This window comes from Cynocephalus volans, chromosome 5, assembly GCF_027409185.1.
Source record: "Cynocephalus volans isolate mCynVol1 chromosome 5, mCynVol1.pri, whole genome shotgun sequence".
In the NCBI taxonomy this organism is placed as follows: Eukaryota; Metazoa; Chordata; class Mammalia; order Dermoptera; family Cynocephalidae; genus Cynocephalus; species Cynocephalus volans.
In genome coordinates this window covers 92007809-92079897 of record NC_084464.1, presented here as the reverse complement: position 1 = coordinate 92079897, position 72089 = coordinate 92007809, and the positions used below count along the sequence as shown (strand labels likewise).

Below are 72089 nucleotides of genomic sequence, written 5' to 3'. Positions count from 1 at the left end.
TGCCCACCTCCTCATCCTCATCTCACGCCTTGCTTCTGCCGTATTCTAAATAAGCCACAATCTCAAATCCAGGTCTTCTCAGCCAGGCTTTACTGCTTGGATCGTTCTTCCCGCCATTCTTTGCCTGGAAAATCCAATTGGTCATTCCTAATTGAATTCAGGAATCCCCTCTTCCTGACAACTTTCCCTGACTCCCTTCAAATGGCTTCCTCTTCCATGTTCCCAAAACACCAGTGTTTGTCTTATCACGCTATGCCCTCATTGTTTGTTTACATACCTATTTTTTAAAAACTTAATTTATAAATTCCGTCAAAGCAGGAAACTTGGTCTTATTGTTTATATTCCCACTACCCCACAAAATAATAGGCATGGTGCAAGTTCATACAAGAAGTGTGTGAATGAATGAAATTTTTAATGCGCTTTTTTTCAATTAAATAAAAGAGTTAATCCTAAAAAAAAAACCAAACATGATTTATTTTTCTCCATCACCAGAAAGTTTAGAATTAAGGTTTGTCTTAATTGCATTACCTAGTCTTAGACCAAGGTTTCTAACCATACATCCCATTTTTACCCCCACTATTTTCTTCACTTGGCTTCTATTCTTTAACTCTGGTATAACTCACGTTTAGCCCGCTGTTCTACGTATTACTCTGTGGTAGTTAGAAGCAGCACAGTATGGGGTTTGTGATTAAACAGATCTTGGGTTCAAATTCTGGCCTTGATATTTATTAGCTGTATGATGTTGGATAAGTTATTAAACACCTTGAAGCCTCAGTTATCTCATTTGCAAAGTTGGGATGATAATAGTACCTACTTTACTGGGGGGAGGTTCATGATTAAATAAGGTAATACATAGTGCTTACCTCAATGCTATAATAAAAGTTTGTAATAAAACATCAATTATTGTTATTGTTACCAACATTACTGGCACATTAGCAGAAGGAGAGAAGCTAGAATAGGGAGACATAGTTAGCATTGACCGCACTAGCCTGAAGATAGCAAAAATGCCTGCCACATTGGCAATTGCTCACTAGTAGTTATTATTATTAATCCTTAAGGGTTCAGATAGCTCAGTGGTATCCTTATATCATCATAGTGTTTTTTTAGTTTGCTTTTTCTCATCTCATGTTGTCACCTATTCTGCTTTATTATTAAAAGGTTCCCAGGCTTTCCATATACTTATTTTTCAATATTATGATGACAATGATCATTGTCATTATTATCTATCCCACTATTGTCACCACTTTGGCACACTGTCGGACACAGGGTCCTGTACTTCCCTTTCTCCAGTACTATTCCCTTTCTCACCCCCAGACTGACAGATTCTTTAGCCCTCTCTGCTTAAGTCCTGTGGGGAGAATCGGGAGCTAGAGGACATGAAAGCAGGTGTTCCAGGCAGGAAAGTGCAGTGGGTTGATTGCCTAACAGATGAAGGGTGATCTCACGTGGAAGATGGGAAGACAGTGGTGAAACGCTGACCGGAAGTGGCACAAGAAAAGCCGGAAGGGTCAGTAACACTCAACTCAGGACTGTGAGTATTTGGAAGACATAACAGAGCATGGAGTAAAAGCAATATGAAGATTGAATCAAGGAAAGAGATTGGAAGTCGATTGTTCCTTTCTACTAAGCTTCCAAGTAGGATTGATCAGCACAAAAAGACATTTCAGCACTTTTCAGGAGTCGGAATTTCTTTAACCAAGACCATATATTTTTATTCCACAGATCAAGGATTTAATATGTAAAACTATGTGAACATTGGTGTGAATAAGATGGTCAAGGTGTACTTTGATATCTGTCTCTGTGTGGATAAAAAGAGAGCCTAAAAAGTTGAAAGACACTGAAGGCCTACAGAGAAATCAATATAGTTAGGAGAGATACCAGAGAGGGAAAAAGGCGAATAAAATTGGCAGAAACTAAATGTTAAACTTTTATTTACTTAATGAACTGAATTGTCCTGGAGCCATGGCATAGATTATTAAGTCAGCTTTTCCTAGAAGAATTATAAAAACACATGGATCAGAATAACATTGTTTTGGAGCAGCATGTGCAGAGCTTATGCAGTTGGAGCAGAGGAAGCTCCAGGAGATGAGGGTGGAAGAGCAGGAGGTAAAGGAGGGTAGAAATATAGTAGAGGTGCAGAGAGAAATTGAGTCAAAATTCCTGTGGCCTCAAAGAGACAGAATGGGAGAGAGTAACATAATTTTTAAAAATTTTCAGCCCCCAATTGCAATCTCTCACTTGAATGGGTTTCCTAACTGTAATCCAATAATTCCAGTATTTCCTCATAAAGAGTAATATTTTCATGTAAAAGGGAAAAGGTCAGAGTTTAAACTCTTTCACTTTGTATATTTCTATTAACTTGACTGTTATCATCTATATCTATTAAGTTTAAATCTGTAGATCAGGTTTCATTTTACCTAACCTCAAACATAATGACTCAACATCTTTCTACAGTATCTTCTAGCACAACACCAATTACTGATGTGAGATTCATTAAAGAAAAAATAATGAATAATAACCAGAAAAATGAGTGAGATTTGTTTTTGCCGTAACACGACACTACTGCAGTACATTTTAACATATTAATCACAAGGCAGGACCTGATTATTTAGTATTTGCCAGAAGCAACCCAAAGCATTTGTGATCCTATTTTTCAAATCTCTCTTTTTTCATTCTATTTAAGCTTTTGTTGAGATTTTAAAGAAGTCAGAATTACATACATAAATGTTTTTTAAAATGATGCATAATTTTGGTTGGGACATTTTTTCCACATATCCTTAACCATATATTTTATTTTGCTGGGGGAAAATATACTGAGTTTTCATTTTCTTGTTTGTATTACACAGAGGTTAGAGGGGATGATTACTAAAGTTGCTTAGAGCTTTAAAAGTGCGTGACTTTCATGTGAGATTTAAAAACATTCTTAGATAAATGTAATTCTTCTCCCAAAGCATATGATTTTTAATCAACAGATTATGACTTCCTTGTATGTAGCCATTTACAATGTTCACAATCCTAGAGGGAAAAATTATATGTATCACAGAATAATATTCAAATGGATAATTAATGTATGATACTCTTTGAAAAGAATTCCTAAAAATGATGCATAGGTCATGAATGAAAATCATTGAACACTATAAGGTGATATTTAAATAAAAATTCATAAGCCAATAATAACATTTTTGTTTTTATTTTAATTTTTTTAAATTTAATTTAAACATATTGCTTATGCATACTTGTGAGCTACAGAGTTATATTTAAATACATGTATACAATGTGTAGTGATCAAATCAGGGTAGTTAGCAGATTCATCATTGGAAAAATTTATCTTTTCTTTGTGATGAGAACATTTAAGCTCCTCTCTTTAAGCCATTTGTCAGCATACAATAAATTTTTATTACTTATAGATACCTAGCACTACTGTACACCAATAAAACTTATTTTTCCTACCTAGCTGTAATTTTAATAATAATATTTTTAATTACTCTGTATCAGACATTTGAACATAATTTAGTCTTAATGTGTGCCTTGCATTGTTCCCAGTACCATGAATACCACAGGAAATATAAGGTATGTTCTCTTTCCTCATAGTACTCACTATATCAAAAGGAATAAGGGGGCCGAGCCCGTGGCGCACTTGGTAGAGTGCTGCGCTGGGAGCGCGGCGACGCTCCCGCCGCGGGTTCGGATCCCATATAGGACTGACCGGTGCACTCACTGGCTGAGTGCCGGTCACGGAAAAAAAAAAAAAAAAAAGGAATAAGGCTATCACATAAGAAATGATTAGAGAAAAATGTAAGACTGCATTCTTGTGCTATTAGGTCTAGTGATCTACATAAGATTTGATAGTTTCCAGAGAAAGATTTTTAAAATATAAGACATAAAAATAATAATTATCTTGTAAGAAAATTAGCAAACCCTTGGAACTCTTCCAGTAGACCTCAAGTCCTAAGTTCTAGAAGCATACCTACTGAGTCATTGTCTGAGTCAACTGTGCATCCTGTCTCCATCTCCTCTTCAATTTTTGAATGACAAACATAAAATAAAAGAACAATAACATTAAAAAATAAGAAATTTACTTAGACATTGCTACTGTGGATCTAACGTTGATTAGCAAAGAGGTTCTACCTGTTAGGATTAGCTCCATGTAACAGAGACTCAAAACAACAGTGGTTTTAATAAAAAAAAAATTTGTTTCATTCTTCAACTAAGAGTCCAAAGGGTTAAGGGCTTATAAATCTGCTTGCTAAGATCTTCAAAGACCCAGGCTGACTCCAGTTTTGTAATCTATCATCTCTATGGGGACTCTATTCCCATGGTTCAAGCAGTCACAAATCTAGCCCAGTTTCAAGGGGTTTGAGAGAGAGATCTCTCACCTCATGGTGGGTAGATGGACAAAGAATTTATAGACATCTTTAATCTACCACAGCTGTAAAGAGGTTAAATACTGGAATGAACTGAGTCTTGTAGATACAGTTCATGACAACCAAAAAGACTTTTTAAAGTCATACTTACAGCAAGAAGACTAAGTATGACATTGTTTCATTGATTCGAATTAATAGCATGGAATAGCATGAATGACAGAAAGAAAATAAAACATGATAACTCCTGTTTTGCTTTCATCTTCTTTGTCAAAATTAAATGACAATGAGTTAGGAAAGGTAAAATATGAGGGAATTGCAGTTCAAGATAAGCAAACAAACACAAAGAGAGGAAGAATTTAATTGCTCTAAATAATACTTTCCCCTATCTTGAATGACTCAATTTGAGGGTTTATGTACAAACAATGAACATTTATTGAGCATATAATATGTGCCTGGAACATTCATGGACAGTGGAGATTTATTAAAAAGAGAGAGAGCTGTCCCTGACCCTCTGGTATCTTACAGGTTAATATACTGAGATAACATGACAATTTGCTGAGCTGATCATTATTTGTGATCCCTTTGACATCAGAAGGATCACAAATAATAGGAACCAACTTGAGATGGAGTGCTTGGAGATTAAGTTGGTCTCAACAGAAAGAAATTATAGGGGCCATTGAAGAGGATGAAATTTAATAGAAATAAATAAACTTGAAAAGCATAAGCTCAGGATATAATTACTAAATAACTACGTGTATGTAAAAGGGTAAAGGGTTTTAGCCTATTTCAAATGCAGTGTGATTCATGATATGACAAGATAGCAAAAAAGAAAAAAAGGTAATAAAACACTTAGTTATATTTATATGTAACTAGAATCTGGAATGTAAAAGAAGATAGTCCTACTCTGCTTGGATACAATCAGAAGAGACCTGCAGCATTGTCTTCAGTGTCAAGGCTTCATTTTAAGTTCATTGCCAGTGACCTGAAGGGATCCCCAGAGGAGTATCTACAAAAAGACAACGAAGAGTCTAGGAAAAGGGACACATAAGGAGAGAAGAATCTTTTAGCTTGGGGACAAGAAAGCTTTTGATCAGTCATGATAATTGTCTTCAAACCCTTAAAGGGTTTTCATGTGACTCTGACTTATAATAGGAGGTACTTTTTAATATTTAGAGCCATTTGATAAATAAGTTAATTAATTTATTTAAAGGTTTCATAGATTTTTATGTCTCATGATTTAGGTGTTTTGCAGGTTTTTAAGCAAAGAATGAATTTGATTAGGAGAGAAATGAAAGATTAAAAAAATGGAAAATGGAAAGATGAAAACATACTGTATCAGTCTGTTTTGTGTTGCTATAAGAGAGTACCTGAGACTGGATAATTTATAAAGGAAAATGACATTTATTTGGCTTACAGTTTCTGAGGCTGGGAAGTCCAAAGTCCATCTGGTGGTGGCAACCGTGACTCAGGGGTCTCACATTGCAAGATGGTGGAAGCAGAGAGAGCAGAGAGAGCAAGAGAGACAGACTCTCTCTTCTTTTAAAGCCCTCAGAACCATGCCCCTGACCACAAGTTTTAATCCATTCATTACTGCATGGTCCTAATCTAATCACCTCTTCAAGGCTCCACCTTTCAATTACCATGATAGGATTTCCCACCATCTTAAGAGTTACAGTGGGGGCTAAGTTTCTAATACATAAGACTTGGGGGGACACAATTCAAGCTTCAGGGAGTTTTGGGAGGACATAATTCAATCCACTACACATACAGTATCTGAAGTTTTAAAAAATACATTTGGGGGTCTGCCTGTGGCTCACTTGGGAGAGCGTGGTGCTGACAACACCAAGTCAAGGGTTGAGATCCCCTTACTGGTCATCTTTAAAAAAAAAAAAACACTTGATAGGATAAACACTGCAGATTAGATACTGCTAAAAACTAGATCAGTGAATCTGAAGATATAACAATAGAAAATCTTCAATATAAAGCATCCAGATTTAAAGAAATGGAGAAAAAAAAAAAAAAAAAAAGAACAGTTGTATCAGTGACCTGTAGGACGATATCAAATACACATGCAATGAAGCTGCAAGAGGGAAAGAGGGGAGCATGGAGGTAGAAAAATATGCTTGAAGCAATAATAGCTGAAAAATTTCCAGTGTCTTAAAAACAGTAAACACAAAGATTGAAAAGCCAATAAATCTGAAGCAGAAGAAATATAAAGAAAGCCACATTAAGATGCATCATCATCAAATTGCAAAGAATCAGTGCTAAATAGAAAGACTTAAACTGAGAAAAAAGACACTTTGTTCAGAGAAACAAAGTTTAAAAAGACAACAGATATCTTTGTCATGAGCTACTTAAAGTAGGAGATTATGGAGCTTCATCTTTGAAGTACTGAAAAACAATTTGTCGACTGGGAGTTTTATATCTACTGAAAATATCTTTCAAAAATGAAGGCAAGATAAACCTTATATCAGATAAAATCTGAGAAATTTCATTGGAACTAAACATGTATTACAAAAAATTATAAAAGAAGTTCTTCAGGCAAAAAGAAGACAAGGTGTATGTATGTATACAAGGTGGAAATTTGAATCTACATGGAGGAATGGTAAATAAGTGGGTTAATACAAGACTTTTTTCATGTATACATCTCGATTGCTTAAAATAAAAAAAAAGATAATGTATTATAGGGTTTATAACATACATAGAAGTAAAATATGTGCCAATGAAAGCAAAAAGGATGGGAGTAAAAGCAAAACCATATTGTTGTAAGGTTCTTACACTATATGTCAAGTGATAGAATATTATTTAAACGAGATCATGATAAATTAAATATGTATATTGTAAACTCAAAGGCAACAACTACAAAAATTAAACAAAACAAAAAAGCACGTGTGAGAGGCAATAAAGGAGATAAAATGAAATTACAAAAAGTTCTCTTAATCCCAGTAAAGGCTGGAAATTTAAAAACTTATGAGGAAAATAAAAAACAAATAGCAAGATGGTAGATTCAAACTAAATCATAAAATAATTACATTAAATGCAAATATTTAGACCATAAATGCAAATAGTCTAAATATTTCATTTAAAAAGCAGAGATGATAACACTGAATAAAAAGTATAGCCCAAGCAGAAGCCATCTATAAGAAATCAACCTGAGGCCCATGATCCCCAGAGACTACCAGCCCTGCAGTGCCAGCACGTGACCCAGCAGGTAGGCCTCTTCGCTGCTGCCTGACTCCATCCCCAGCCCCACTGAGTGCACACCGATCAGAGAGGTGCCAAGATCTGTGGGGACCATGCACCCTGTGGTGCCAGCATGTGATCGAGCAGGTAGGCCTTGCTGCCACCGCCCAACTGCATCCCAGCCCTGCCGAGTGCACGCAGATCAGAGAGGCACCCAGCTGGAGAAGCCCAAGATCTGCAGAGACCACGAGCCCTGTGGTGCCAGCACGCTACCCAGCAGGTAGGCCTCACCGCTGCCACCCAACTCCATCCCCAGCCCTGCCAAGTGTGCACTGATCAGAGAGGCGCCCAGCCAGAGAGGCCCATGATCCTCGGAGACTACCCACCCTGCAGTGCCAGCACGCAACCCAGCAGGTAGGCCTTGCCACCACCGCCCGACTCCATCCCCAGCCCAGCCAAGTGCATGCTGACCAGAGAGGTGCCTCCCCTGAGAGGCCCAAAATCTGAGGTGACCATGCACCTGAGGCACTAGTGGGCAACCAAGCAGACACTGAGGCCTCCATACGAAATTGGCAGCCCCAGCAGCATCCTAGCCAGACAATAGTGTCAAACCAGTGGACTCTGAAATCTCCTGCCACAATGACTAAACATCAAAGGAAAGATACCAGAAATATGAAAAATCAAGAAAGTATACCACCAAAGGGTAATGACTCTCAAGATCTAGATTGTATAGAACAAGAAGCTCTTGAAATGTCTGACAAGGAATTTTGAGTGATAATTCAAAGGAAACTAAATGAGATACAAGAAAACTCAGCTAGACATCATGATGAAATAAGGAAAAGTATACAGGACCTGAAAGAAGGAATGTACAAGGAAATCAATGCCCTGAAAAAGAATGTAGCAGAGCTTACTGAGCTGAAGAATTCATTCGACCAAATAAAAAACACAGCAGAGAGTTTAACCAGCAGGTTTGCAGAAGCAGTAGAGAGAACTTCTGACCTCGAAAATGGGCTGTTTGAAATAGCACAGGAAGACAAAAAAGAATTAAAAACATTGAAGAAAATCTAAGAGAGATATCAGACAACCTTAAGCGCTCAAATATCCAAGTCATGGGTATTTCAGAAGGGGAGGAAAAAGGAGATTGCATTGAAAATATATTCAACAAAATAGTGGCAGAAAAGTTCCCACGTATAGGAAAAGACACAGATCTTCAGACTCAGGAAGCTCAAAGATCCCCAAACGTATTCAACACAAAAAGGTCTTCTCCAAGACATGTTATAGTCAAATTGGCAAAACTCAGAGACAAAGAGAGAATCTTAAAAGCTGCAAGAGAGAAGCGTCAAATCACCTATAAGGGAGCCTCAATCAGACTAACATCAGACTTTTCATCACAAACCCTAAAAGCCAGAAAGGAATGGGATGATATATTCAAAATACTAAAAGACAAAGATTGCCAGCCAAGAATACTCTACCCTGCAAAGCTATCCTTCCAAAATGAAGGGCAAATAGTATATTTCTCAGACAAACGAAAACTGCGGGATTTCACTACCACACAACAACCCATACAGGAAATTCTTAAGGGAATACTGGGTTGGGTACCTGAAAAATAACTGCCACTGCCATAAAAATTCAAGAAAAATCAAAACCCACTAGTAAAATAAGAATGGCAACAATGAAGACAAAAAAAAAAGTTTACCTCCAACCCAAGGAAGCAACAAATACAGAAAAACAAACAGTAAATCAGAAAGAAAGGAACAAAAAAACACTTAAGACATCCAAACAAAAATCAATAAAATGCTACGAGTAAATCAACACTTTTCAATAACAACTCTTAATGTAAAGGATTAAATTCATCAGTCAAAAAACACAGACTGGCTGACTGGATTTAAAAGGAGGACCCAACTATATGCTGCCTTCAAGAGACCCACCTCACCTATAAAGACTCACATAGAATAAGAGTGAAAGGATGGAAAAAGATTTACCATGCAAACAGAAAAAAAAAAAAAGAGCTGGAGTAGCTATTCTAATATCTGATAAAATAGACTTTAAACTGGAAACCATAAAAAGAGATAATGAGGGCCACTATATAATGATAAAAGGGTTGATCCTTCAAGAAGGCATAACAATCATAAATATATATGAACCCAATGTCAGAGCAGCCAGATTTATAAAACAAACTCTGTTAGAACTAAAGAAGGAAATAGACACTAATACCATAATAGCAGGGGACCTGAATACCCCATTGTCTATATTGGACAGATCATCTAGGCAAAGAATCAGAAGAGAAACACAAGATCTAAACAATACTCTAGACCAATTGGACTTGGCAGATATCAAACAACCTCAGAATATTCATTCTTCTCATCAGCACATGGATCATTCTCCAGGATAGATCACATGTTAGGTCACAAATCAAGTCTCAACAAATTCAAAAAAATTGGAATTATCCCATGTATTTTTTCAGACCACAATGGATTAAAATTAGAAATCAAGGGCCGAGCCCATGGTGCACTTGGGAGAGTGCAGTGCTGGGAGCGTGGTGACGCTCCCACCACAGGTTCGGATCCTATATAGGAATGGCCAGTGCACTCACTGGCTGAGTGCCGGTCATGAAAAAGACAAAAAAAAAAAAAAAAAAGAAAAAAAGAAATCAATAACAAATGAAATTCGGGAAACTCTACAAACACATGGAAATTAAACATCATTCTACTTAATGACATATGGATCCAAGATGAAATCAAACAAGAAATCAAAAAATTTATTGAAACTAATGAAAATAATGATACATCATACCAAAACCTGTGGGATACTGCAAAAGCAGTACTAAGGGGGAAATTTATCACATTACATGCTTACTTCAGAAGAATGGAAAGATGGCAAGTGAATAACCTAATACTTCACCTTAAAGAACTCGAAAAACAAGAACAATCTAAATCCAAAGTTAGCAGACGGAAAGAAATCATTAAGATCAGACCAGAACTGAATGAAATTGAAACCCAAAAAATAATTCAAAAGATCAATGAATCAAAAAGTTGGTTTTTTGAAAAGATAAATAAAATTGACAAACCATTAGCATGACTAACTAAAAAAAGAAGAGAGAAGATCCAAGTAACAAAAATTAGACATGAAAAAGGTGATATTACAACTGATACATCTGAAATACAAGAAATCATTCAAGACTACTATAAACAACTATATGCCAACAAATTTGAAAGTCTGGAGGAAATGGATAAATTTCTGGATACACACAAGCTACCAAAACTGAGCCAAGAAGATGCAGAAAATCTGAACAGACCAATAACAATAAAAGAGATTGAAGCTGTTATCAGAAGGCTCCCAACAAAGAAAAGCCCAGGACCAGATGGATTCACAGCAGAATTTTACCAAACATTCAAAGAGGAATTGACATCAATTCTCTACAGACTATTCCAAAAGATTGAAACAGAGGCAGTTCTCCCAAACTCATTCTATGAAGCAAACATCACCCTGATACCAAAACCAGGTAAAGGTACAACTAAAAAAGAAAACTACAGGCCACTATCCTTGATGAATATAGATGCAGAAATCCTCAATAAAATACTAGCTAACAGAATACAGCAATGCATATGCAAAATTATACACCATGATCAAGTGGGATTCACCCCAGGGATGGAAGGTTGGATCGACATATGCAAATCAAGAAATGTGATACACCATATCAACAAAATCAAACACAAGGACCATATGATCATCTCTATAGATGCTGAAAAAGCATTTGATAAAATTCAACACTCATTCATGATAAAGACTCTCTGTAAGTTAGGTATAGATGGAAAGTATCTCAACATAATTAAAGCCATATATGATAAACCTACTGCCAATATCATCTTGAATGGAGAAAAGCTGAAAGCTTTTCCTTTAAGAACAGGAACTAGACAAGGATGCCCACTCTCACCTGTCCCATTCAACATAGCATTGGAAGTACTAGCCAGAGCAATCAGAGAAGAAAAGGAAACAAAGGGCATCCAGATTGGAAAAGATGAAGTCAAACTGTCCCTGTTTGCAGATGACATGATCCTGTATATCGAACAGCCTAAAGCCTCTACAAAAAACTCTTGGAATTGATAACTGATTTCAGCACAGTAGCAGGATACAAAATCAACACACAAGAATCAGTAGCATTTCTATTCTCCAATAGTGAACATGCAGAAAGAGAAATCAAAAAAGCTTGCCCATTTATAATAGCCACCAAAAAAATAAAATACTGAGGAACTGAGTTAACCAAGGATGTGAAAAATCTCTATAATGAGAACTACAAACCACTGCTGAGAGAAATTAAGAGGACACAAGAAAATGGAAAGATATCCCATGCTCTTGGATTGGAAGAATGAACATTGTGAAAATGTCCATACTACCCAAAGTGGTATACAAATTCAATGCAATCCCCATCAAAATTCCAATGATGTTTTTCTCAGAAATGGAAAGAACTATCCAGACATTTATATGGAATAACAAAAGACCACACATAGCCAAAGCAATGCTGAGCAAAAAAATTAAAGCTGGAGGCATAATACTACCAGACTTGAAACTATACTACAAAGCTATAATAACCAAAACAGCATGGTACTAGCATAAAAGCAAACACACTGATCAATAGAATAGAGTAGAGAATCCAGAATTCAACCCACACACCTACAGCCATCTGATCTTTGACAAAGGCACCAAGCCTATTCACTGGGGAAAGGACTGCCTCTTCAGCAAATGATGCTGGGATAACTGGATATCAATATGCAGGAGAATGAAACTAGACCCATACCTCTCACCATATACCAAAGTCAACTCAAAATGGATTAAAGAATTCAATATACACCCTGAAACAATAAAACTCCTCGAAGAAAACATAGGAGAAACACTTCAGGAAGAAGGACTGGGCACAGACTTCATGAATATGACCCCAAAAGCACAGGCAACCAAAAGAAAAATAAACAAATGGGATTATATCAAACTAAAAAGCTTCTGCACAGCAAAAGAAACAATTAACAGAGTTAAAGGACAACCAACAGAGTGGGAGAAAATATTTGCAAAATATACATCTGACAAAGGATTTATATCCAGAATATATAAGGTACTGAAACAACTTTACAACAACAACAAAAAAACAAGTAGCCCAATTAAAAAATGGACAAAAGAGCTAAATAGGCATTTCTCAAAGGAAGATATACAAATTGCCAACAGACATATGAAAAAATGCTCAACATCACTCAGCATCTGGGAAATGCAAATCAAAACCACACTGAGATACCATCTCACCCCAGTTAGGATGGCTAATATCCAAAAGACTGTGAACAATAAATGCTGGCAAGGTTGCGGAGAAAAAGGAACTCTTATACACTGTTGGTGGGACTGCAAAATGGTGCAGCCTCTATGGAAAATGGTATGGAGGTTCCTCAGATAATTGCAGATAGATATACCATATGACCCAGCTATCCCACTGTTGGGAATATACTCAGAGGAATGGAAATCATCAAGTCAAAGGTATACCTGTTCACCAGTGTTCATTGCAGCACTCTTTACAATAGCTAAGAGTTGGAACCAGCCCAAATGTCCATCATCAAATGAGTGGATACGGAAACTGTGGTATATCTACACAATGGAATACTACTCAGCTATAAAAAAGAATGAAATACTGCCATTCACAGCAACATGGACGGACCTAGAGAGAATTATATTAAGTGAAACAAGTCAGGCACAGAAAGAGAAATATCACATGTTCTCATTTGTTTGTGGGAGCTAAAAATAAATAAATAAATACACAAATAACCTGGAGGGGGAGGGAAGAAGATACAACAATTACAATTCCTTGAAGTTGATATGACAAGTGAACAGAAAGGACATCGTTGGGAGGAAGGCAGGAGAGGCAGGGGTAGGGAGATTTCGATAATGGGCCACAATAATCAACCACATTGTATATTGACAAAATAAAATAAAACTAAAAAAATAAAAGAAAAAAGAAATCAACCTAACTTAAAAAGATATAGGTAGAATTAATGTAAGAGAATAAAAAAACACATACCGTGAAACACTAATCAAAGGAAAGTAGGAGTTACCATATTGATATCACACAAATTAGATTTCAAAAAAAAGGAACATAATAAAGTTAAAATAACATTTTATAAGCATAAAGATATCAATTCATCAAGAGAACAGAACAATGTTCACTGCATATGCACCAATAACCAAGTGTCAAAGTCCATGAAACAGAAACTTAAAAAAGAGAAAGAAAAGGTAGAAAAAGCTATAAATAAAATTGACATTTCAACACTCCTCTCTGAGTAATTGATAGAACAGGTAGACAGACAAAAATTATTAAAAATATAGAAGATTTTAACAACATATAAACCAACCTGACCTAGTGATTGATATTTTAGCATTAAAACAACCTCGCGTTACTGGGATAAACCCACTTTCTCATAATGTAGCATCCTTTTTATACAAGGGTATTTCAAAAAGTTCATGGAAAAATAGAATTGAAAGACAGTATGAATCTTTCCATGAACTTTTTGAAGTATTCTCGTATATTGCTGGAATTGATTTGCTAATATTTTCTTAAAGATTTCTACTCTACCTGACAACAAAAGGATCCACATTCTTTTCAAGTGTATGGTGGAACATTCACCAAGATACAACATATTCTGGGGAATAAAATAAGTCTCAATAAATTTAAAAGTATTGAAATCACAGTAAGTCAGTAGATATGTTTTCTGATCACAATGGAAATTAACTAAAAATCAATAGCAGAAAATACCTTAAAACAACCCCAAATACTTGGAAATTAAGTAGCACTCTTCTAAATAACCCTTAAGTCAAAGAAGAAATCACAAGGGAACTTAAATCCTTTTTAACTGAATGAAAATAAAAACACAATATATCAAAATGCGTGGGATGTAGCTAAAGCAGTGCTTAGAAAGACATTTATAGCTTTAGATGCTTTTATTAGAAAAGAAGAAACTGAATGATATAAACTTCCACCTAAACTAGAATAAGAAGAGCAAATTCAACCCAGCATAAACAAAAGGAAGAAAATAATGATAAGAGGAAAAAAAAATCACTGAAATAGAAAACCAAAAAGTGATATAGAAAATCAATGAAACCAGAAGATGGATCTTTGAAAAGATCAATGAAATTGCTAAACTTCTAGTCAGAATTATTAGCAAAGAGAGAGAGACAGAAAGACAGAGAGAGAGACAGAGAGAGAGAGAAGACATGAATTACTAGTGCCAGGAATAAAAGAGGGACCATCACTAAAAATTATACAGACATTAAAAGAATAGTAAGGACATTTTATGAATAATTATATGCCCATAAATTTAATATCTTACATGAAATGAACAAGTTATTTGAAAGACACAAACTACCGAAGCTCATATAAGAAATAGGTAACTTGAACAACTCTGTATCTATTAAATAACTTGAATTTGTCATTAAAAACCTTCCTGCAAAGAAAACAGACTCAGATGGCTTCACTGGCCAGTTCTATGGCCAGTAGATCAGTGGTTGCTGTGTACCAAGGGGTCTACAGAGGACTGACTGCAAAGGAGCACAAGGGAATTTGAGAGATTGTAAAATATCCTCTATCATGATTTTAGTGGTGGGTATATGACAGCATCTATTTGTCAAAACTCATCAAATAGTATATTTAAAATTGCTGACTTATTATATGTAAATTATATATCAATAAACTAACTCAAAAAACTCAAAACAATATCAAAAACAAAAGAATGAGTGATTACTTATCAGGGATGCTATTGAAAGAATTCATGCACAGGGAAGATCAAGATAGATCAGTTATTCTCCATCCTAACTATACTGCAGAGTCATCTAGGCAGCTCTTTACAAACACCAAAGCCCAAGGCCCTACCTCTAGAGGTTCTGGCAGTTCCTCTGATTCTACTGGACTAAACCAGAAGAATTCAAAGGTGACTTCAAATACTAAATACTGAAATCTCACTGCCTTTGGTTTTTCTTTTTTAAAGTTTAAATGTTGTTAATTTGGAAGCGTTATTGTTCCCAACCTCACCCAGCCACCTGGTTGCTTTGCCAAGTGTATTTTCAAAACCATTAGGAAATATGCTGAATAGTTTAGCAATTATAACTTGAAAATATAGGTTATAGAGAAACAGAAATACTTTAGACTACAGCTGAGATACAGTATCCTAAGAACATATGTGAGCTTCCCAGATGGCCTAATCCCAAGGGAACATATGTAGATGTATACTTATTATGAACCGCCAGAAAGCCCTGAAAATTAATCAGTTTCCACAGAGGGAGAGAGAGAGAGAATGTGTGTGTGTGTGCGTCTGTGTGTTGGTGTGTGCATAACGAGTTTTTATTATCCAATATACTCCTTTAAAACCTTGTTTTCTATGCCTTAATGGTTGTCTGGAGACCAAAATTATTGTACAGACTGTCTTACTAGACTCACCATGTGACTTTGAGGAATTAAGTCTTTCTCCTGGTGTAAGTGGGAGATTGAGATGAATGTTTTCTCTAAAGTTACATGTCAAAAAGACTGAATTTCGAAGTCAACAAATATGTAAACAGTTAAGATAAAAGATACTTCTTCAGTGGGTCGGTCTTTCTTGATTTATCTTTTTTACGTAAATATTGTCTCTTATCTCATATTTCTCCAGTCCTTCCCCAAATTCTTTTTATTTTCTTCATTAATCACAGAGTTTTAATGATATATAACCTGTAGAAAATCCACTCCCTGATGTCTAAAATTTTTGAACCAGACTTTTGGTATAACAGCCAGATGAGTCTTGTTTTTCTAATTGATTCACTGCTTGTGTCTTATCTACTCAAAAAGATTTTATGTTTCTTGTATTCCCCTATCATTTAACAATGCAGTGTACTGAATTAATAATATATTTTTTGAATTCTAAAAAACATTTTTTTCACATTTTAATATTTCTAAAATAAGGATATACTTTATGATTCGTGTATTCATTTAATGTAATATTCTTAACATTTCCTGAGCAAACTAAATTGATGATCATCTTAGAATTGAAGGAAAATGATATTTTGTGGCTGGTTATTCGTATTCTCGGTAGAATATATAAACTCCATCCTTATATCCAGTCAACAACTTTATATGCGTGTATTTCACTAACAAGACATTGGTAGGAATCCTCTATAGAGCTAGTAGGAATGACTGTGTACATTCCCATTGTATTAGGCAAGTTTTCTTCTCCCTTTCTACCTGTCCTACTCCCTCTTCCCAATGTCACAAAATGACGTAACCAGACCGTATTTGATTTTTCCAGGTGGTTGCACAGTCCCAGCTCAATTACCAACACCAGATGATTATAAAAAGGGGTACAAACTGAGAAGTTACTTCTTTAGCAAATTAAAATATTTAAATCTACCCTAAATAATAAGTAAAAACAGATATAGAGCTCATATTTTCCAAATTCCTGATATCCTTCTGTCTACCACAGTATGCCATTGAATGTGTCTTTCCAGTGACACTAATGTGGGCTAATAGTATTGCTTCAGAACTAGAAGGATCTTAATCAAAACTGTATATGTAGTAGACGAATCTCATGTTTCTAAGCTAGGTTATTGGCAAAAATGACTTGTCATGCCCAGTGCAACAACTTGAGGACAGCAGATTTTCAGTCCATCAAAATGTCTTTCTGCATGTATTTAATTATAGTTTTATATGCTATAACTGTGAAAAACTTTATAAAAGAAAGAAGACAATTAAACAAATGGCTGGGGGGAGATGTTATTTAATATTAGAAAAGAAATCAGGCTTGTTTAATCATCTATCATGTTGCCAGAATCACACTGTGCAAATACATACTTAAGGATTAGATATTTATTTCTTTCCCTTCCTCTCAGGTCTTTCTTAGACTTTAGCTTTATTTAATAACCAAGAACTGTACTGAAATCAATATGCTAAGCCAGAGTACTTCTTATCATTGAAACCTACTGTAACGTTCCCCAGATAGACTCAGGGAAAAACAAATTAACAGAGGAAGACCCTGAGATTTGCCCTGGAAGCCTCCACTGAAATGCATCATGATTCAAAGAATCAGCATACATTCTGTTTTTTCTTTTTTTCTCCAGTATTTACATTTTGCTTTTCAGACCAAGCCACAGTGACATTTTTGAGTGTTACTATGTGGATGCCTCATTGCTACTACTAGCATTCGTATTGGGCAGGAAATGTCAAGATGCAATTCATAAAAAACACCAGAGTAGAGCAAAGAGTTGGCAATATCCAAGTGTGAAGGAGATCTCCAATCTGCCTTTTCTGTAGTTAGGACTTGTTACTCCTCTTGTCCAGTCTTTCACCTTAAGTTCCTGGCTGGCTTTGGCTGAGTTTGGTAGGTGAAGAGGGCAAGGATTGTCTTCCAATTAAGTAAATGTTATGTTTTCAAGGTGTGTTTGTTTTCTTTTTTCTAAAGTAAACATGAAAGTCAATTGAAGAAAATAAACACTTATATAAAATTTTAGTTTAGATTTTTTTCTAATTTCAGATGTCATAGGAAACAGTAAAAGACCAAAATAAGCCATACATTCCTGTTGAGATAGTAAATGCTTTCTAGGGGTTTTCTACCTGGGATGATTTTGGAAATAACTCACTTAAATATTAATGGATATTGATGAAATAAAAGGAAGAAGCAAGAGCAGAAATTTCCAGGTGCCCTCTAGGATAGATGAAGGCGACTTGCTTGTCCTTTGATGAGAAACTCAGCAGCTGTCTGGGAAAGGGGTGCCTCCAGAGGCACAGAGAGGATGCAGGTGGCGTGCGAGACTCTGCCACACTGGAAGAGGCAGGATAGACATCAGAAATGGCATCCTTCAGGGAATCCTCCCCATCCTCGTCATCAGAAGCTGAGGTTGAAACAGTCATCTTCTGTGGCAAGGGCTTGGATGGGAGCTCCCCTCCAGGATTAGAAATGGGCAGACTGCGAGTGCACCCTTTGGAGACAGGACCTTGAAACGGAAAATTGAGGGTAAGAAAAGTGGCAGTTCCTAGCATTGACGGTGGCAGGGCAATAAATGTTCCACGTAGAGAAAGTGACGTTCTTGTCTGGGGAGTCTCCTATTTTAAGGCAGCTTCTTTTGGCCTCGTCTTGGCCAGAAAAGTTATCAAGAAAAATACAAAAAGTTTTGCCCACTTTTCTGAGAAATACATATTTGGCATTTCAAAAAGTTATTGTAGTTTAAAGAGCGGGTGCCTAATCTTATATCATTACTAGGAGTGAGGCTTGTCTCTCCTTTCTCTGCCTCCATTTTCCCATGTACATGGGACACTGCAGATCTGAAAGAGAAAAGGAGTCCGCTGTATCTAAACCTCTCCCCTCCCTCTTCCCCCTCTCACCCAGGTTCTCCTGGCAGAGGATTTGGAGGTGACTGGTGGGAATGAGGTAGCCAAAGTGGGGTGATGTGAGGGCTGTGGCCAGTTTACCTGGGGCCTCATAAGGACAGTGGGAAATTCTTGGACCCTGAGGTCCACATGCTGTTGGTTTTCTTCAGACTCAGAGTGGAGCTTCTGCTAGAAAATAGGGATGCAGGCACAGACTGAGTGTGACTAGCCTGGACTGCAAGTCAGTACTGGTCATTAGAGAACTTGGCAAGGAAAACCCTGTATGTCCAGCTCCACTCATTCTTGCTTCCCTTCCCTTCAATTGTCCCATCTCTCCAGAGCAGAACCTACTGAGCTTTTCCTCTCCCCATGCCACCCTTCTTCCTGCCACTTCCACCTGACTCAGCACCTGTCACTGAATTTAAGGCAAGAAGAATTTTGCAGCCTAACACTCTCTCCCAAAGGCTAAGGCTTCATCCAGTGGAGCCTCTCTTCATCAAATCACTTGGCTCCTGTACAGTTTTCCAAATTAGGTCTCTTCTTCCGACTGTGGCCTCAAGTCATAGGATTGCATAAAATGCTGTTCTACTCAACTTGCTTGAACCGCCAATACCTTCATTTAAATAATTCAATATTTAGCTTTTACCCACAAATTGATCAAGAGAATGATTTTGCAAGGAAAATGATTTGAGCTTTATCCTTGCTGTATCAGTGGGCTAAATTAAGTTAGGTCTTGGGGAGGCTGTCCATTTGGTCCTAACTCCTATATCATTCACATAAATATCTTCTCCAAGTGTTATTCTAATGTAACACTTTGGTGTTGTGTTTGATTATGCCTTACTCATTTCTAAATATAGTTTGAGTTTGCTTACAAAAATGATAACTAAAAAGAATTAACAAAATGGAAATAAAAATAGAGAACAGCAGGTTATGAGGAGCAAAGCAGATATTAAAATCCCTACCATTACTGAGAAGGAATATAAAATCTAGCTTTAAGTTTCCTGGCAGCAAAAGCAAAGAAGGCTATATAGCATTTGAAAGAAAGGAGCATACCAGTTGCTCAGAAGAGATAAAGTTTATCCTCCTGTCTAATGAAGAGGCATTTTGTTCATAGTCCTTGTCTAGGAGGCAGGGAGTGGTTCAGTGGATAATGTTCTTAGCCAAAGCTTTCCAGAAAATGAAGAGGTGCTCATAAAGCTATTTGTATAGCAACTTTTGGTAAAAGTTCTACCCAATTCACAGAGAAAAGAGCACTCACTTTGACAGGGAGTGGAGCAGAGAAGCCTTTGAGGAGGAGAATTCAACATTAGCACTGAGTGTAATTTGACCAGGGAGAAACAAGAGAAGAGGGATCTTCCTGAAGCAAAAGCATAAGGTTCTGAAAGTCCATTATATGTCCAAGGAAGCATCAAAAATCTGACAATGTTGGAGCAGAACATAGGGAGCATAAGATGATAGGGTAGGGCAGGACCAAGATGCACATCCTGGGTTGCCTGCCTATGGTGGATTCTCCCCAAGTTTGTGTGAACCATGAACAGTGGTATCTGTGGCTCTTCCAACTCAATGGATTATTCCTTTACTACTCTTAAGCCTTTGCTCAAATCTAAAGTCAGGTCTGCAGTGCTCTTGCACAGAAAAGAAGATGTGAGTGTTTTTCTGTGCAAAGGCTCAGTCTCGCTGGTGGGATGGAGGTGCTCTTTAGTTTGTATTCCAGGGTCTTTCAGACAAACTTCAGGTTTTGTTTGGTCTCTATACCAAAAGATTGGTGAAAAATGGGGAAGAGGGCATTTGTTCCTGAGATTAGGTTCCTTGGGGCCACAGGTAGTCAAATTTAGTCACTTAGCAGAACAGAGACGGCCAAAAGGTAATGAAGGTGAAAAATTGTCCCCATGTGATGTGCCTCTTGAAATTATTTAGGCCAGAGCTAGGAAGTCGAGGAGCACTTCGTTTCAAAGTCCGACTAGTATGTTCCATGTGGAGCCTAGTTTTGAAACCACCTTCATTAATGACCCGTTGAGAACTACTTAACAGGATGGAAACAGCTGTGTCAGAACACCTTGTGATGGAAAAGGTCTACATTTAACAGCATTTTCTAGAGTTGGTTTTGGATATGACCAGAATTATTAAGCATTTGAAAGTCACATCTAAGAAAAGAATGGAAAATATGGCAGCAGACTGAGGCACCAAACCCCCAAAGTAGAGCTTCCTCTCCCCCGATACCTAATTTCACAGAATGATTCAAGACTGTGAGCTCAGCCACAAAGAAGGCAAATACAGCATTCCCATGAAAGTGCTCTTGAGCTATCCTGAGGTTTAATTCTACATTCCTTTTGTCAATTTTCATTTCCAATAGAAAAATCTGAGGCTAGGACTAAAAATGCTGCAACATCATATAATCATCAACTAAAAAGGCTTGGCATTATGATCTGTGAGTGATGGCTCTAACTACTCCTCCGGGGTGAAATTCTCACAAATCACTTATCGATGAATCAATTGCCCTGAATGCCAGGTACCATTACAAGATGTTACCAAGAAATATGCTAATTCCTCTCCAGAACACTATTGCTTTATGCCCATTGCTAATTGTGGGAGGGTAAGCTGTGCAAGTTTCTAAGATAAAAATAATCTAAAAGCTAGACATATAATACTCCTTGCCCTGTAAATTCTATTCTAACAGTCACTGCACTCATGATAATAGAGTTTGAAGCCGTATTCTAATCTGTCAAAGAGAATTCCAAACCACACACATAAATATGAACTAAATACTCTGAGCTATTTCCTGAATATGCCAGGCACCTTTTGAAGCAGAATTAACACTTTTTGATTCCTGATGTTTGAATACAACATTGCAGCCTTAATTTAATGACTAGAACTTGAATAACCCAGAGAAATGAGTGTATCCTCCAAATTTATCTAAGGGTAAAGATAAGTTTTGCAATAGGAAAACTCAGTTTAGCTGATAACATCTGTTAATATAGATAGTAACTCAAACCATTGTTATTTGCATCAGCTAAAATTAGAAGCAAATGTCTTTGTCTAGTCTTTAATATACTTTGACAGAATAAGTGGCTCTCTGCATCGTATTACCTTATTGTTCAAAATTCTTCATTCTCCATCATTGCTGAGATCTAGAACATGCTATCCAAGAAGTTCTTCTTACAAATAAAGGCATTCTTTGGAGAGCGAACATGGTAAAATGTTAACACCCTAGCACTAATTGGTTGACAGTAGAAGAATTACCATTTTCACCTTTGGGTTCCCTTTGGGGTCCTAATGTTACTGCCCTTACTACCTTCTGAGTAGCTGTTTCTTTGTGTCTGCGTCTGCAGAGGCTAGGAGCTTCTTAAAGACTTGAAATCTCCTTATTCATCTCCTTGTCTTCTTGTTCTTACTTCTCCTTGACCCCCTAGTGTCTGGCAAAGTGACAAGCAAATAGGACTCAATAGATGGGTATTGAACAAAAGAATTAATAGTTAAATGTAACAAGATAGCTAGTTGATTCAAAATTTACGGGTGAAACTATGAGGGTTTTTTGGTTTTCTTTTGTTTTTTGACCAGTAAGGGGATCGCAACCCTTGGCACAGTGTGGTCCGCACCACGTTCAGCCAGTGAGCGCACTGGCCATCCCTATATAGGATCTGAACCCGCAGCCTCGGTGCTACTAGCACCACACTCTCCTGAGTGAGCCATGGGGCTGGCCCCAGCTATGATGGTTTTTTTTTTTTTTTTTCTTCTTCTTGTTATTACGGAAAAAAATCAACTTTATTTTCAATTAAATTATTTTGTTTAAAGCAAAATTATCCCTCAATAAAATGTTAGCTGTAATGAAAGGTAATGGATTGGAATGACCACACCAAGAGCTGTAAAGATTCTATTCTAGCCATATGTGGTCCATCCTATCAGTCTTCAACCATTCTACAATTCCCAAATCTCTCTACCGTATATCACTACTTCCACTGAACATTTTCAGAAAGAGGTCAAGAACTATATTCACCAGGTTTCTTTGTACTTTACTATAAAAGCCCTGTCTTTGGAAATATTACTTTCCTTAGGCAGAATAATCACAGCTATTACTAAAACTCACAGAGGTAGAGCCAACAAGGCCTTTGATCTATGATTACTTTGCTCATCATTGTCACAATGAAAAGAAATACAAAAACTTTACCGGAAAATTTCAGGGCATATACCATGGTCTAAGATAAGCTTGGCATTTGTTTCTACTCTTGGTTACATGAACTGCTTTGACATATTTCTAAGTGAACTTACTACTGAGATGGAACACCAGTAATGCAATGCATGCTCCGTTGAGGCAGAACAAGAACCATATTGCTGTATTTTTTTAACTAGGATACTTTTCATCTGGAAGTACCAGAAAACTCAACATGTTTAAACAATAAGAAAATATGTTGTCATTGTCTATAAATACTGAAAGTCCAGAGGAAGGACAGCTTGAGGATTAGCATAATAGCTTTGTGGATTCAGTTTCTTTGCCCTTTGGTGCCTTGTCTCTGAATACACCATATGTTAGTCTCATCCTTAAGATGAAATCAAGGTGGCTGCAGCACTTCCAGGCCCCAGGTTCATATAGGACAATATCAGGAACAAAAAAGCTGTTCTTTCCTGTGTTCTCTATTAAGATGGAGAAAATATTTCCCAGAAGTTTTGCAAACTTCATTTCACACCTTGCTGTCACATGCCCACTCCTGAACTAATGTCATAGTTAAATATGCCCTGCCCTGAAACTGAGATCATCCACCCATTCACATGACTTCTACACAAAGTGAGGGCATGAAATGGGAGTTAGGGAGAAAGCTATCACTCCCAATCACACTGTCACTCTGCCAGCACCACGTAGCAAACTATTAAAAACAACATTATTGCAAACTAATGATGAAATGTCTTTCTTTCGAAACCTACCCAAATAACTGAAAGGATTAAACACAGAGGGAGCAACAACCCTGAATCCTATGCTGTAAAATATCTGCCAAACATAATAAAATTTGGGTTGGAGTAAAGGAGGACATTGAGAGATAACATGCACTGTGTCAGGCAAAACATAGATGAGCTAAAATAAGTGTCACTGTCCGAAAAGGCCCATCCAAGGATGTCATTTAGAAAAACAAGACTTGGCTGTATGTCAGGTAGTCTGAGTGGCTACAGAAAAGACAGGTAACATGATTTGACAGAGGTTGATAGACATAAGAGTCAAACTGAGGATGGAATGGAATTTCTGAAGAATAAGACAGAAAATATGAAACAGAGAAAAGTAGTCAACAACACAGTAGAAGAAAACTCTTCTGGAATAATTGATGAAATGGAATCTACAGGCTGAAAGAAAAATCATGACCCAGAAAAAATGATATTAAAAAAATCAACACTAAGCCATATCCTGATAGAATTGCAGATCTTCAAGAACCAACCAAAAAAAGCATCTTAAGTTCACCCACATGTAGAAAAATAAGTTTCCCAAGAGGCAGAAAAGATCAAATTGACCTCAAAGATTTCTCTTCAGTAACAATGTCATAAATAGTGGATCAGTATCCATACACTTCTAAAGGAAATAAAGCATATTAAAGATATCAAAGAATTGGGGGAGGTTTTAAGGAAGTGGAGCTTTTCTTAGGACCAAATGCTATCAGAAAGCAGCAGTAATTTTGTGATTTGGTACCTGTATTAGTTTGTTTCTATTTCTTATAACAAAATACTTGAAACTGGGTGATTTATGAAGAAAACAAAATTTATTGTTTATAGTTTTGGAGGCTAAGCAGTCTAAAAACCAGGAAACACATCTGATTAAAATGGTGAGAGAGAGAGAGAGAGAGTTCCTCACCACACCCACTATTCCAAAAATGGATTAATCCATTCACAAGGGTGCAGTCCTCACGATCCAATCACCTCTCCAAGGCCCCACCTTTCAATTTCCATAATAGGATTTCCTACCCTCAACAGTCACGGTGAGGATTTACGTTTCAATGATGTTGGGGGAGGGGGGCATCCAATCTACAGCATTCTGCCTCTGAACCCCAATCTCACGTCCTTTTCACACACAAATACATTCATTTTGTCCCCAAAGTCTTAACTTGTTTTAACTCAGGAGTCCAAAGTTCAAAGTTCCATTTGTGAAATCAAAACAAATTATTTACTTCTAAGATATAATGGTGAGACAATCATAGGGTACATATTCCTGTTTAAAAAGGGAGTAATAGGCCAAAAGAAAGGTATAACAGATCTCAAACAAGTCTAAAACCCAGCAGGGCAGGCATTAAATCTCAAAGCTGGCAAATCACTTACCTTGATTCCGTGTTTGACCGCCTCTGCATGCTGGTGGGGGGGTTGGGTCCTCTGCTCTACTCCTATTGCTTTCCCGGTCTCAGGTAATGTTTTATCTCTCTCAGACTGGTGTTGCATACTGGTAACTCCACAATTCTGGGGTCTCCAGGGCAGTCCTGCTCTCATGGCTCCAACTAGGCATGGCCTTGGTGGGGTTTTACTGCTACAACTCTGACCCCACATTTCTGCTCAGCATTACTCTAATGAAGGCTCTATGCAGTGAATCTGCCCCTGCAACAGATCTCTTCCTGGACCCCCAGACTTTTCCATACATCCTTTGAAATTGAGGTGGAGGATCCCAAACCTCCACAACTTTGGCATTCTGTGAGCCTGCAAACTTAATACCAAGTGGACGCTACCAAGGTTTCCAGCTTGTATTTTACAAAGCTGCTGGTCCAGCCACACCTGGGGCCAATTAAGCCACAGCTGAAGCAGCCAAAGAAGCTGGGGTGCTGGTGCTAGAAGCAGCTTCTCAAGGTGGCCCTGAGCAGTGAGCCCATGGAGGAGGCCTCAGTCCTGTTCCCCAAGACCATTCTGTCTCCCTAGGCCTTAGCTGTAATGGTAGGGTTGGTCCCAGAGGCTTCTGCAATGCCTTCAGGGCCTTTTCTCCCTTCTCTTGATAATTGCTTTCTTTTGTACTAATCTTCTTAGCACCGTTGCATTTTTTTCTCCTGTAAATGCTCTCTGCTTCTCTACCACATGGCCAGGCTGGAAATTTTCCAAATCTTAACACTATGCTTCCATTTTAAATTCTGGCTTTATGTCAGGCCTTTGCAGCTATGACTCAGCATAGGCAGTTACAAGTAGCCATGCAGCTTCCTTAATACTTTGCTTCTTAAAAATTTCTTTTGCCAAATACCTGGGTCAGCACCTTGAAGTTCCACATTCCATAAAACTTTTGGGCATGATCAGAATACAGCCGCATTCCTTGCCAGTTCATAGCAAGGGTGATCTTTGCCCCAGTTTACAATAAGTTCCTTCTCATTTATATCTGAGACCTCCTTAGAACAGTTGTTATAGTCCATATTTCCATAAGCATTCTGGTGACCACCATTTAACCAGTCTCTATAGTGTCCCAAACTTTCCCTGGTCTTCTTGCCTTCTAAACTCCCACCAGCAGCTAGGGCTTTTCTAGCCTGACCCTTCAAATGCTTCTAGCCTTTGCCCATTACCCAGTTTCAAAGAAGCTGCCACATTTTAAAGTATCTGTTATAAGCAGCACCCCACGTATGTGGTACTTATTTTCTGTATTAATCCATTTCTGTTTCTCTTTATTGGGTCTCATGGCTGGCTTAGCTTCAACGCAGCCATGTTAAGCCTTCCCCACCCCCCATCCCTGCCATTTTCCTTTCTTCTCTGGGAACTGAGATTCCTCTCCTGGGAAGGGGTAAACATTACTGTTATCATCAAGGGAATGTCTTATGGGTTGTGTCTAACAGGCTTTGGGCTGGAATGCTTTGTACTGAGATAGTGGCTAATCTATGCCTATGACTTAACCTGCCAGATGTTATGGGACCACAAGGACTGTGTAAACTTGCATACCACTAATTTCAAGATTGCCCATTACTCTGAACCTTGCTAAAGGTCTTATAATCCCCCTGCTTTCCTTAGTTCAGGGAAACTGATTTGACTCAATCTCCCCTCCACGTTAGTGGAATAAGCTTCTGACTGAAAAAGTGCCTGGCACAGATCTCTCTATCCCTTTTCTCCATCTTGCTGAAACTAACACTCATAACAGCTTGAAACTGGGTGATTTATAAAGAAAATTAAATCTGTTGCTTACAGATTCAGAGGCTGAGAAGTCCAAAGTCCAGGGAATACATTTAGTGAAGGTCTTGGTGGTGGTGACAGTGACCCAGAGGTCTCACATGGCAGAAAATGGCAGAACAGAGAGAGATAGCTCCTCACACACTCTCCTTTGAAAACCCTCAGAACCACACCCACTATTCTAAAAATGGATCAATCCATTCACTAGGGTGCAGTCCTCACAATCCAATCACCTCTGCAAAGCCCTACCTTTCAATTACCATAATAGAATTTCCCCCCCCTCAACAGTTACAGTGGGGATTTAAGCTTCAATGAGGTTGGGGGAGGGGGACATCCAATCTACAACAGTATCGTCATAGTTCCTATCTATAAGGTAAGAAGAATGAAGCACAACTGAAGTTGTGATTTGTAAAGAATCAGCAACCACTCACATTAGAATAGGAGGATGTTTGATCATTTTTGTGGTTTGGACAATGTTCATGTTTTTTGTCTGAGCATGGTTTTCTATGAAATTATTTATGCTCAACAGGGGAACACCATGGTCTGGCTGTGAGTGCCAGGTTGGCTCCTAGCCATCGGGGGCTGCCATACTCTTACTCCACAGTCTGTAGTAGAAAGTTACATTGAGACTGTGAATACCTAGGTATTGTATCTTGGGAATTTTGGTATTTCTTAGGAACTTGAAACCTTCAAATAAAATTAATACTTAAAAGTTGCTTTAATGGGCAAATGTGGTTCCAAGATTTCATTATGTTATGTTTCTGCTGCTCTAATTTTGTGAGTGTGGGTTTTGTGCTGCAGTCGTTGTAAAAATTATTATGTCATAAAAATAACAGCTGCCCATTTATTATGTCTAATATGTACCGGACAGCACATGAAGTGTTCTATATTGGAATTCTCTTTTACCTCTCACCAAACCAAATGAGGTAGCTATTATAGATAATGAAATAGAAGCTCCAAGAGTGTACTAACTTCCTCAAAGTCACACAAAAAATAAGTGGCAGAGACATGATACATTTCTATGTCTCTCTAACCTCAAATCCCATATCATTTCTATTGATAAATGTTAATAAGGTTTCAGAGGCCTATTATTTTCTCTTATCAAAACAGAATAGGAAATGCTAAAAAGCAACAGCAGCAGTAGCAACGATAGAATAGAAAGTACAGTTTGGTTAAAAAAAAAACAAAAAAACAAACTTTTGAGATTGCCTCCTTCCCTAATACAACAGAAGGGTTTTTTCTTTTTTTTCCATCTCAAATTCAGTGGATTATCTGATATTTGCATAAAGTTCTTTCTGTCATCATCTTGTTCTTTTAGCTGATCCCAGCTAATTGGTTTAGAATGAGTTCTTTTATTCCTAGGTTTCTAGCCTCTAATTAGTGGTAGGTAAAATTTAGTTAACAACTTTCTCCAAAGCACAGTGAGGAACCCATCTGTGATGATATAAATCACAGACTATAGTAGAGAACATTCCAGACCTAGATAGCATCAGAAGGCCCTTTTCTTCTGGTCCCTTTTGGTATATGGGCTGGTGAGAGGGGGGTGGGGGGCAAGGCAAAACACAGTGGCATTTCTGGCTGACAATTTTTTCAGATTTCCCTTTCTTGAGCTGTCCTTGAACTAGAATGTTGCATGGAAGATGCCACCTGGCCAATAAAATTTCCCAAGAATCAGCTCATCAAGGCAGCTTTATCTTTTATAAAGTTTACTCCAGTTCCCCCCAAAACGGCATGACTCCAGAAAGGCAGTTCAGTCCTTAAAGTTATAACACTTTCCAATACTACCTTCCCTGGTGTACAAATCTCTGATTGCCCTTTACCATGTTGGAGAAATAGCAGAGGAGAGATAAGGGGTTATATTGGATTAGGGGTTGGGGTGAGGAGGTAACCTGGCTTCAGAAGTCTCAGCATTCCAAGTATCTAATTTGACCTAAGAGAGATTCACCAGTTCTAGGGGAAGAGCTCCAGGCTGCAGAGAAAGAGGGTGATAAGTCTGGATCCAGCAGTGCTTGAATGAGCCCCTTGGTATAGACAGAGCAGAATAAGGAAAAAGATGGGAGATGAGCTGTCTCAAGCCATTGCATGAACCAATTATCAGGAACAAAGAATTATTAATATTTACTTAATTGATCATTGGAGCTGATATTGATGTGTAAAATTTTTACAGAGGTGCAAAGTTTTTAGCATTTTTTGTCAAAGTTTTAACCCAGCTGCCACTTACCCTCTGTGTTTCAATGGCAGTGCTTCTTTCCAAGGCCTGAACAACGGTGGACCAAGCTCCCATCTGCTTGCATACAGGAGGCCAGCCCTTTACAACACTTGCCTCATTGACTATTTCTAGAACCCATGAAGAATGTCTGCAAGTTCCACAAACCTGCCCTGGCTGTACCCATCCCCTCCTGAGCCCTCAGCACCCCTGTGCCTCCTCACACTGCTGCCTCTTCCTTTCACTACTTCTCCCAGTGTGAGCGCATGTCTGTCCTTCAGTTCCCCAAAGCCAGTTAAGCCAGACAATCATGCTTAACCGCATCTTACTGTTGGTTTAGGAACTGCAAAAGAGGATTAAGGTACAGAAAACTTTAAAAAGTTGGTATAAAACTAAAATGTGTGCAAGGTGCCCAGACCGTGACCTACCAGGGTTCCATGCTAGTATCTCTCTCCTTAGGTCATGGCCTTGTTCCCAGGTGCCAGTGCCAGCCTGATCTTATCTGCACCACCCAGTCCACACCCTCAGCCCTCAGAGGTTTTTTCTTACTCTCCCAGTCTCAGAGCAGCTTCTGTTGGGATCTGCCTCCTCTCACAAGGGGACAAACTTGTGACTGGGCTATGAAACTCATCACCCGCACTCTTACCTCTTAAATTTGTTTTGATTTATGTCTGTTTAATCATAAAACTAAGATATATGTTTTCCCAATGTAGAAAAGGGAATTTTTCTTTTAAAGTAGAACTCATATTAGAGGTGGAGACCTCTAATAGAAGTTTCAGACTTTTATTCACAACCCTGTCAGAAAATATGAGGGCCCAGTTTCAGGTACATCTGTTAAATGAGGTATAGACAATATATTGTTGTCATCTCCATTGTTAATACAGACAAAAAACGGTTGATTCTATCGGATTTTCAACAACAACAAAAAAATTGATGGCTGTATTTCTCCCAATATTCTCCTTGCTGGAAAGCAAATTTCTGACATTATTATGGAATTATTTCAATATGTTAATAAGCAGTCTAATAACATAAAGGCATGCACTTTTTTCCTAGTGACAACAACGAAGCCTACTCTAAGCCATCCTTACTCATGCGGTGGGATGCTTGTATGCTCCCATTGGCACAACAGAGGAATCGGGACCCAGTTGTGTCTCTTCAGTGAAATGGAACACCACTTGAAGCCATGGTCCCTTTTTTAAAATTGGCACCTCAATAAACTTCTTTTGTCACCCAGCCTCGTCTGACCCCTCCATTTTGCTAGATGCCTTTAAATTATTAAACAATTATCTCTGTACCTCACACTTCTTCTACTTCTTTATGAAATGAGCTTGGAGCTGGGTTTTGCTGATTTCATTCAACATGACTGTGTTTATTAAGGATGGAAATGACTTTGTGGCCATCTGTAGTAAGTTATTTTCTCATGCTCCTAGGTTCTATTTCCTTTGTTGAGAAGGTCATTTCCTTGAATTTATGTGACTCCTTTCACGTACCCCCTGACATTTCTCTAAAGGGTTTTGTATTCTGACCTAGTCCTTTACCAACAGGGTCATATCCTCCTGACTATTCACATGTAATTCTTTTTTTTTCTTATATTCTCCCACCCTTGCCCCATTCCCATGGTCACCTTACACTGCTCATTTCAGCTTTTCAGATAGCTGACAGAATCAACATATTGGTCTGAAATTTGTCTATTGCTATGTAGCACGTAGAGCTATGAGATTCAGACTTTTGAAAGAACGGGGAGTTTTTACCCCATTTGCATTAAAATGCTACAACATGGCTTCTGTTAGGTCTCCAATTTCTAACCTAAGAATACAGTTGGCTATATGATCTCATTGGGTTCTACTGGACTTCCTATTAAATTCTTCCTTCCCCTTTTAAAACTATTTATGTTGAGAATTTCTACTTGTCATATTGCCATCTTAAATATATCATGCTCATAATTGGTGGTGTGTAGAAAGGGAACTGGATCTGAGGTCAGAAAACTGGGTGTTAACTATCACTTAACACACATAACATTGCGAGGGTTGGTTCTCCAACCTCCTCTAAGCCTCAGTTTCCTCATCTTTAAAAGAAGGTGAATATGACCTTGCACAGATGTAAAGATTTAATGAGATTATGAGCCTAGCACATAAACTCTTTAGGTTTGTTGATTATAATTATACTCAAGGAAATCACACATGGCATTAGAGAGATTAGCTGAATGATGTCAGAGCACTTTTAGGTAAAAGGTTTAGTATGTGTACAAGAGCAACAGCATACCCACTCTTCAGCCCTGGAGTTTGTAACTTCTCCCACCAGCAAGTCTTAGTGTACTGTTCAGAGCAGGTTCTTCTCATCCAGCTTGTGCCACAAATTCCAATCATGTCCAAATCCAAAAGGCATTATCATCAATCAGAATTCGTGAAAATCATTATTTTTACACACACACTATGTACCACATACTATTCTAGGTACTCAAAGATTCTATCATGCAGTTAGAGTCTTCAAGGAGCTTATAATTTAGGTGGAGAAGCAGGAAAAATGTAAGAGAAGAAATAAGCAAAGGAGCACAGATTCGATGGAAGCAGATTAGTACAGAAGATTAGGGGCAGTAGAGATCCTTGAGCATTTTCGTGATTGTGGCATAGAGTGCTAATTCTCTCTCCCCTCTTCCTAGCATTCTCTTTACTTTCAACCCCCAGCATTTCTCTTTTTTTCCTTTTAATAATAAAACTTGAATTGTAGCTGGGATCTGACTCCCAGATAGAGACTACATTTCTCAGCTTCCCTTGCAGCTATGTGTGGTCATGTGACTAAATACTGCCCCATGAAATGTGGATAATTGAGTGGTGTGCGCAAGTTCCAAGTCATACCCTTTGAAAGAATCTACTTTGTTTTAACTTTCTCTCTGGCCTTACTGCAGGCTGGAATGTGGACCTGTGCCTTTTGCTTTACTGAAGCTGTCACCATGTGAATAAGTATATTGACAAGATAGTAGATCTCTGAATAATCTCATAGACAAGAGTGGCCAACTCATCCCAGGCTGCAAATATCTTATTTGAGTCATTAAATGCTTTGTTCTTTTTATAGTAGTGATAAAAGAGAAGTCTTGTGATGAAATGCCTTGCAGGATGGCTAGGATTTATATTAAATAGGAAGTGAAGAGTGAGAGATGGAAGGAGAAAGAAAAATGAGAATTCCCACCTAAAGAAAAATATAAAATAAAGATGTGGATGTAGCACATGGCATGCTTGAGGGGGAGTTGATGGATTTGTTTTGTTGAAACTAAAGATATACACACAGGAGGGGTAAAAGACAAAGTTCAAGTTGGGTTTGGGCCAGATTATGAAAGCACTTGAATAAAAACTAAATAAAGTCAAATTCTTCACATAGGAAATGTTTCAATAGACTAACATATCTGAAGGACACTGAATGGTCAGAGGCAGCTGGCAGAGATACCAACTAGGAGGGTTAAGGAAATGTGAGTCTAAACTGGAATGGAAAGGAAGAACAGATTCTGGGTAGATATTTGGGGTCTTTGGTGACTATTTGGATATATAAGGGGGAGACTTTTGAGCCTGGATGACTGGAGGACAGTGATACCACAGAGGAGGTACTCTAATATTTATGTATAAAGAAAGCTTCAGTTTTATATACTCTGAGATGATAGCAGTGCATACATGAGGAAATATCCATCCAACAGAAATACAAAACTAAAGCTCTGGGGATCTGTTCAGGTTGGAGATACATAATTAGAGGCATCCAGAAGACAATTTGAAGCCACAGGAAAAAGGATGACAGAGAGGTAGATGGAAAACAGGAAAACAGTGCTTTTGAAGGTCAAGGGAAGATTTTTGACAAAGTAGGGGTTATTGGACATGGCAGTAGGTGAGAGGGAAGATAACTACAGAAAGAGATTAAACTTGGCTCCTGGATTCATGTTCTCCTTATCTTTATATCCTCATATCCAGCTTTACTTAAAATCTTTTTTTCCCTAAAATCTGTTCTTTTTTATTTCTCTTTGCTGCCAAGACACTCATCACATCCTGACTTGATTTATACAAACTCCTTCTCACTGGCCTCTTTCTCATCAGCCCTACTCTAATCTTTGCCAAATGTTACTGCCAAGTCCATTTTCCTTTCCTGCTGTTCAGACTATGTTTCTCCCACTCTGCTTTGGCTTCTCTTCACCTTCCAGCCTCCCCACAACTCTGCACCTGCTTACAACTCTTCCTCATCCTTCCTACAGCCCTCATCCTACTCCCCACCCCCACTCCTTCCTCTGGCCCGCTCATCTCCTTTGGCATCTTTAACCACCAAATTCAGGCAATCATAACTTCAGGCCAACATCCTGTGTCACCCTCCCCCTCAGACCTCCCAACTCGTGCACATCAACATAGTTCCTATTCCTGTTGCAAAGAAACCCAGCATATCCACTTCCTTTATGAGACTTGCTAGCTCTAATAACTGTATGCTGTGTGCTGCTTTCCCCCAGAGTATACAAAAGAGTATTGCTTGTACTGTACTCTTTTCTGTCCCTATTACCTCTAGGGCCTCATATTGTTTGTTCTGGAAGAACATGATTTCATTACTGTCAGATGATTTCTTTTCCTTGTAAAACACTTATTGGAGTTACCTTGGGGTACTGTGTAAATAATACAAATCTCACAATGCCTCTCTGACGAGAGGGCTTAAACCCAACCAGTTTGTCCAAAAGCACCTTGGAGTTTTGTTTCAGGAATGCCTGGAAGAAAACCATATCTGTCAAGAAAAAGGAGAAGATTAACGTACAGAAGGGAAGCTGTGATGTTTCTATTACCGTCAACAAATAACACTGATGGAAGAAAACATATATTTCAGTGAACAGGAAATTCAGTGGGCACTATAGATAGCTCAGCATAAACTCCTTTCCAGCTATGGAATGTTCCTCAAAAACATATCCTACTGTCATCGTAGAAAGCAACAATTTGCATTGCTACCTCTGAACCCTTGCTCATGTCAGTTTTATTTACCATATATACTAATGTTCTTCATTTCTGGTGAAAATACTCACTATAAAGCTTAAAGGATTAATTTCAAATAAGGTTTATATTTATAAATACATAGGTAGATATGAAGAATAATAAACTGGCATATATGTCCCTCAGAGCATGATTTAAATAATTATTGCTGAATCCTAAGTTTTCTTCTCAACAAGAAAAAAAACCTGAATACGTATCATTCATTTAAATGCATTTGATATTTTTACAACCACTTTTACATTTTATTTCTTTTAAATGGTAAAAAAAGAACCACCTTGAGATTCAGCATCCAAGTTTCATTTTCAACGAGAATCAGAAGATTGTCAAAGACAAACTGTTTTCCATCATACAAATGACTTGATCACAGAAAATAAAATTGCACAAATCTCAAAGCCTAAATAGCCATGTAAATGGGCTCTATGTTTTTTGAGCCAGATGGTGCATCACAACAGTGATAGGTTATGAATTCCAAAAGATTGTCCTCCAGAATATAACAAAAAATGACTGAAGATGCAAATTTAAAATATGCTTAAAGTGGAACCAAAATAGAACAATTGCATCAATTTTTAAAAATCAAGAAGACAGAAACAGAATACATAGATTATATTAGAACCATTCTGGGGAAAAAATCATTTTGAATTGAAACATTATTGCTTATGTTAACAAAAAGAAATTTGAATGTATTTCAACAAGATGAGTAACATTACTTGCTTCATTCCATGTCATGTCCAAGAGTGTAGAAAATTGCAGCTACTATGTCTATTAACCACTTTATCACCTGCAGCTGGTCTAGAGGCATGCCCAGTAACAATGGTCATTGTTGGGAACTCAATCTCCTTTTCTAGCTCTTAGCTGCATAACATAAGAGTGAATCATGGAAGAGAGTTCAGTTCTCATTGATAAAGGTGTACTTTTCCAGTAGGACTCATTGTAGGCGTTGGTGGTATAGTGGTGAGCATAGCTGCCTTCCAGTAGGACTCATAGGAGCCCAGGTTAGATTAAAGCATAGACTACCCTATCTAGGTAAGGATTGACAGTCATACTTGCTCAAAAGGCCAATAATAATGAACTTCAGGAAGGCAAGGGCAAATGTGATGTAGCAAAAGAATCGGAGGACCAACTTTAGCTCTGACTTTTTGATAAGTATTCTCATGCCATTTAGCTATATTATTTTGTACATATTAATATTAATTATATTACATATAATAAAATATATATGTGTAATTACCATATGTATATATGATATCACGTGCCTCTGCCTACATCCCTGGACTCATCTCCCACTACTCTTTTCCCCTTTCTCTACACTCCAGCTCTGCTGGCCTTCTCTCAGGATGCATCTTGCTCCTTACTGACTCAGAACCTTCATGCCCGGTCTTCCCTTTGCCTAGGCGCTCCTCTCGTTTAACCAGGGTAACTCCTATTTAGACTTTGTCTCCTTTTAAATGTCATTCCTCCTACTACAGCTTCACCAAAACTTACAGGTTTCCTTCAATGTATTCACCCCAGTTGTGGTTAATTTTAATGTCTGTGTCAGGGAAATAATAAACTCCCAGAAAAGAGGGATCCTATATTTTTCTGGTTTTTTGCACAAACTATATTCCCAGTGCTTAGAAAAATACCTGGCCCACAGGAATAGCTCAGTCTATGTTTGTTAAATGAATGGATGAAGAAAGGATTTTCTTGGTGAGTAGGGTGTTACTCTGAACATTTCACAAAATCCTGCTACTGCATATACAGAGACCAATGATTTGGCATCCAAAACGAAGATTTCTTTTTGATACATTATTTCTTGGTTTTATTTACCTCCCGGACCGATATGCAAATTTCAAGGCTTCCCCTGAGGCTATTTTGGTGACCAGGAAAAAATCCAGTCTGGGATTTAGGAGAAGATAGGAGCTAGAATATGCCTCCGGACTCATATGTCTGAAGAAGGAAGTGACACATGCACCATGGCAAAGAGAGAGCCGCATCACACACTGAAAGGTGGATAGCCAGAAACAGTTTGTGAAGAGTACTGTTGACAACTAACCTTGTTAACCTGACTAAACACTAATGTTCACTGAAATGCAGTTGGGACCCATTGCTGTTTGTGGTTTTAAAAACAAGGATTGATAATAATTACTATCCAATATAGGCATAGTTTAGCACTTACATTAAGGTTACATGACCATGTTTTCTCAGGAAGAAGAATTGGAAGGTTGACTTTTTAAAACACTTATTTGGAGGTGGTGGTGGGTAGGGTATCACAAAAAAGAATTCTTTTGGAAGACTTTATGAAAACAATTTCTTTTCACTTAAAGTCTCCAGTGGAATTGCCACAGTAAATAGCAAAACCATTTTCCAGCCAATTCTTCATTGTTTCTCTCAAATACAAATGCTATATAACAAAACATGGAAAATTCCACAACACAGCCTATTTCTACACTACTAAAGGGAGGTATACCATAAATGCCCATTTACAATGTCTTCTGCACAGGTGTGCAAAGAGTCAGATAAATCGCAGACAGATCATCAGATAAATTCCATAATAATAGCAATAAAGTTAGCAGAGAATTCACCTAAACAGAAAAAATTAAATGTATTTAGTACTACTGTCAAAACTTCTGAAAACTAATTTCTGATGAAGTCTTCTGAATCAAATTATCTAATGGCTTGGTATCTTGTTTGATAGTTAGCCATCATTGTATCACATAATGACAGCACAAAAAGGCAGTGATGATGTTCAGAAGGAAGTACCTTGGCTCTGACATGTTACAACTTGCATACCAAGAACAATGAAGGTACTTATCCATGATAATTCAAAAGTCTCTAATTCACTGTTTCTGTGAGAAATATAGAGTGTGTTACATCATTTCCGCAGCCACCTCCAAGTTCCTCTCTAGTTCTTATATATTTTCTATATACAACCATAATTAAATTACCTAGTATATGTAAAATGCTTTGAGCAATGTTTGGCACATGGTAGTCACTACGTGTTTGTTGTTATTATTTCATGTCTTACAAGCTTTGTATGTCACATGCTCTGCAGAGATTCTAAAGTGTGATTTGATTTCACAAAATCAGTCAATCCAGTGCTCCCAGTGGGAAGAAAGTCTAATTTGCAAGGAATCTTCTATACTACATTTTTCTTATTTAGGACAGAACAGGCAAATCACCTTAAAAATGATCAAAGTGATGAAAAATGTATTTAAAGGATTTTTTTGTGTGTACCTCTAGATAAATGCTCCCAAGCTATTACCTGAAATGGTAAACATTGAGAACAAATGAAAAGTATTATTGATACTGTACCACAAACATGCACTGATTAAAACAACCCAGTCCTCACACTGCAGGACCTTCAGACTATGGCAAATCCATGGCAACATTATTAAACTATTTCAAGTATATATTTTATTTTCATAATGATGAATCTGATCTGCTGTAATATCCTTTGGTTTGTCATATATCATCCATACATCATTCATTCCATTCACTTAAATTATCATCTTCATGTCCGGGTATTTCTGCTGGTGTTTGATCAACACAAGTTGACTCTTTCTGTCTAACAGAACTGAGCTCTGAATATATCTCAGTTGTCGAGGATTTTGCTCCCCAGAAAGCCTTAACTGCTGCCCTGGAAGAAAAACAAACAAACCATTAAGTGAAGTGAAAACTAAATAGATTTATGTTCACATTTTCTATACATAGAAGTATCTTTTTATTCATGATGCACTTTTAGTTTGTGGTGCATGAGTTGCATTGTGACAGTACATGCACCCTCAGACTTATCAGGGTGTAATACTCATGTAGGTCTTATAAATATTCTCATATAAATGAATTGGTAGCTCACAATAACCAAGTTTTAGAGTTGTGAGAACTACAACTGGACCGCACAAATATTGATTAAACTTTTTTATTTTTTTATTTTTATTTTTTGTCGTTTTTTTTTTTTTTTTCGTGACCGGCACTCAGCCAGTGAGTGCACTGGTCAGTCCTATATAGGATCCGAACCCGCGGCGGGAGCGTTGCCGCGCTCCCAGCGCAGCACTCTACCAAGTGCGCCACGGGCTCGGCCCGATTAAACTTTTTTAAAAAAAGCAATTACAATATAAAGTTGTAAAAATTTAATGTAAAAGCTCTGTCATGGCTGGAGAAGAAAGTCATGAGATTAAAAAAAAAAAAAAATCCACATAAGAGATGGAGTAGCCGGAACTAGAGTAATCTTAGGAGTAATGAAAGGAGTTGGACAGTTCTGTAGATCGGATGTCCCTCCAAACTCATTGAGGCTTTAATCCCCACTATAACTGTTGAGGGTGGGAAATCCTATTATGGTAATTGAAAGGTAGGGTCTTAAAGAGGTGATTAGATTGTGAGCACTGTGCCATAGTGCACAGATTAATCTATTTGACAGTTTGATGGTGGTCATGGTGTGGTCAGAGGGTTTTAAAAGACGAAAGGGTAAGGAGTTAGCTCTCTCTTTCTCTGTTTCTGCCATTTCACCATGTGACACCCTGCTTTGCTGTGAAGAGTCACTACCCACCAACAAGGCTCTGACCAGATGTGTTCCCTGGACTTTGGAGTTCCCGGCCTCCAAAACTGTAAGCAATAAATTTTGTTTCTTTATAAATTGCCTAGTTCCAGGTATTTTGTTATAAGCAACAGAGATAGATTAATACAGACATTTGCAGTACACACGAAGGAGGCATCATGGGCAAGGCTTTGCAGTTCACTGGAAGAGAAAGGGGAAGATGAGGAGGACACCAATCAAGGGTGATGCTGCATTCCAGCCATTCACCTACCAATTTATAATTATGAAGATCAATACAAAGATCACGAACACACACATCATGAGTCCTATGGTTAGCACAAAAATTAGTACTGCATCAGTTTCTGGTCGCCTTATGCTTCTCATCTGCAATTCTAGAGAAAAAACACACATCTGATGATTACTACTACTGGAGAAAAAAATGATATCAATAGAAACTTTATATTTGCAAAACTCTAGAAAATACAGAAATATTTAGTGGAAAGAAAATTATCAATCGACTTGCTCTGTATGTTTGAAATGTCCTTTTCAAAGATGCAAAAAGTTTAAAAATTTGACAATGAACATCCTGTATTACCACCACCTATATACTGCCACGAATATTTTACTATTCATCTATCCTCTATCAATACATCAATCCACTTTATTTTTTGATGCATTTCAATATAATTTGCAGACATCAGCATACTTTCCCCAAAATTCATCAGGCAGATCATTAACTAAAGTTCAATATCTGTTTATATTTTTTTCTTTGAGATAAAATTTACGTAAAATGAATTGCACAAAGATCTTAAATGTACATTGTCTTAGTTTTGACAAATTCAAACACATATGTAATCAAATTCTGGCCAAGACATAGAATACTGCTATACCCCACAAAGTTCCCTTGAGTCCCTTCCTAGTTAATTCCTGCCCCATCCTCCAAAGGCAACTACTGTCCTGATTTTCTTTTCTACTGTAGATCAGGTCTGCCTGTTCTAGAACTTCACATGAATGGACACAAACACTACGTACTCTCTTGTGAAAGGCTTTTTTTTTTCCACTCAGTATTGTTTTAGAAATTCTTTCATATTGTTACATACATGTAACTAGTTTCTTCTTTTTTATTACTGAGTACTATTCTACAATTTACTTATTCATTCTTCTGCTGACACCTAGGCTGTTCCAGTTGTGGGTTATTATAACTAAAGCTGCTGTGAACATTCTTGTAGAGTCATTTTGTGAATATATATTTTCATTTCTCTTGGATAAATGCCAATAGGTAGAACTGCTGAGTCATAAGGTAGATGTATGCTTAGTATTCTAAGAAACTGTGAGACCTTTCCCCACACTGATCGTACTGATTGTACATGCTTCTGTGAATGTTTTCTCCTAGGTTTTGGCATGCCTATTCTTTATCCTAATAATTTCTTTTAATGAGCAGAAGTTTTTAATTTTGATGAAGTCTAATTTATCAAGGTTTCCTTTTATGATGATTGTTTAGTGAGTTATGTCCAAGAAACATTTGTCTACTCCTGAATCGTGCAAATATTCTCCTGTATTTCCTTCTTAAAGCTTAACAGGTTTAGATTTTATACTCAGGACTATGATACATCTCTAATTTTTGCATATGGTAAAAGGTAGGAGTTGAGGCTCATTGTTTTATACAAATATCCACACATCAGTCTTAAATCAGGCATTCTCTCCTATATCTTTCTGCTCTTTCTGCGAATAAGGATATCAAAGAGCCAAAGCCAGTCTACAATATGTGTTATAGCACTGCTGCATTGTAAGCTGATGAAAAGCCAATTTACAACAAGTATTACTTTGTGAATTATATAGCTTTCCTGTGGCTCTTCCTTGTCCCCAAATTGTAGAGTCACAAAAGATTCATGGGAGAAAGGACCATTGAGATCATCTGATCCAATCACTGCATTATAGAGATAAGTAAACAAGGTACAGAGGGATGTTTAGCGGTTTGTGCAAGCTATATTTTAACCATTTCAATATTTTAATTTTGGTAAGTACCACTGTGTCAGAAGTAGTCTCCTGTATGGGTAATCTCAACTGATTATTTTTCTGGATTCTTTCCTATCTTTTAAGCATCATGGAGTATAACTTTCCATTTTCCTTAGTAAATCTAGAGCTACAAACTCAATTTAGTGATCTCACTAAATAGTTCCAAGTAGGTTAGAGAAATTACATCTATATTTATATTTCAACAGTGTTAGATTTTACAAATCTTTTTATTTCAAAATAACTTTGGATTCACAAAAGTGGTAGGATTTAAAAAATTTAAATAAAAGACACCTTTTAGAACTAAAACTTGAGAAGCAGAAATGCAAAATTTGTTTCTATTTGTTTGCTACCCATCAATATTAGCCAAGAGAGGGTGGTGAGTTAGGGGTATGAGGGTTTTAGTCCATTACAATAGTAGTCTTTTCACAAGGGTCACCTAGACTACTTTTATACCTAACAACAAAAGCAAAAAATAGGCTGAATTTCCTATTGAAATTTTCTAATGAAAAATAGGCTGAATTTTGATACTCTCACTTTTTAGATAAACTAAGCTTATGTATGTATTAGTTTCCTAGGGCCACCATAACAAAGTACCACAAACTGGGTAACTTACAAACCACAGAAACTTATTGTCTCATAGTTCTGGAGGCTAGTAGTATAAAAAACAAGGTTGGCAGGGCTATGCTCCCTCTGAAGTATCTAAGGGAGGATACTCCTTGCCTTTTCCAGCTTCTGATAGTCCCAGACATTCCTTAGCCTGTGGTACCATAACTGCAATATCTGTCTCCACTTTCACATGGATGTCTTCTCCCTATGTGTCTATGACTTCACATGGCATTCTCCCGTCTCTCTTTCTCTCTCTCTCTTTGTGTGTGTGTGTGTGTGTGTGTGTGTATGTGTGTCCAAATTTCCCTCTTCTTACAAGGACATCAGTCATATTGGATTAAAGGTCCACTTTATTCTAGTATAACCTCATCTTAACTCAACTAATTACATCAGCTATTTCCAAATACAGTCATCTTCTTTGTACTGGGGGGTTAGAACTTCAAAGAATCTTTTTGGGAGGACACAATTCAACCATAACAATGCCTACTTATAAAGACAACTTGAGTGGGAGTAAAAAAGCTGATAGATAAGTGAATGGATGAAAAATATTCATTACTAAATCATATTTACCCTAAAAGTATTTCAATTACATATTTTGCTTCAACCCAGTACCATATTGTATGGACATTTCTACCCAAAACATTTGTTTGACTTCTAAACAGACAAAAGGGACCATTTCAGTGGTGCACCCAATTGTCATTTTTAAAATAAACTAATAGATACCAAGTGTTCTGAAAACATTTTGTCACTTAACCAGTAAGTATACTGAGATGGCAGAACTACCCCACCAGTTGTGGACTGCTACAAGAGAGAGAAGTCAACTTTGTCTCAGTAAAGGCCTGACATTTTGGGGTCTGTCTTCCAACCCTTAGCTTACACACTAGCAATTGCCTGTTCCCTCCTAATCATGGTAGCAGCCAACCACCAAGTAGTCCTAACAAGGAACAGGCAGTGGAGACAAAGACTGAGAGTGGCCACAGACACCTTTAATAACATAGACTAAAGCTAGCTGAGATATTTTTTAGTTTGATGATGTTTGGTCCTCTTTTGCCTTTTTTAGAACTTTATTGAAATTATCCTTTTAATGACACATGACATCCCAACAGAGGAGTAAGATTATAAGCTTTCATCATGAAAAAAATTTTTAAGGCACTAAACAGCATATCAAAGAAAGCTTAAATAATAAATAGTTTATTCTATAAAATCATCTCAAAATACTTTAACCTGTTTTCATCTCAATAAAGGGTGTTAGGGTATGTAGTATCTCTAGATTACAGGAGAAATTCTTTACTTGGGGTTCAGAAATAGCTTCAAGAAATCTGTAAACTCCCTTAAAATTACACTTAACTTGCATGTTTTTATATGTGAACATTTTTCTGGAAAAAGGCTCCTGACCCTTGATTGGATTCTCAAAAGAACTTGTGACCAGATCCCCCGCATCCCTAACAACAAAGATGACAACAGTGAAAGTGGTTAAGAGCAACTAAACAAAAGGAAATAATTACCTGGGTATAGAAGACATCACAGATTAAATTGAAAAGGCATGCAAATTGATCCATCTCACAAGGGAAACACAATTTCTGATATACAAAATTATTTTCAGAACAAGATTTGTATTTGGTGACATATAGAGAGAATTGTATTATTGCTTCATCAAAAAACATTTTCTTCAAATGTATAATTTTTAGAGATATGCTCTGACATGTTTCTTAATTTTATTTATTTTAGTGTACCAAAATTTGTATAAGCATCCATGAAAATTCCATTTATGCATTTTTGCTTTTATGATGGAAGTAAAAGCAAGAATATATTTCAAGCTAGAGGACTGTTCTTTGGCGATACTTCAGGAATATCACTTTCCAAAAGTGATGCACATCTGACTCTACTTTGTGAAAAAGAAATTAAGAACTAAATTATAGAAAAGTCTAAATGATATAAACCAGTGGTTCTCAAAGTGTGGTCTCTGGACCAGAAACAAGAGCATTATCTAGAAACTTGTTAGAAATGCAAATTCTTGTGCCAGCCGCATCCCAGATATACTGAATCAGAAACTCTGGGAGTGGAGCTAGAGATCTGTGTTTTAATAAGCCCTCCAGGTGATTTTAATGTTCTTTAAAGTTTGAGATAGAAGCAAGCCAAAGCATTGCTGGGCACTTACCTTTTGGTGTATAGACTGTGAATTTAATGGTTGCTATTAGTTCATTATTATCCAGGGTGTCACACTCAAAAGCCAAAGGATGAGTTTCTCTTTTTACTTCTAGGATTGCTGAATCATTTGGAAGTATGACAGCTTGCTATTTAAAAAGAAAAAAAATAAAGTATCGACATTCTTCATGTACACTCGAGATCAGGAAACAATTTATCACCCTTAACAAAAGAAGAGTCACTGTCTCTCTTGACCTAGTACAGTAATTAATTGTGCACATGGATTCTAAGGACAATCCAGACTTCAGATGCCAACTCTACCACTCTCTGCCTGTAAGACTGTTGATAAGTTACTCTCTACACCTCCGTTACTTATCTGTAAAATGGGTATGATAGGAATTACCTCATTGGGTTGTTATGTGGATTAAAAGAGACTCTAGCCCTCGATGTATGTGTGGCACTTAATAAACCCTTAATTAATGGTAGCTACTGTTATCATTACACATTCTTATATAGGCCAAAGAAAATCTTGCTTCCAAAATATAATACTTTATATAAAATGGATGATTTAAAGTTCTTATTATAGCTGTCCCTAAGATATATGTAAAGTCTTAGTCCCACTAAATAATAAAAAGTTGTAAATTCCCCAAACAATAAAGCTGTCTGATTTTTAACTTCATTTTTGCAAACTACTTTTAAAGAGAAAGTTTTCTGCGAACTGTCAGAACTGGGAAAAAAGTGTATCACTCACTGGAAAGCATCAGATTATATACATTCATTACTCACTTGCTCTGGCCTTAAAAGCTTCCACATATATTTGAAACGATTTACAGGAGATACATGAACACATGCCAGTCTAACACTATCAAGACTTTCAGAAATTGGTTTACCCCCTGAAAAAAAGAAAATTTAAAGACATAAATGCCATTGGGCATTACAAATTGCTTTAATCATTATTGTACTTTAAAAAGCCACTTCCAGTTTTAAAAATTAATTACATGCTGGAAGTTATCAAATTTATAATTGAGAATCTGAGGATAGAAGAGCAGAAAAGTGATGGATGCAAAGATAAAGTCACCCAAAGAAACAGGTGAGGAGACACCATAGCTCTCTGCTCTTTATACAGAATAAATTGTGGAGAAGAAGCAAGGACAATCACTTAGTGATCTGTTAGATTAAACTTTGAGATCTACTAGTGGCTTCCAATTTACTGGTTGGGGATCTCCATTAGATATACTGAAATCTCAGAATAGCATAATTTTATATAGAACAGATTTCAGAGTTCTCTATTTAAGGTTTGCCAATCTACCAATAAAATACCATGACCAAAGCAAAAAAAGTATTCCACTAATGAACAGCCTCAACCACAGACCCCAGGCAGAGTAAAGTTCCAGGGTATTACAGAGAATACACGTTAAATTTTAGACATCACTGAAAAATGTAAAGCAAAAGCAAAAAGTTACTAAGAGCTATAACTATCTAGAGAAGAAATGGAATTTAAAGTTTTATTATAAGTTCCTTTCAATATATCAGTTGTCTCCTTCCACTCAGTATCAACCTGAAGTTAAGGATATTTCCCCAGAGTAAACTCTTCCCCTCAGTCTTCCTCCAATACAGAGTCCAACTCACAGCCACAATCTACTGGGCCACGGCATTCTTCTACCCGCACAAGACACTTTGATTCACCTCCAGGGCATCCGTTTGTTAATATAACTTCTCTAATACCAACACCTTTGGTAAAAGAAATGGGCAAATGTTAGGAAAAAACAAATTCCAGAGTGTCTTTACTTTTCCATCTAGGTTTTTTTTTTTTTTTTTTGAGACTGTCTCCTAATTTCAGAAGTTAAATTCCTAAATTCAGAATAACATTTAAAATTGGTTTAGGCCCCATTTTACATTATTTCATAAGTCAGCATTTTCTGATGTGAGTTAGATAAAACACTAGTTCCTTTGGTTGTTATAGGGAAGGGGATTCCATGGTCATAGACATTTGAAAATAGTACACTAAACAAAATTAAAGGAACCTCTTTACTGCAGAATTTTTTGGAAACTTTCAGTATGCTAGTAAATTAATGTGCTATTACGTAAATTTTCATTGATCTAGGTTGTGAAAGTATTACATTTTAATATCTTTGAAATTAGAACACATTTACAATAGATGACATGTTATAAATTAATTGGAAGCATTTTTCCTATTTAGAGTATGTATGTAAAATGTGTTTCTTAGATTTAACAAATTCCTAGGTTTTATAAAATACAGTAGTAAACAGGATTTCCCAAATTTATTTGACCATGGAACTTTTTGGGGAGGGAGTGGTGGAGCTTCTGGAGGAAATTCCAAAATCTCATTTACCATAAGTGATGTTATTTAACATTTAGATTGATTGTCTCCATATTAAATATAGACAGGACAACCTATTAATGACCAAATCTCCATTTCTAACAAGAATTGTCACACTTTTTTGTAACAAGAAATCAAGTCTTTACTAACTGGTCCCAGAGCTCCACTGCATTTGTTTTCATTGCCAATTCAGGGAGATGATAAAATGCTGGATCAGCAACATGCTGAAGCATGTCCTGTGATAAGACTGCTGAGTCACAGACTAAGGAAGAGTCCATCTTGCTTTCTTTATAGACCAGATTCCCTCTTTCAGCCCCTACAAGATGTCCATCATAAAACCCATTCTCAAGGGCAAGGGAAAGCTGGAGACTGGAGGTGGCTCATAACCATGCTTCTCAACCTTAAGAGTATATGCAAATCAACTGGAGATCTTATTAAAATGTGAATTTCATTAAGTCAGCCACGAGTAGGTCTGAGATTCTGCATTTCTAACCAGCTCCAAGATGATGCTCACGCAGCTGGTCCGTGGACCACACTTGGAGTAACAAGGGAGAGGACTCTGTATGAGATAAAGAGATGGAAGGATGGAAGGATGGAAGGAGAAAGTTCTCTTTTGATTAAAAGGGATGAGTGGGAATAGCTACAGTATGGATCCCCTTGAATTTATGAAAGGTTCCTCTCTAGAAGCAGAGTCTTATTCAAAACAGGTATTTGATGTATTTATTTATCTAGCCAAATACATTTCATTGAGATGTGTGTAGGTCTGACATTTTCTGTAAGTCAAAGTAACAGCTAAAAATCTGCAAGGATATAAAAGAAAACTTTCCCACTGCTAAAATATTGTTTTAGGAGTTAAATAGAATTTTCACAAAGGCAGTTTTTTCTTCTAAATAGTTCTGTTATAAATTGAAAAGATGTTTGATATTTTAGATATGAAATACTACCTTTTTTGGCTTAATTTTTTCTTTAGAACTTAGCACCATCTGATACATTACATGTTTCACATATCATTTGTCGGCCCCTCCTAAAATATATATTCGTTGAAGGCAGAGCATTCTTTGTTCTCTGTTGTATACCCGGCATTTATAACGATGCCTGGCACATAGTAGGCAAACAATTTTTAAAAATCATTTGTTGAATAAATAAATACACAATTTCTAAAATTTGTCTTTAAATAACAGAAGATAATATCAATTACTGGAATCGTCATAAAAATAATTTTCTACCTGCAATAATTTTTCAGGTAAGCAGCAAAAGAAAGATGTAAACCATAAATGAATAGGTGTATTACATGGATTCCTCTCATTTTGTGACTTGGGCCCACTAAGAAGTTAAGTTAAGGTTAAAAAAACAAGCTTAAAATTATCTTAAGGGATAGAATAGTGGCTGCCAGGAGCTAGGAGGAGGAGGATCTGGGGAGTTAGTGTTTAATGGGTGTGGGGTTTCAGTTTGGGATGATAAAAAAGTTCTAGAGATGGGTAGCGGTGACTGTTGCACAACAATGTGAATGTGTTTAAGGCCACTGAATAGTACACTTAAGAAAAGGTTAAAATGGTAAATTTTATGTCAGGTATATTTTATCTCAATAAAAACAAAAAGCTGTCTCAAATAAAAAACAATTTGGGTGTAATTTTTGACCAAAAAAAAAAAATCATTCTGCATAGATTTTCTGTCTTCTTACCTTCTGGTTATTTTTCCCCTTTCCCTCTCATCACTGTCTTTTTTCCAAGGTAGATTCTATTTAGAATAAACTTAATCTCTTTGTGAATTATCTATTGCCTTCTCAGCGCCCTGGTCTATATATAGCAGTGCTTCTCAAAAGATGGTCCTCTAACCAGCAGCATCAGTATCATTGTAAACTTACCAGAAATGCAAAATCTTAGGCCACTCCACAGGCCTAGGGAGTTAGAAACTCTGGGGAAGGCCCAGCAGTCCGTGTTTTAACAAGCTCTTCAGGCATGTAGGGTGAATGTTTAAGTTTGAAAACCAGTGGTCTATTATATATGGCATGTGTAGCCTTAATCCTGCCCCCATGTAAGAGATTTTATGTCCAACTTCTATCCATGAAATGATGAAAATAAGTCATGTTCTTTGAACATTATCTTCCCCACAAAGCCAATACTTCTCTTCTCCAAGACATGACATACAAATTGGAAAAATGTAAAATTTAGAACAAACTATTACAAATAAGCAAATTTCTTGATAGATTTGCCAACACAGTATGTGAGAAGACATCTGTGAGATGTATTGGAAAATCTTTCATCTTCTGAACATCTGTGAGAGAGAAAATTTTACTTTGGTGAAAGCAGTTGATGAGCCAAAAAAAGTATAGAGAGCTGGCTTAAAATAAGGCTTAGAGGTTACAAACTAAAAATATCTTACCTTTTAAAGCAATCAGGCTGGGCTTTGTGTATAAATCATAGTTATTAGAAATAGAAATCAATGAGAGATGAATGTAAGTACACAAATTACAAACAAAAAATTGCCACCCTTTCTGTTTCTACCTTCCCTCCCCTCAAAATTACAACTGCTTTATTCATCTGCTCTATGTGACTTACCACATGTAACGGTGCACATGCCGAACTCTACTTCTTTCACCACTGTCGTATTTGTAACTAAACATAAAGTGTAAAGATACATTATTTAATCATATGAAGACTTTTCTAAGTGAAAAGCTTCTTACTTGGGGAGGGAAGATACAAGTATTTATCATATAGGCAGCAGACATTTTTTAAGTTTTCTATTTAAACCAGAAAAGCAATGCCATTCCTAGTACATCTTCAGTTACTGTCTAAATCAAAAGAATCCTAAACTTCTAAAGAAGTGTATTAAATTGGGAAATAACCCGTAAAGGTGGCTTATATTTAAAACTTGCATGTAACTTAAATTTTTTTCACCAGCAAATACATGGTGAATTAAAATTCAGTAGAAAGTCAGAAAAACACAAAAAGGCCAATCAATTGTTAAGAACCAATTTTTTGTATGCTCTATTTTCCAAAAAATTTGAGGATATAATTTCTATCCATAAGGAAGTCTTTATACCAAGTATTCATTAGGATTATAAAAGTTATAGATTGGTTCTACTCATTTTCCAGGTTAAGATATAAGTTTAAATATTTCTAAGAATTTATTACAACACTATTTAGCAGGATAATGTAGGAATATATCACTATTTGAGAAGTTAAATATTATTGGTTCTAAATCACATAAGATGTTTCTCCTTTTCTAATCATTCTGAAGTTTGCTGTGAATTCCACTAGCTATAGCATATAACCAATTCTTCATAGTTCAGATTATGACTAAAATCTCAACAGGAAAAACACAAATTTAGGTTTTATCTAGAAGATAATTTTTAAAAGGCATTGTATCCTGGGGCAACAAATCACTAGAGAAAGCACACTGAACTTGGAGTCCAAGGAGCTGCTTCTATCATTACTTAGCTGTTTTGAGGTTGAGCATTTTGATTAAACTCCATCAGGCCTAGTTAACCCATCTGTAAAATTTGGAAAGGAGAACCTATCTCATTTGATTATTATAAGAGTTAAATAAGATGATGTGTGTAAAAGTATTCTATAAATTGTTTAACACTAAAAACATGCTTAAGATATCATAATTACCCAATTCAAACTCATTTTGTACTTACTAATTTCATATAACGCTAAGTTTTTTTCCTTTTTTTTTTTTTGGTGGCTGGCTGATACAGTGATCAAACCTGGACCTTGGTGTTATCAGCACCATGCTCTAACCAACTGAACTAACCAACTAGCCTCCTGTTTTGATTACTGTAAAACCCCAATGGTTTCATGAACACTTCTGCTAGGTACCTGTAAGCTCCAAATACAATACCTTAAATAAACAGTAAGCACTTGATGCATACAAGCAAATCAATATTGATTTTGTTAAATGATTTAGACTATTATCATGATAAAATTTTAATTTTATGGTTATGCTTGGAATGCTTAGATACTTCTGCTGGCACATTATGAGATATAAATTAAAAGCCAAATCCTGAACATAGAAAACATGAATAGGAAAATGGGTACTGGACTACTTTTAAGTATAACCTCTTTCAAAAACCATTAGTCAATCAACTCTGCTATTCACTGCCTATGCTACTTTGGGAAAGTTATACAATCTCCTCTAACTTGCCTTTCCTTAGAGAAAAAAATGAGGAGATTGAATCAGATAGTCTCTAAAGTCCCTTTCAGCTTTAATGTTCTACAATATATTGAGGTCCATTAGGTCATTCAATGACTTCTTTTCTTATGGAAATCCTATAATGGTGGGTCAGGGGGATCATATATATCTGGACTTCAGTGTGGCATGTGTCAACATGTTCCATTATATACCTATGAGTAAAAAGAAAAAAAATATGATCTGAATGCCAATAAAGTTTTATGTATAACTGGTTAAACAGAGTAAAACCCACAGATGCTAATTAGCTGTTTGGTGTCAGTGTGGTAGGAGTGATGTGTTACAGGGCTCTGTTGCATTCAACATTTTTATTAATGACCTGGAAAAAGGACACTGATGTCATGCTGACTGAATCCATGATTCTACACAGCTAGGAAGGATAGCAAATATGTTTGATGATAAATCTGGATCTAAAAATGACAGGGTGGAACAATAAGCAAACTTAACGAAATGAAACCTTAGAAAAATAAAAAGTACTGCACGTAGAGCTGAAAAGTCAACTGTCCAAAAATACTGTATGGGTTTTCTTAATTTAGTAGAGAAACAGGTAAAAATGAATGGAAAGTTCAATAGGAGTCCAAAATGTGATGAGGCTTGCCTAAAAATCTACTGGGTATTGGTCTTAGACTACACTGATAAAAGCAGCATCCACAATGATTTAGATAATGATCCTGCTCTTTTTGGTCTGGCCAAATCCTGAAATGTTCTCTTAGTTCTGGACAGCACACTATAACTTTTGGTATATATCATCATGTTACAATTTTCATCTTTGAGGGTTTTTTTTGAGAGCTGATTTGTAAGATTGGTATTTCCTAACTTTTATTCTTTCTTAGAGGTCTTCCAAAGAAAAGGAGAAAATATAGTTGTATTTTATAGGATAAAACTTATTTTATAGACTAAAACTCATTCTATTTTGCAATTATTATGTAGGTCTATTGGTCCCTTTTATAAATCTAAGGGTACAACTATATAAAAGGTATAAAATGCATTAAAAAGGTATATAAAAGTCTATATAAGATATATAAAATGTATATGGGTAAAAATGTAATGTAATATCTTAGAGATGGTCCTTTATCTCAAATCATTTTGTTATCCCATCATCCATACTCATATTGTTATTTCATTGCTTATCAATTATTCCCACTATGTTTTCAAAAAAGATTAAAATAATAAAATGGAAGAATGATTGGAATTCCTACCAAGATGATGTAATTGTGAAATAAATCATAGATATTACATCATCCTCTGTTTTCTCATTGTTTTTCCCAATATTGCATCATCTTTCAGGAAGATATAAAAGAAGTCTATGTAAGCACCCTCCTCGTAGTCTATTTTTGGCTTTCATTGAACACAGCTGAGATTTTAAAATTTTTGTCCATAATGGCAAAGAGAAGAAAATTGAGAGAGAAAAGCATTTCACAATTATTGAACAAATCAGAAGATGAACACAGAGAGACAGACAGCAGCACTTTAGATGCTAACGATGATGGAAAAATTGATTGTATAAGCAAAATCCCAGTGACAGTTGATGAGAGCCTATGTGAATTTTCTCTAACTTCAGAATCAATGAGTGAACATTATATTTCTCAGGACAAAAAGGATATATGGTATTCTCATCCAGTTAAGTCTTTCAATAAAAAGGATTTGATCCTGAAATATTTTCTGACAATAACCTGGACCGCGCTGTTTTGCTAAAAGGATGTGCACTGTATTCCTTCCTTTTTTATGATGTCTATGCATCAGTATTTACTTGATAAAGTTTGTAATGAACAAATCATGATGGCAGGTGTATATAAAAAGCTGATTGAAAGAAAACAGATGATCTAAAAATGAGTAAAACTCATTGGACCAATTATTCTAATCGGTGCTTGTAAATTTAAAAATGAAAATGTTTTGTAAATACGGAGCAAAAAAGATGGCATTCTTCTCTTCAACAAAATATGTGCCCTCATAGTTTTTAAAAATATTGTGTTTTGACTATGCAAGTGCAAAACGAATGAAAGTAATGATAAGCTAGAATCTATTAGAGATGTACCTGAAATCTGGAATTAGTATTTACATGATGACTACATTCCAGGTTCATGCTTAACAGTTGAGCATTTAGTTACATTAGTTGTATTCCAAGTACTTTGCCCAGTTAAAAATAAATAAATAAATGTACAAACAAAGGGATGGGGGGAAGAAACACAACAATCACAACTGTAACTTGAACTTGTTAAGACAAGTGAACGGATATGATGGGGGGGGAGAGGAGAGAAGAAGGGAGGAAAGAGGAATGGGTAAAGGGACAAGAAAATCAACTACAAAGTATTTTGAGAAGTTAAAATAAAAATAAAAATAAAAATAAAAATAAAAATAAAAAAGTTCTTTGCCCAGTTAGGGGATAAGCATCTTCAAAACTAGGATATATGGAATAAAATGTTGGGATTTTCCATGTTTTAATTCTTATTAACGTTTCTAACAAAGTTGTTTTCACTATCCCTTTATTCTTATTTTTGTAAATTATTTGTAAAGTGACTTAAAAGTAAAAAATAAAAATATAAAGGGTCCAGTGGATAGTAAATGGTGATGACTGGTTTTACTGGTCCACTGAGGGTTAGAGGGGCTGTGCAAATTTTAATAATGAGTCTGGACATTTTTAGATCTGACACCTGAAATTGTTAAAAGTTCTGGATTCTCATTCTCTTCAGGGAAGAGGATCTATGCATAAAATAGTATATATAAAATTTCAGACGGTACATGGACATCCTCAAATCCACAGAGGAGGAAACTGAGATACCGAGAGAATAAATAACTTACCTATATTTGAATTTGAGTGTAAGGCATTATAACTCTGTTGTCTGAGTTTAGACTAAATAGTATCTAGCATTTTATAGCTAAAAGTATCCCTTAGCTAGTTTAATACTACAATTAATTCAATTACTTTAGACAATAGAATGAAGCATTAGCTATCATGCTTTAGAACATATTCTCTTCCCTAGTCATCTTTCTTTTTCACATTTCCAAAGTCAAGGACCTTTTTCAAGCTCTCTGTAATGTCATCAAATAAGCACAAACCTCAGTCCCACAATCAACCTCACACAGTCAGCTTCCTTCTGTGTCTAAGGGTCACTACCTGTCATCAGGGAAAAAAAGAAAGGCTGATAAACACAGCACTCGTTCTATAGGTATAGACTGAGGAGACGCAAGACTGCCAAAGACATTAAAAGAATCTCAGCTGGGTCCTTTGTGGTGGAAGAGAATCATCCTCCAGAAGGCTGCAAACCTGCAGCTGACCTTTTACCTACCAGTATGTGACTTACTTAGCAACATAAAAGGTACAACAGCTTGTCAAGCTTTATTGCTTAATGAGCCAACAGGATAAGGCAAATTTATGGAACAATATCTAACAAAGCCACTAGTTGGATCCCTTGATGGGTGTTTTGTGTTGCCACTGTCCTTTTGGTTCCGAGTTAAACACACAAATCAACCACCACCGTGCTGCAGAGCGACTCACGGGTCGGGACCACGTGAAGCTCAAAAGAGGCTTCTGGGCAATTTTGTCAGCATACTGGTCTATCCAGACGTGTCACACAATAAGAGGAATTCTGAATTCCATTGAGTCCCAACCCTAAGCGCAGATGTGGAAAGAAAGAGGACCTCAAAAAACAAACAAACAAACAAACAAACTACAATAGGAAGGAAAAAAATGACAGTAAGAAGAGTCCAAAATCATTCCCCTTGATGGGAGGCTACCCCCCCGCCCCCCCAAACCCCCCAAAACTCATGTTCCTCGCTGAAAGCAGCAGTCGGCGGTATTTCTGTAGGGATTTCTAAACCCGCGCTGCTCGCGTGTCGTGCGGCGGCCCCGGACGGCGCGCCCGCCCTTCTCGGGAGCACGGGCGCGCGACGGAGGCCGGGGCGGCCGCGCGGGGGCTGCACACGTCAGCGGGCGTGACGGCGCCACGGCTCCGGGGGGCGCCGACCAGCCTGCCACCCTCACCGTCCTCCTCGGCCGGCGCCGGGGCCTCGTTCTCCAGCGTCTCCAGGTCGCTGTTTTCGGCCTCCTCCTCGCCGTCGCCGTCGTCCACGTCGCCGCTCTCGCCCTCGTGGGCGATGCCGGGATCCTGCACGTCGGTGGCGTTCGTCGCGCTCGCGGACTGGAGGCCCCCCAAGAGCAGCCAGCCGACGGTGAGCAGCAGCCGGGACGAGCAGCCCGCGCCCCCGGGGCTCATGGTTCCCGGCCCGGGACTCCTGAGGAGACGCGTCGTCGAAGAGAGCTGCGACCCCCGCCCCCGGCCGCCCAGCTCCGAAGCCCCGCGCCGCGCCCCGGCAACCATTGACGCGTCACGGCCCGTCACCGCGGTCCTCGCGGGGCCGGCTGCTGCCGCGGCCTGTGTGGAGCGCGCGACCCCTGTCTTTTCTCATGTAAGGCGGCCGCTCGCAAAGGCCCTCGCCTCTAAAAGCCTTCTTAGAGCGCCAAGAATTTACACGGTGTTAGGAGAAGAGCAGCGCCCAAGGGATGCTCTCTCTGTTTCCACAGGAAGACTTGAAGATTAACTAGTGTTCTGGAGAAATACGGCTAGCATTTTGTGACAGGCTTAGGTATCACATTGTGGATAATTCTTGTAGGAGGCGTGGAGTGCTCTCAAATTCTATTTGCAGGGCCGTGTAACCCCCATTTTCCTACACTGAATAACGTGCCCTGTCTGCGGGTGTTCGGGTTATAGGTGCACAGCCCCACTCAGCTACATGTGCCCGATGAATACAAAACAGAATTTTAGAATTTGCCCAGTTCATCGGGTTTCTCCCACCATTTTTGTGATACTATTTGTTGGTTCTTTTACTTTGAGTCCATGGTAAGAACAAGTACTCTCATTTATCGTGGTTACTGAGGAGCAAGTTCTATCCCACAATCCTGTCTCACTCCAAACCCAACTTAACTGCCTTCCTGCTTTGTTCATTTAATTCCCCCATAGATGCGTTTCTCACCCTGCTTTCTAAACACAGACTCCTGAGTGACAAGGCTAAACTGTCTGAACTTCTGAATTCAAAGTTGCCCCCAACCTCTCAAGGTCATTTATAGATCTCCTAACTCTGTTCCCTACCGCCACCGCAGCACAGACCCCACAGGGTGTTACAACTCCCATAGTTTCAAGATACGTATTAACAATATATAGAGAAGTCTATAGTAGTCCCCCCATATCCACAGTTTTGCTTTCCATGATTTGTTACCTCTGGTCAACTGTTGTCTGAAAATATTAAGTGGAAAATTCCAGAAATTAAACAATGTACAAATTTTAAACTGCACACCATTCTGAGAACCATGGTGAAATGTCTCCTGTACTGCTATGTCCCGCCCAGGACATGAATTGTCTCTTTTTCTGGCATGTCCCTACTGTCTGCTATACCCACCCATTGGTCTCTTAGTAGCGGTCTAGGTTGTCAGATGGACTGTTGGGGTATTGCAGTGCTAGTGTTCAAGTAACCCTTACTTTTGCTTAATAATGGACCCAAAGCACGAGAGTAGTGATGCTGGTGTGGTATTATAATTGTTCTATTTTATTATTAGTTGTTAATCTTTATTGTGAGTAATTTATAAGTTCAGCTTTATCACATGTATATATGAATAGAAAAAGCCATAGCATGTATAGGGTTCAGTACTATCTATGGTTTCCAGCATCCACTGGGGGTCTTGGAACGTATCCCTAGTGGATAAGTGGGGACTACTGCATTATCTTTTGATATGTCTAGGCCCAGTTATACCAGAGCTATTTTGCTTTTCCCACGTGTAGGTTGACAAGAATCATAGAACTGAATATTTTTAGAGTCTTTAGGAAATCTTGCATTGGACCATTAAACATGATAAGTACCTAGAATAACTTAGAATTTCCATTTCACTCTCAATTGGCTAATAGCACAGGATAGGCATTCTGGGGAAGAGTAAGTGCTTCAGAATAATGTAAGAATAAAAGTTTTGCACTTTCCCAAACTCCTAGATGCTCACCTTAAAAATTCTCTGGGTGCTTTTATATGTAAGTAAAGATTTTGTCTCAAAATGAGTTTTTTTAAAAAAAACAGCATTAATTTATTGTATGACATTATTGAGATATAATGTCATACAATAAATTGCACATATCTAAAGTATATGCTTTGAGAAGTTTTGACATAGGTGTATACACCTGTGAAATCATCACCACATTCAAGATAGTGAACATATCCATCATGCCAAAAACTTTCTTTATCCCCTTCTCCTCCTTGTGCCCCCATCCTTGTCTCTAGGCAACCACTGATCTGCTTTCTGTCACTAATAGATTAGTTAGTATTATTTTAGAGTTTTATATTGTGAAAACTGTTAGAATCAAAATGGAGTCACTTGTGTCAAACCCTAACAAAAATAAATAAGTAAATAAAGCTGGGAGGTTAAAAAGGGAGGGTCCCTCACACATACATGACTATGATAAGAACTATTACAAAGACTCCCTGAAGGACTCTTATGCACATATGTCTTATGCACGTAACGAGAACTTTTGCCAAGGACTTTTCAAACTGCAGCTATCTCATGAGTCACAAGGATAGCTAGCCATATGCACCAAAACACTTGTCTGACACACTATTCCCTCTAATGAACTGGCATCAACTCCTGTGATAAGCTTCTGTAACCAATGTTCTCTTTGTTTCAAAATAAATTGTGAGTGCTTTTACCTTTTGCCTTTAAAAATTTTCTCTTGCCTCTATGCCTTCGGATATGCCTATGGTATAGCCTGCACATCCCAGGTTGGCAAATCCCAGCCCCCCCCCAACTCCCTAATAAACTCAATACCTTTGGAAAATGTCTTTGTTTGTTATTAGGTTGACAATATAAATGAATCATACAGTATATATTCTTTTGTGTCTGGCTTCCTTCACTCAGCAAAATCATTTTGAGATTGATGCATTTGTCGTGTGTTACTAGTTTATCCCTTTGTATTGCTGGGTAGTATTCTTCTGTATGGATAATACCACAAGTTGTTTTTCCATTTACCTGTTAGTGGACATTTGGGAGATGCTTCCAGTTTGAAGCTATTGTAAATAAAGTTGCTATGAACATTTCAGCACTAGTCTTTGTGTGGATATATGCTCTGTCTCTTGGGCAAATAGCTAAGAGTGGAATGTCTGAATCATACGGTAGGTGTATGCTTAACTTTTTAAGCAAAAGGCAAACTGCTTTTCAAAGTGGTTGTGTGATTTTAAGTTACTACCAGCAGTATATGAGAATTCTAATTCCTCCACATTCACACCAAAACTTGACATGGTCAGGCTTTTAAATTTTATTCATTCTGATAGGCAGAATGGTGTATAGAAAGCATATAGAAGTATCTCATGTGGTTTTAATTTGCATTGCTATAATACTTAATGATGTTGGGCATCTTCTCATCTGCTTATTGGCCATTTATATATCTTTTGTGAAATGTCCCTTCAAGTCTCCTACCCATTTTTTTGATATTAGATTGTTTTCTTAACATTAACTTTTGAGAGTTCACAATATATTCATTTTATCAGATATGTATTTTGCAAATATTTTCTTCCGTTCTGTAGCTTGGGTAACTGTTTCTTTTCAAGAGCAGAAGTTTTACATTTTGATGTAGTTCAGTTTATCCATTTGTTCTTTTATGGGTCTGATTTGGTGTCTTGTCTAAGAAATCTTTGCAAGGTCACAAGGATTTTCTCACATGTTTTCTTCTAGAAATTTTGGGATTTATGTTTAGGTTTATGATCTACTTTGAGTTAATTTTTGCACATGGGCAGAAATGTGGATTTAAGTTCACTTTTAAACATATGAATATATAATTGTCCCAGCAACATTTGTTGAAAAGAATCTCTCCACTTAATTGCCTTTGCACCACTGTCACAAATCAATCACCCATTTATGTGTGAGTTTATGTCAGGGCTTTATTCTATTCCATTAATCTATTTGTCTATTTTTACTCTTTATCACACTGTTTTGATTACTGTAGCTTTATTATAAGTCTTGAAATCAGGTAGTTTAGCCTTCCATCTTTGCTCTACTCTTTCAAAATTATTTTGGCCATTCTAAGACTTTGCATTTCCATATGAGTTGTAGAGTTGGCATATTATATCTGACAAAAAAGTTTGCTGAGATTTTTATTGGGCTTGCATTGTATTTGTATTAGTCCATGCCTGTTGCTTGTAACAAAATTACCTAGAACTGGGTAAGGAAACAAGATTTATTGCTTACAGTTTTGGAGGCTGGGAATACCAATGTCCAGAGAATGCATCTGGTGAAGGCCTTGTTGGTGGTGATAGTGACACAGGGGTCTCAAATGGCAGAATGGTGGAGGAGAGAGTCACCTTTTTTCTGTATTTTTTGTTCTCTGCATGTCCCCAGTGGATTGGAAGGTTCCCACCCATATTGAGGGCAGATCTTTCCCACCCAATCCACTCAAGATCTCATGCTAATCTCTTCTGGAAACACCCTCATGGACACACCTAAAAAGATAGCTTTACCAGGTTTGTTGGTATCCCTTAATCTAATTGAGTTGACACCTAGAATTAACCTTCACAGAATTTATAAGTTAGTTTAGGAAGAATGGTCTTATTAGCAGGTATTCAGGTTCATGAACAAGGTAAATTCCTTTAGACTTAAAGCTTTAATATTTTTCAGCAATGTTTTGTAGTTTTTAGCATACGGATCTTTTCTGTCTCTTTTCAAACTTATCCCTAAGTATTTCATATATAATGATTTTGTTAATGGTATTGTTTTTAATCAATATCTGTTTATTTATTGCTAATACATAAAAATAAGAATTTTATATATTGACCTTGTATTCTGCAACCTTGCTAATAAACTCACTTATTAGTTCGAATAGATTTTTGCAGATTTCCTACACAGGCAATCTGTCATCTGTGAATAAAGACACTTTTACTTCTTCTATTCCAATCTGGATACGTTTTATTTATTTTTCTTGCCTTTCTTGTCTTACTTTGATGGCCACAACCACCAGTCTAAGGCTAAATAGAAGTGGTGAGGAAACACCTCCCTGTCTCCTGATCCTAAAGGGAAAGCATTCAGTCTTTTACCATTAAGTATGTTAGCTGTAGGTATTTTGTAGTTACCCTTTATTGAGTTGAGGAATTTCTGTTTTATTTCTAGTTTGCTGAAAAAAAAATTTCTTTTGTCAGGGATGGATGTTGGATTTTGTCAAATGTTTTTTCTATGGATAACCATGTTAATAATATTTTCTTATTATTCATTTAATATCTATAGATTTCATAGTGATTTCACCTTTCTTCTTTCTGGTACTGATGATTTATGCCTTCTCTCTTAGTCTGGCTGAAGGTTTATCAATTTATTGACACACTCACAAAAAACCATCTTTTGATTTCAGTGACTTTCTCTATTGTTTTTATGTTTTGTAGTTCATTGATTTCTGCTTTAATTTTTGTTTTCTTTCTTCTGGATACTTTAAGTTTAATTTGCTCTTCTTTTCTGGTTCCTTAAGATGGAAGATGAGGTCATCATTGATTTGAGATCTTTCTTACTCTTTAAATATAGGCATTCAGTGTTATAAATTTCCTTCTAAGTACTGCTTTAACATTAGCCCACAGTTTCTGATATGCTATGATTTCATTTTCATTTAGTTCAAAATAGTTTCTAATTTTCATTTTCATTTTTTCTTTATTCCATGGATTATTAAAAACTATGGCATTTAGTTTCCAGATATTTGGGAATTTTCCAGATAATTAAATTTCTAACTTAATTGTATTATGGTCAGAGAACATACTTTGTATGACTTAAATCCTTTTAGATTTATTGAAATTAGTTTTACAGCTTAGGATATGGTAAATGTTCCATGTGCACTTGAAAGGCATGTGTGTTCTACACTCATTGGGTAGAGTGTTCTATAAATGCCAGTTAGGTCAACTTGGTTGATAGTGTTTGTCATGTCAACTATATTCTTACTGATTTTATGTTTACTTGTTCCATCAATTATTGAAAGAATGGTATTGTAACCTCCAACTATAATTGTGGATTTGTGTGTTGCTCCTTGCAGCTCTATCAATTTTTGCTTTATGTATTTTGAAGCTCCATTATTAGGGGCATTCATATTTAGGGTTTTTATTTTCTCATTATTAATGGTCCCTTTATCTTCTGAAATAACCTTTGTTTTATGCCTGGTAATATTCCTTTCTATTAATATAGCAACATATAGTTACTATTTGTTAAATTAAACTTTTTATTTTGAGAAAATTATAGATTCACATACAGTTGTAAGAAGTAATGCAGTGAAGTAGACTTTATTTGTTAGAGCAGTTTTATTTTTATTTTTATTTTTCTAAAAGATGTCTGGTAAGGGGATTTTAACCCTTCACTTGGTGTTGTCAGCACCACGCTCTCCAAGTGAGCTAACCAGCCATCCCTATATAGGGATCCGAACCCGTGGCCTTGGTGTTATCAGCACCACACTCTCCCGAGTCAGCCACAGGCCAACCCTTGTTAGAACAGTTTTACGTTCACAGTAAAGTTGAGCAGAAGGTACAGAGATTTGCCAAATACATCTTACCCCCACAAATGCATAGCCTCCCCATATTAACATCCCCCTCCAGAGTTGTACATTTGTTACAACTGATTAACCTGCGTTAATACATCATTATCACCCAAAATCCGTAGTTTACATTCGGGTTCACTCTTGGTGTTGTACCTTCCATGGGTCTGGAAAAATATACAATGACATGTATCTAGCCTTATAGTATCATACAGAGTATTTTCTCTGTCCTACAAATTTTAATGTGTAAGAACATTAATAAAAAGAGAGAGCGAGAGAAAGAGGGCCAAAGTAAGGAAAAGAGTAGCATAAGTCTGCCCAAACTTTTCTTAGTCCATTCATGTTGGCAAATGACCATCCAGAGGCTTTAGTTACCTGCATCCCTACTCCAAATATCATGGAACACAATATCCCAATACACCTACTGCCTGTTTATGGCTCGGGCCACATAAGACCTGTTGAGAAATTTTGCTCTAACAAAACAAGATAGAGAAAGTGAATTTTAATTATAGCTTTAATTATTTTTCATGGTGGAAAAATCATGAGCTGTATGCTGACAAGTTAATGTATTTGGAAATAATTGTGTCTGTTGCTAGCAAGACATGGTGAAACTGGAATGCTCTAACAATGCAGAATTCAAAATAAATTGTTATGTACCTTTTCTAAAACAACTTATAGATAAGTTTTCATATACTTATATGTGTGCTATATAAAATGCTACATATGCTTGAGTACAATAATTCCATTATTAGCTGCTTATGCTATGGAAATGAATTTAATTAATTAAACTATTGTCAAAGATGTTTATTACTGCATTATTTATAGTGGCAAAACATGGAAACTCTCTGAATATCCATATAATAGTAGAAGGATTAAATAATATTTGTCCAGCAACTCAGTGGATGGGATGGAGTCATTACAAATCATGATTAGGAAGTTTGATTATAGTTGGGATTATTACTAATTATGATTATGATTAACTCAACATAACACTATACAAAAAAGAATGAATACAAAAGTTTTAAACATCACATTTTTTTCCATCTAATCTTGAAATAAACAAATAATGTACAAACACAGCTATGTAAACATCATGTGTGAATATGCAGAGACTGGCAGGGTATTGAAATTGAAAATTACATAATGAGATTTAGAATTTTCTTTCTAAATTTTAAATTTCTATTGTTGTTTGTACAATAAATGATGAGCAGTACTTTGCTTGTCCCAATTCATCAAAGATTTAAGAGACTTGAACGATGACCTTGAGCAGTCATCATGGCAGTGCCTACACTGGCAGAACAATCTGAGAATTGAGGTACTTAGCCAAATAATTCAACATCATGACCACCCCCTCCTCTACCCCCGAAATAATCACCTTTTAAAACTCATATAGATAAATGAAACAGATTTTTTCTTCTTAGATCATTGTCTAAGCCTTCAACTCACTTGGCTGGTTAAAATCTGTTACAGTGATGCTTCTCGAACTTTAATTGCATATGAATCACCTGGGGATTTTGTTAAAAGGCAGGCTTTGATTTGGTAGATTTGGGGTGGAACCTGAGAGTGTTCATTTCTAATAAACTCCCAGATGATGCCAATGTTGCAAGTTCAAGGACCACATTCTAGTAACAAATGATATAGTATTTGAGTAATCTTATCTTATGAATTCAGATAATTCATATACTTGAATGTATGTGTGCATATGTGTGCATATATATCACATATATAATATATATAAAGTGTTTTGTTAGGTTTGGCCATTAACATGAAGCAAATTCTGGAAAATGCCCCATTTACATGTAATTTATGCTGTATAGACAGCTTAGTTTTCTTGTTTTCTCATTTTTAAAACAAAAATAATAAACGTAGGCAAGTTACCTGCCGTGTCTAGATTCTGTGGGTAAAAAAGAAAGAAATGAAATGTCGAGTTAGACCATGCTTGGCAGAGGCTTGACTTGCTTAATTAAAAAAGCAAAATCTGGTTGTAAATGTTCAAAAAGCATCAGTAAACTCTAGTAACTCTTGCTGATGGAATTGACATCTAGCACTCTTCTGTCTCATAAACTATGCTCAATAAATATTTGTTCAGTAGAGGCCACGTGAACAAATTCATGAACACCACGTGAACAAATTCATGAACATGTGAACAAATTCATGAACATATCTTCGTAATGTATTTTATGCAGCAATTTTCAGCTACTGGCTGAAAATATTACCTTTTTTTCATGTTGCTCTCAAATGATAACATGATTGACTTCATATATGGTGAAGTATTCACTTTTGTGGAAAATCTTAAATCAGAGAGATGCTGTTTTTTGTGACATAGTGTTTGAACTGATATATTCCAGAGTCAGTGAGTAACTCTCAACAAATTTTATTTTCCAGACATTGTCTTCAGCAAAAATAATGCTGAGAGTTCAAGGCACATCTATCTGCAGGGTGTAAAAAGGCAGCATCTGAAATATTCTTTTCTCACTTCTTTCTGTGCATAGATAATTCATTGCTTTCCCCCACTGAATAGGGATTGTTGCCATAGTAATGTTTTAAGAACACTCCTAGATCAATATTAGAACTGCAGAAAGTATCTAAGATATTCTATGTACTTTGTGAGTGTAAGACTATACCCCATTTTTGTTTATTTGCTCAACTGTAGAATAAAGATTTGAGCAACTTCTCACAACTGTGCAGTTCTGAGATGAAGAATTAGTCCATCAACCAACAAGTGTCCTATGAATGCTTTCCAAGCAAAGGACTATGCTAGGCATTAAACAATAACAACAATGTCAAATGCAGAGGCTGTGTATCTGCCAATCTGGAAAAAAGTACAGTGCTGAATGCACCAGGGTGTCAGGATCCCAGCTGTCCCGTAAAATGCACACTCTGATTTTTTCAATATTATATTTCAAAGTGTACCTATGAAAGTTAAATATCTTTCTCTTTTCATTTTCCTATTTATTTATCTTTAGCTTCCCTTCTCAATTCCCAACCTACCCACATAAATAATATCACAGTACCACACACAGCCTGCACAAAATATGAGAAATGAGTTGCAATTCCTAATATTACAGAATGTTTAGAAATGTTCAGATGGCTTAGACTCAAGAGCTAGAAGGAAAAAAAATATGTACTAATTATGTGTCTGCTTCCTTCCATAACAAAACTACACATACACAGGCAGGGCTTATTATGCCAAGACGCAGACATTTATTCCAAAAGAGCCTATTACCTTCAAGTGCTGTTACACAAAGCTCCTCCAGATATCCCAATAGTGAATGTGCTTCTGAGGCACTGGGTAAGAAGAGCCTGGGTTCCAGCTGCAGTCCTGCCTCCAGCTACGTGACCCTGAGCAAGTCTTCACCTTTCCTGAGCCCAATTTCACTGTGTAAAAGAGATGGCGCTGTAATTCATGGTCTGAATCTCCAACTGACTGTCAAACATGTGGCTCCATGAAATAGAATAAAATAAGAGATCCTTCCACCCTTCTTTAGTCTTTTGTTCGCCCCCACCCCCCTTTTTAAAAAAAGATTAGTCAAGTGCAGTCGTGAGAAGAGGGGGGGTGGGAGGAGTAGAACAAGGCGTTCGGTCTGTAACTGACCGTGAATGATTGGCTGAGATTACGCACGACCTCTGGACCAGCCTTGCTCCACTTTTACATTTTTTGTTGATATGGCACAGTACTCTGCATCTGTTTTCACGAAAATTTGGCAGTAAACACACCCTGTCTATCAAAAAGATTTAATTCAGTGTTTTCCCAGCCATGCATATTATAGGAATGAGTTCAAGGATTCTCTCTGAGAGAGTGAGGGTACTTGTTATTTCGTCTGTCCTATATTATTCTTCCTTTGTGACCTTGATTGAAATTGCATGAAGTTACTTAATCGACCTATAATTTCAGATTTGGCCTTTAATATGCAAGCTATTCTCAATATAAATCATCCTTTGTTTGAATACTTGTAACAGTCATTTTAGTTATACGAAAAGTGCTGTAAGTGGGGGCTCAGAAAGCTAAATTGTAGTTTACACTTAAACATTATTTGGCATAGAGTTGACTATGTCACTTTGTGAATTCCTAGTTATCTGCATTGTGGCAAAGTGCCATCTGACCAGCTAACTGAAAATTGACCATATTTTTATTAGCCTGAAATTTCTCTTGGTCTGCTCCTTTTCTTCCAGACATCTCTGGCATCTTAACTTTTTTTCACCAGGAACTATTTCTTGGAAAAATTTCAGAAACAATCTTGTAAAGGAACCATAGATATCTAGATATTGGAGAAGTAGTGATATTACATAAGAAGTATGTTCAGGATCTTTCTATTTACTCAGATTAAATGCAGTGAATAATTGTGACAACTTCCTTAATTAAACAACTTTATACTGTTCTATGACCATCAGGCAACATGACAGAATGAGCCAACACAAGCAGGCTCCCTCCTTGTGTCATCATCCATACACACAGTTCCTAAAACATGGAAATGGTGGAGAAAATAGGACAACAACACAGTACAATTTTAACACAAGCCAGGCATAAAAGAAAGGTAAAAATTCAGGCAGTAGAAACAAAGACAGAAGCCAAAGCCAGAGCAGCAAGCAGTGGCAGTGTGACGCACAGCAGCCTATAGGTACCGAGTGGGATGGAGGGCCCTGGGACTGCCAGAAATTCAGGAAGTGCAGCCTGGGCTCCATGTGAGCCATGCGGGGCTAGAAGCCTAACTGGGCCCAGGACATGAAGGTCAGAGCTGCGAAGCACTGCCTACTGCAAGGAAGAGGAGCCAGGAAAGCTCTCCACTGGTCTAGTGAGCCTGAGAAATGTTGCTGCCCTTCTGGGGCCTTGGGTTGGAAAACAGTCACCAGAAATCAAAACCCCATTTCTGTGACATATGTGGGTGAACAACTTGAATTTACACTATCTGTAGAGTCGGGGAGCCACATGCCAAGAAACAAACCTAAAAATTCACCCAGGACCAATAGGACTCCAGGGCCCAGAGGAAGAAATTTCAAGTGAGACCTGGGAAGATTTCCTAGCAAAGGTGGGGCTTGAAGGATAAGCAGAATTTCAATAGACAGAATCATGGGAAGGGTGTTCCAGATGGAGAACTACCTGTGCAAAGGAACATGAGGGAATAGGTGGCATAAGATAAGGAGTTTGTGAAGAGGGTAGAAAAAAGGCTAAATAAGGGGGTAGATTAGAGGGACGATACGGTCAAAGTTTTTTCATTGTAAAAATAACTGGTATTGTATTCAAGTTGATTGCAAATATCATTATGTATGAGGCCAGTAACTAGGGTTTGTTCTTTTCTGCTATATAATTAGCAATATGAATAATAAATGGTATGAAAGAGTGAAAGGGTTATTTAATACTAGCTAACCTCTCTCGAGTTCTCTTGGGCAAATAATTGCCTGTCATCAGATAGATAAATTCTTTGTACTACTCCCCTACAGCTTGCTATAGAGAAGGCCAAATGAGAGGTAGCTTGCTTTTCATATAATTCGGAGCATTGGTTTGTGTTATTTTCAATTTGGGGCTAATATTTGCAACCATTGTTTGTCTGGTGTGTCTCAATTATAAACAGTCTGTCAACTGAGTCTCAGTTTTAGCTGCTTTGGGAGATTACTACCTATCTTTTGAGATCTTACCTGGGGTCTCCCAAAAGTATATTTTGTATAGTCTACATAGCTCAGACTTACAGTCGAACCATACGAAAAAGAGTCTTTAAATTGGGAAGAAATGTGGCTTTCTGTTTTGCATGATGTGGCGTCACATACAAACATAATTTTATTAATACAGATCAGGTTTAGGTAAACTTTTTCAATAAAGAGATAGTTAGCATTTTAGGCTTTGTGGGCTACATCCAGTCTCTATCACACATTCTTCTTTTTGTTGTTGTTGTTGTTGTTATTTTCCCCTTTTTGCTTAACACACTTAAAAAAATGTAAAAACAGTCTTAGCTCACAGGCCATATAAAAAACAAGCAAGGGCCCGATTTGTTTCACCAGCTGTAGTTTGCCAAGCCCTGATACAGATTAATCCAAGGAATACAGCATTTCTAGCATTTAATTACAAAGAAGTCTGGAGCTAGGATGAGTGACTGAGACCCTGAGGGATGGCCGTTGGAGTGCTGAGACCAGCTCAAGAGAATGTTAAGAACACAAGACCATGCTTGCCTGAACAACCAGAGCATCCATCAAAAGAAACTAATTTTCAGGGTGAAATCATGCTTGCATGACAAACAGCAGAATATCAATCCAAACAGATGTGTTGGAGGCAATGGAAAGTCAGAACCATGTAACACTAGATTATTTAAAGCAAATGAATTCAAGTGTCAGAGAAGATGCATAAAAGAGCCTAGAATGGAAGTTTAAGAAAGACTCTACATCAAGACAGAACTGGACCCTGAGGCATCACCTTTCAGTTTCAAGTCATTTAAGACCAGCTGATCACCTCTAGTTTAATTACCTATTATAAACTTATACACAAAATATAAAGCTGTTATTCTGGAGAAAGGGAAGAGAGATGAGAAAATAGGGGAGATATAACAGGGGAAAGGAGGAAAGGTAGGATGGTGTGATGGTACATTTTATATGTCAACATGCCTGGGCTGAGGGCTGCCCAGATAGCTGGTTATTATTTCTGGGTGTGTCTGTGAGGGTGTTTCTGGAAGAGATTAGCATTTGAATTGATAGATGAGTAAAGAAGATTCTCCTCACCAATGTGGGTGAACATCATTCAATACAGTGAGTGCCTGAATAGAACAGAAAGGTAGAGGTAAGGCAAATTCTTCCTCTGTGCTTGAGCTGGGCATTTGTCTTTGCCCGCCCTCAGACATTGGCATTTCTGGTTCTCAGGCCTTCAGGCTTGGACTGGAATTGCACCACTGACTTTCCTGGGCCTTCAGCTTGCAGATGACAGATTGTGGGACTTCTCAGCTTCCGTAATTGTGTGAGTCAATCGCCCACAACAAATCTCTGTATATGTGTATGTACATATCCTACTGGTTCTGTTTCTTTTGAGAACTCTAATACAAAGGAGGAAAAAAAAGAGGAACAGGAGAGAAAGAAAAGCAAAGGGAAAGGGAGAAGAACAATATCATTTTAACATATAATAAATCTTTTAATCTTTACATATAAGGTGACCACTGGCATTTTTGTCTTAATCCTAAACACCCTGACTACAAAAAAAAAAAAAAAAAAAAAAAAATGTATTATCTTTTTTCTTTCTCTTCATTTCTCACAAGGAGTTGAGAACTTGTTTTCCAGGATTGATCATATGGACACACTCAGCTGCTAGAAGGCTTAGTAATGTATTTTAGCTAAGCACACTTCCTCCTCTGATAAAATCAGTAGGAAAGAGACAATGATGTTGGGGTAGGTTTTGGCAGTCCTTGCCACATGCAGCTAATACAACTTTTGCCTTCTCGTGATGTTTGGAATATTTTTCATTCAAGCCAGGGATCTGAAACCACAGAAAATTTAAGACGCTTTCAGAGCCACAGGTGTGTAACTGGCCAAAGAATTTTGCTGAATAGGCATTAGTAAACACTAATGCATTACATGAGCAATAGAAATGAATGTGCATAAAATACAGTACTCTTATAGGCTGTTCAAAAGAACATGACATGAACCTTGAAAGAACAACAGTAGTCTTGAACTAAGCAAAGCATTATTTATTAGAGTTTAGCTCTTTTGAAATGAAAGCATTTTAAAAAGTTAGTGCTGTTGGATTGGGAGAAAATATTCACAAAACACATACCTGACGGAGGACTTATACCAGATTATTAAAGAACTTTTAGAATTCAATAGTAAAAGGCAAACAACCTAATTTTAAAATGGGCAAAATATTTGAAGACACTAAAAAAAGTGATATATAAATGGCCAATAAGTACATAAAAGATGCTCAATATCATTAGTCACCAAGGAAATGCAGATTAAAACCAAAATTAGATACCACCACACACCCACTAGAATGGATATTAGTAAAAAGGATGACAATATAAAATGTTGGCAAGGATGTAGAGAAACATGAAATTCCTCATTGCTATAAAATAGTGCAACCACTTTGGAGAAAAATTTGGCACTTTCTTATGAGGTTAACATGCAACCTAGCAATTCTACTCTTAGTATTTACTCAAAAGCAATGAACACATGTTCAGAAAAAAGACATGAACATTCATAGCAGTTTTATTCATAATCTCAAAACATCTGAAAACAACCCAAATGTCCATTAACAGGGAAACAAATAATCAAATTATGACATATCCCCATGATAAAATTCTATCATCAGGAAAAAAAAAAAAAAAAAAAAGACTACTGTACTCAATGACATAGATGAATTTCAAAAACGTTATACTTTGCAAAAGGAGCCAGACACATAAATGTACTGTTTTAGACAGCTTTGTGTTGCTATGACAAAATATGACAGACTGGATAATTTTTAAAAAATAGAAATTTAGTTCTCCTAGTTCTGGAGACTGGGAAGTCTAAGAGCATGGTGCTGGCATCTGGTGAGGGCATTTGCGCTGCGTCATCCCATGGCAGAATGTGGAAGGGCAAGCAACCTCATGAGACAGAGAGAGGATGGGGGCTGAACTTCACCCTTTTATCAGGAACCCACTCCCACCGTAATTAACCCACTCTTTCAATAATGGCGTTAACCTATTCATGAGGGCAGAGCCCTTGTAATCTAAACACCTCTCAGTGGTCCCACCTATCAACATTGCTGCATTGAGGATTAAGTTTCCAATGCATTAACTTTAGGGGACACATCTAAACCATAGCAGATACATACTAATTATTCTTTTTGTATAATTCTAGAATAGTTAAAGCTAATCTGTGGTGACAGAAAGCAGATCAGTGGTTGTCTGGGCAGGGAGGGTGGTGACAAAATTGACTGCAAAGGATGTCAAGGGAACTTTTGGAGATGTTGGGAAATTTCTGTATCTTGACTGTGGCCATAGTTATGGGTATATAAATTTGCCAAAACTCATCTAAACATACTTAAATTAATTTATTGTATATAAACTATACTCCAGTAAATTTATTTGAAAAGAATGTCAGTGCTCTTGGACTGTCATTTCAAGATAAAGGCAGTGTTTATATGATGAAAAATAAATTGAAATCTTGGAACACTAAATTGAAATTGTGTTCACCAAACACCTGCTATGTGGTAAAAATTGTCCTAGGTGCTGAGGATTAATGGGTGCATGACATAGTCTCTACTGTTGATAAGCTCAGTCTCATGGAGGATGTGGGCTTACAAACAGCAATGGTGATGCCGGGTAATGGGTGCTATAATAAAGGTGAGTACACAGTACAGTGGGCGTTCACAGGAGGGAACAATCACATCTTCTTCAGGTCGTTAGGAAAAGCTTCTCAAAGAAGGTGTTTGAGTTGGGCCTTGAAGGTTGAGTGTGGGTGTCCCAGGACACTCAGGGGAGGAAGTTTGCTGAAAGCGTACTTTTCTCATGTACAGAAAGATGCATATTGAAAGCATACAGATGAGAAATGGTTTGGTGCAATAAAGCTTTGAGGTGGGTCATAGGCTTCATGCAAGTGATGGGGGTGTGGCCCCATCAGGGAAGGCCTTGTGTGGTACGTTAAGTAGTCTGAATTTTGTCCTACATGCATTGAGCAACCAGTGAAGAGTTTTAAGCAGGGGAGTGATGTGGTCAGATTTGCATTTCTGACAAAAGTGAGGTGAATAGAATGAAGGGAATAAGTCTGAAATGAGTTCAGTGTTGTTAATTTTTTAATGGACTGTACTCAGTAAAGACCTTAGTGACAGCAACTTACCCTATCAGAGCCCACAACCTACAATACTCCACATGGCCTGGCCACTGCCTTCCTCACTGTCCTGTCGTCTTTCTGGTTTCCTCAGACATTCCAGGCTCATTCCTGCCTTGGGACTTTACATTAATTTTTGCCTCTAACTTGTTCTCTGGTTCATTTTCATCATCCTAGTCTGCATTCAAATGTCACCTCTCACAGAAAGCCTTTCCCCGACTTCCTGACCAAATGCTTCCCTCCTTCCCATTCATTCCTCGTTATTTCCCTATCGAATCTTCTTCCTAGTGTCAAGAACCTTGAAGGGTCTGCAGTTTTCTCCTCCTTGCAAGCTAAGAATTTAGCTTGCCACAGTTTCATGGATGCTGACACAAGACACGAGACTCCTGAGTCAGAGACAAAGGACCCTGTTACAGCACAACAAGCAGAACAAGTCTCATGTTTGTATCAGTACTACTTGCTTTCCAAGTTCCAGGGGTGAACAATGTGGAACAGATAGACACTGCACACACAATAGTTTTGTCACAGCTTAGGAATCTAGAAATTAGGGAAGCTGAAGTTTATATATTGGATAGTAAGCAAACCTACCCAACCATTTCTCTACAGGAGACATCATTATACTGGATGGTAATTGAGCCTACCCTGCTCCAGAGAGAGACACTAGCTTTGCCTCCCAAGGCTGTTTGCTATATAGACATACTTGAAAAGATAGTTCAGAACCAAAAGTCAGTTGGTACCTTTGCTTAGAAGACATGCACACACTTGAGGGAACCTTGGGGAATCATCTCCCAATAATAGCCAATCCTAGTTTCTACACTGTTTTGTCTTCTGGCCAATTTTCTCCTGTGTATCCTGCTTCATCAGCCACTCTGAATAATCCAAGCAACAAGGCTGGGATCAAATCTATTCAAATCTATTCAGCTTGTCTCATACATTATTTAATTAAGGCAACTATCAACAAGACTCCAAGCAAAAGGCTGGGGCCAGTCTGCAGTATATACCTCAACAAGGCCTCGCTATGGTTTCAGACCTAACCAGCTGAAAAATCCTATAAACCATCAGGGTCTGCATTAGAAGGCCAAGTGGTTTTAAGTTTCCATAATGACATTTTCACTTGGCCTGAAGCATTAATCCAAGTATAGCAGGATGCATTAGCAATTAACAGATTCTACCATGGCACAGAGGGAGGAGGTTTAGGGCAACCCTTAGTGGTCATGGCCAGTGAGTTGATGCCAATGTTAATGCCTTCCAGGGCCAAAATGGTTATTTCCTTAAATACTCTAAGGTCTCTTATGACTATTCAAAAGGTGCATATTACTGTGTTTTCAGGAAAGAGGCATGTTAATTCTGGCTTCCTCCATCAGGAGCACAGGTTCACAGTGCTGCCACTGTGACCTCTTGACCAGCTGGCAGGCCTTAGTGTGCCCAGTTCAGTCGGAATAATTTACACTAGTCTTTATTTTTGGAAGGACTAGCTGAGAGAAATCAGTCTAACCTGTTTTCCAAACCACTGGCCAGGTGGCATTTATTTGCCTCATGTAATGACTGAAGACATCTAGAGGTACCAGGTGTTTTGCAGGGAAAGTGTGGGAGCTGGGCCCACCCCCTACTGTTTTGGGTAGACTTTTCAGAAAGTTTAAAAAGGATAAAGATCAAATCGTGGTTGGAATCGTCTAGAGAAAGGATGCTTGCAACAGTGTGGGAGAGATGTACCAGGTGTTTTTATTTATGAGGAAGGCTTGAGGGGTGGTTTGGACGAAGATCA

General features: G+C 37.3%; 1 protein-coding gene across 1 annotated transcript; it reads right to left on the bottom strand.

Moving 5' to 3' along the window:
• Positions 1-37668: 37668 nt before the first annotated feature.
• On the bottom strand, positions 37669-54235 carry SPACA1 (sperm acrosome associated 1). Its single transcript, XM_063096108.1, has 7 exons — positions 54004-54235; positions 48386-48442; positions 45116-45217; positions 44273-44379; positions 43500-43635; positions 38991-39111; positions 37669-37825 (listed from the first exon to the last, which is right to left on the bottom strand). The coding sequence occupies exons 1-7, from the start codon at positions 54233-54235 to the stop codon at positions 37669-37671; spliced, it is 912 nt and encodes a 303-aa protein (XP_062952178.1).
• Between the last annotated feature and the right edge of the window lie 17854 nt (positions 54236-72089).

Coding starts and splice junctions, on each gene's coding strand:
- SPACA1 (XM_063096108.1), bottom strand. CDS start 54,235: ATGAGCCCCGGGGGCGCGGGCTGCTCGTCCCGGCTGCTGCTCACCGTC. Junction 48,443..54,003: donor GGCGCCGGCCGAGGAGGACG/GTGAGGGTGGCA, acceptor CTTTATGTTTAG/TTACAAATACGACAGTGGTG. Junction 37,826..38,990: donor ATCTTCATAATTATAAATTG/GTAGGTGAATGG, acceptor TTTTTCTTCCAG/GGCAGCAGTTAAGGCTTTCT.